This window comes from Mercenaria mercenaria, chromosome 5 (assembly GCF_021730395.1).
Source record: "Mercenaria mercenaria strain notata chromosome 5, MADL_Memer_1, whole genome shotgun sequence".
NCBI lineage: Eukaryota > Metazoa > Mollusca > Bivalvia > Venerida > Veneridae > Mercenaria > Mercenaria mercenaria.
In genome coordinates, this window is record NC_069365.1 from 48,518,011 (window position 1) to 48,570,279 (window position 52,269).

Genomic DNA, 52,269 nt, shown 5'->3' on the forward strand with positions numbered 1-52,269 from the left:
GTGGCGGTTGACATGGAATCTTTAATAATACTCGGAGTATACTTAAATGAAAAGCGGCATCTAATTCCCAAGTTATTTAATTAAGAAGCCATTGTTCGGCCCGCAGACAATTTTATTGTTATTTAAACGTACCAGATAAGCACTAGTCGCGCGAACGTTGTAATATACTTAATCAGTTGTGTACATTTTAAGAAAATCATCACAGACAGACAGTCATTGTTGGAATACTAACATTTAAACTTAATTTTGAAAACTTGTTTTTACCTGTATTTACGTAATACAGCTTTCCTGCTAGGGGCGACAATTGACATAAATGGAAGTGCACTTCATAAATACACTTAATGTAGCAAGAACCTAATAAGGATATTGTTGTCGTTTTACATACCTATCGACTATCCTACTGACTAACTTTAAAATGAAAATATAAAAAAAGAAGTACAATTCATGAAATATTGATTTCGAAGTTATTGAGTTTGTGTCATATGATGTGGTGGTGATGTGGAACAAAACTTAAATAATATCCATTCCGTAAAAAAACACACAGAAATTCTGAGTAAAAAGGAGACATAATTAATATATACATTATAGAAGCGACAATTATGTCATTGTGTCATATGATTAACTATTATATATCGTCAGATTATACTCCTCCAGTCTAAAGTAATTAGAATGTTCTAGATAAATATCACTTCCGTCAGAAGAATATAAAACGCTAAATGACTTTAAAGGTGCTAAATAAAGACAAATAAAACAAGAGATGTCACTAATGGTGACAAGTGCCCCCGCAGCGCCTTGACCTTTGATCTGGTGACCCCAAAATCAGTAGGGTTCGTGTACTCAATAAGTACTATCAGCATGTGAAGCTTGAAGATCCTGGGTGCAGTGGTTCGCGAGTAAAGTGCCTTCATGCAAAAGGTTAACGTTGTGACGAACGAACGAACGAACGGACTAACAGTTGAAAACTAATATGCCTCCCTTCGGGTGCATAAAAACACAAATCTTGTAAAAGACTACACATTTTGAAATATACTACTAAAACATTACGATAGCGTTGCAATATTCCCTTGAAGTCAAAACATGTGCAGAGAAACGAATGATTTTTTTTTTGTATTTTCTTAGACTGACATTGGTGGTCTTTTTATCCTACTTTCGTGTTTATCGCTTTTCCGTATTCGGTCGGAAATTCTTCGGGATCACGTGATTTTAAAATTAATTCAAACGAATATCCGTTTGAATAACGTATTAATCCCCTATGATAACGTTATTCCCGCACAAACTCGAGGACGCGTCCATTTCATGATAATAGATATTTAAAAAATATAATACTTGGCAAGTAAATATTAGTAGTTTTATTTTAACTGTTCAATAAGTATATTGCACAATAGCGCATCCTCATTATGATATTTTTCATAATTTTTTTTTTTAATTATTTTCTCTTTCTGATGGTTTCTATGCGCATAATATGTCTTTATAAAACATACGTTAATTATTCGATTTCTATTTTTGTGTTTAGCACAAGCATTTAAGTAATATCACATAACATTTTCTCAGTTGCCATATCGGCCTCAGATATTTCTCTGTCATTGTGTAATAGTGAAAAAGAAGGAATCTTTTTTATACAAAAATAAAAAGAAATTTACTGCCATGAGTTTCGAACCCACTCGATCTGATGAACATAATCAGTACGCTTTACCACTGAGCTAATTTGTAATTGGTATGCAAGCAAGAAATATTTATTGACCAGCTACAAAAATGTTGAATTCCCTATGCTATGTTTGTAAACATCACATTATCATTGGGGCATATAATATATTTTGCATCTATTTATAATTAGCCTCGTCTCGGAGCATTCTTCCGAAAAAATCCAAAGCTGCGCGGGCCCGTAAGCAATCGGAAAACATACTTTCGGTTTGAATAAGCAAAAGTTTTTTTGTTTATTTGTTGTTTTTCTTGAACATATTCATGACTATTTGGTCGGACCTGTTGCAGTGGGTCATATTTTCAGTAAATTTGAAGTCTCAACTACAAACTCTGGTTTTCATATAATACTCGTTCGGGCGTTAGTAGTGGACCTTTAACTATAGACATAAAGTTTAGTTAAAGGATAAAAGCTACCTACGTTTGCTAGTAACAGTTCATTTTTCTAAAAATTTGTTTGCATTTTAGTCTGTTTTGCAATGTTGATTTATTTATCTCATACAGTTATTCGATTCAATTTTGTTTCCTCATGGCTACATGCTTGGTAGTCTAAATGGAATTAGCTAATGGCTACATGCTTGGGCTTGGTAGTCGAAATGAATTAGCTATAAAGATTCAGTTATAGATATTACACGAACTCACGTATACTATGTAGACCACGTAAGATGGAAATGATTAATAAGATATAGTATTACATGGCGTCGTATTTGAGAAGTTACTTCAAGGCATGAATGAGGATATATAGATGTGTAAATAATTCAAGCTGTGCCTTGGCCTGAAATATTAATAAATAATATATTGCTCTAATCGTTGATAACGTTACTTTGAAACAAGAATAAAGATCTTGTATGTTTACAAGTCTATTTATGAGTTACTTAATGTTGTATGTGTTTTACAGTATGCCATTTTAGTATATAACTATTTCAGACTAGAATACTATAACAAGACAGGCATTAACTTCTTTCAGTTTGAGTTATCCCAGCTTTTACTTTCTAGAATTTCAGAGATTGTAAAAACACTTTATCCTCTTTCCGGTAGCGTCATATTCTTTTTGTGGCGGAGGAAGGTCCTTCCTTTTGGCCATTTCTAAAAAAAACGCCACTGTTTTTTAGATTCTGACTATCTGATCTTTTACCAATATTGTTTTGATAATTTTGGAATTCTGTAATTTATAAATCGTAACTTACTTTTTCAACAAATAAACAAGGTCATTTATACGACCATTAATCACAACAGTATTTTATGTCTTGTTTTCTCCCATAAAGGTCATTAATGATTATAATTATTCTGTACTGACAAATAATTTACAACCAAGTATTTGATTTTTAAACCTATTCACAAGTCAACTGTATTAGAATGCTTAGCTTGTCATTACTAAATTCATTTTATGCAGAATACATGTCCTGTCCCAATGAAGTAAAGATATTCGCTCGTCTCAGCTTTAAGTTCTTCTTTTACTCTCTGAAGTTAGAAATTACAAAGGAATATAGACAGAAGGGTTTTGGTAAAATGAATTAATATTCCTGAAAAAATCTGAACATTTCGCTGTTTTAAACTGAGGGAAAACTGTTAATTTTTGTTGCTTTTTTGTCTCTCTATCTGCTACTGATTTTTAACCTTATTAGCTTTATAATAGTACATAATAATACAATAATTATAATAGGATCAGCTTATTCAAACTTTAGACCAGAATACATCCCGTCTAATTTTAAATTTTTTAGCAATTTACAGAACATAATGAATGAAATTACAGATACGCTGATATATACAAAAAAAACAAAAAAAAAAAAACAATACTGTCATATAAGAATGTATAGAAACATTGTCTAGAATCAATAATACTTATTGCAAGAGCGATTTCATTTTTCTTTCTGAAATACTTTGACATGATTGATTGGATAAGATTTGCAAGAATATGAATCTAAACAGTTTTCTCTCTGAAGCTGTAATATCATTGGCTTACGTCAAACATGTATGTTGGTACCTCTGTAATTATGTAAAGTAAGAGAGACAATGTTCTGACATGAGTCCCTCTAGTATTTAATTAAGACTGTTTAGACCAAGTTTCCTTGAGACTTTTACAAAATGCCTCATTTGTGCTGGCATACATACTGCTCTAATTGAATCAACTGAGAGATCAGTATTTCAGTAATAGATCGCGGGTTGCTTGCATATCGTGTGATCCTAGGTTCGAATCCCGGTAAGAGCGGGTTTGGACTCCAAAGTCGCTTTCAAGTCTCTATTATTGATTAGACATACAAAAAATACTGATCGAGCATAAATGACATAAGTTTTGAAAAATTCAAAATCACTGTAAACAAAATATGTTGAATATATCTGAAAAAAATATCAAACGAGTATCAATACCCAAGTTTTTTACTCCTTTCAAATGCAGTGTACAACTACTTTAAAGTGTAAATAACGCACCAAACCCGAAAATCGTAAATATCAGAAGTTTCCTGAAAAAAGATACCCGTTAGTAATTTTTAAAGACAATTATTTTTCTATCAAGATTGTCAAATTAATGTGTCATACGATCCATTAATGCACATTTTCAAAAACCGGGACCGTTTGTTAGAGATACAAGAAATGTAAACTTTAACGTAAATTTTCAGAACTACACAAAAAAAATGACAGATGTTTAATCTTTATGACAAAACTTTCATGATGACTTGTGCGAAATGATTTCATTGATTTATGCTTTATATAAATCAAACTTAAAATGTAACGCTATTACGAACTTTTATTCGCTAATATATCCAAAGGACAGTATGTTTCATTATATTTAGAAAGTATATTACCCCATACATTTTGAAATCTTTCAATATATAATCCCAAACTTATGACTGTAGACAGATATACATGTAGGTGACTTAAGGGATTAAAATGTTACTACCATCAATAATTTGTTTTTGACCAAGATTTATAGTTATGGATTATTACCTATACACAAAAGCAGCACAGTTCCCTCCAGGAGGGAATAGCATCATAGAATGCAGTAAAACTTTCGGGTATAGGGGGGTTTCCACTATCTGTTAATAAAATCTGGAAAGTAGATATGTTCAAAAATTGATGACGAGTTAGGCATTGTTTACCCTTTACCCTAAATATATCAGTATATATTCATTCTCAATGAAACAAATAAATAGGAACGTTTATAGAAAAGATTTTAGTGAATGATGTTTTACATAGCTCTTTACGCCACATTAATAACCTTACTGGGATTCACATGTATGAGGAAAGCTTTTTTACACAGTGCATATTTTCCACCAATGCTACCTCACGTATGACAAACACAGACATCATGTTTGTACAATATTTACTCCTGGTACCGTATTAATATGTATATAATATTAAAGACAAACGTTAGGAACTGATATTTACTGGCAACAGTTAATTTCCTTATTAGTACATTAGTGAAAAGGGGGTTTAAGGATGCTCAATATTGTTGTAAACTACTGTACAGGGTTTAAATGGACTTGATACATTTTTATGAAATTATTCTCAAGAAACAAGTTTAGATGTTCTACATATTTCAATTCTGGAAGGTTGTATTTTTTTCTAAATAGCACCAGGAATTGGCAGAACTGTGGGCTTGAAAAAACAATTCAACATGCAACTCTAGCTAAAGCCCACCCGCAACAGATCATATTTATGAAAATAATACATCAACGAAAGCTTATTTTCAGATAAAAGTTTAGTTATCTGAACATTATATATTTTGTGTTCAAGTGCCCACTAAATAATGCCTTTAGACGTTGAACATTGTTACAGATCTTACTGCCGTTTCAAGCTTACAAATGATGACCTTGGTGTAATTTTCATAACTCAGACGACAGTAATTTAGTAATTATCAGTCTCTTCAATAGACTAAATAATCAGTAATCACACATTGATAATAACCAATTGCCAATATAATTAGATAATTACGAGATCACTTGAGCGCTTGCGAATTGTGCCACATAAATACTGGCAATGAGTAATGACACAGAACTTTTGTCGTGTTTGGTGTGTGGCGCGTTTCCGAAGACAAACACTTTTAAATTATAAAAATTACAAGTAATCTGCTAAAATTAGTGTCAAAATTGTTTCACTAATGTTTCGGAGGACGTTTTCACATGAAAATAAGGACCATGAAATAATCTAAATACAGTGTTAGTGTCGCATAGGTTGTACAGAAGACCTATTGTACATGTGAGACATATATCTAGAAACTTAATTTTATCGTTGATTGTTCTCTTTGACAAACGTAATAACAGTACTGAAGTTTCAGTGTGTCATCTATTTTTAAAAGCTGCTGTGCTATAAATATTACGCGTGTAATTGACTTTAAATGCCTTCATCTTTTCCGAAAATGTTGCGTGAACTGGAAGAAACTGTATATTGTATCGCTGTGTTGAGTGTGTACCTTAGTTTCTGGGATAACATAACTTTCAAATGTTAGACATCATTTTGTTTTACATGTAATCGTTTAACATTAATTACCGTAAGAAGATAGTATATCATAACATTTTCATGACAGAGGTCATGAGATTAAAGCAGTAAAAATGTTAGATTATACGAATTATAAAAAATTGCTACGGCTCAATTAATTTGTATCTATTCTGGTAACAAGGTATTCTGCATCCTTAATTACATTGCGCCAAAAAATTCCGTTGCCTAAAACCTTAAATATTGTATGCACATGGTAAATTAGTAATCATGTCAATTAGAGGAGACGCGTTCTTGCCAAGTGTAGTAATGATGCTAAATAAAGACGACAGAGATTTTCTATGGTTGCATACTTGTAAAAATTACAAGATGTATGCTGGAGTAATTTGTTATATATACGTATTAGACAAATCACTTGACTGCCAAGATTTTAAAAAAATGTAAAGGATGAGTTTATTGGTACGTGTTTACATTTATTATGTTTATTGTACATTTGTCGGAAGAAAACTTCCTTAAAATCTAACTGATCACCTGTATGTATTGCACACATATTATCTGCAAGAAATCAAACTTTGCAAATGGCCAAATATATGTTCTATAAAGGGAAGTTTTAGTTATAGCTAACGTATATATAACGTATCGTATCATTATATGATAGAAAAAAAAACAGCTTCATCTACTCCGTTTGTTTGTAATTACCTTTATCTGGAGGTATACCCTAAAATTTTCAATGATAGTAATACATTAAATAAAGCCTAGAAATTGATTTCCAAGTCCTTGAAATAACCAAAAATGATTTCACAAATGTGAAGTTTATGGTAGTTATGTTAATATCAATAACAGAAGTTTTAATTTTCAATTTAAAGTTGTGATCCACAAAGAATAACAACTCTTGCCTTGGGCTAGTACTTATAAGCAGAGATATGTATTAGTTTACTTCCCTTGCAATTACACAATTGTGTGGAAAATGAAAACTGTTTTAGACACAATATTATACTTATTTGCAGAACAAAAACATTTAGGACTTATTCATTTGTGCTTGATGTACCCCTCAGGACATGGTTCCTATGATTGTGTCAACTTACATATGGTAAAAAATAACTTTTAACAAGCCAATAATATAATGAAGTACCAGTAAGTAAATAATAGTGCAGATAATACAGTTTTGCTTGTATCAAAATGTCACAATAGAAGCACTTTTGTAATACAGAACACCTGCATGGTAGGATTTGTAAAGATGCAGTTATATTTCCTATGCCTACTTCATCGTTTGAAAACTACCAAATACACATTTCTTCAATACAAGCCTTCAATTGTCATAAACATTCACTGTAAACTTTCTAAAACAAAAAGCGCGAATCTTTAATATTTTTAATAATGTTTCGGTGTATTGAATATATCTTTTTCCCCTTCTATTCATTACCGTTTCTTGCAGATACTGGGGCATAGTGCATACTAGAGTAATTATTATAACAAACTAAAGATATAAAGATTTCATTGTAAGTTTTGTCGAAATATTGATTGTTTATAATTTTATTTCATCAAATCACAGACTGTTGTTCATTACATTTTTCGAGTTGCTATGAAAGAGACAAATCAAAATAACTATCCTACTGGGACTCAACAATTAACAATTAAATGACACATGCCGAATTTGTTTATATAATGCTGACTCGTGGTACCTTGAGAATATTTAATAGATGGACAGACGCCTAATGTGTATTATATTCCAAGGATTTTTTACCACATTGATATCTAGAATAGTAACATTTTGTATGTTCTATATAAAATTCACAATATTCTTAGAGCTGTAACTCATAGCCAGGCCCATTTTAATATAGAATTACTAGCGTTATGTTCTTAAATGACCTGTAAACCACCAAAAACACCGAGAAGAGTAGGGATCATGTATCTTCTAAGAGAGATGTCAACGCTGTGGAGTATCAACCACTCTGACAGATAAAATGTTGGTATGAACTCATGAGTACATGAGTAATAAGGTTGGTTTACATTTCTACAAATGCAAAAAAAAATCTCCTTGAATATGTTACCAAAGTAACAGGAGAGTAACAGTTTTGCAACAGTACACAATACAATTACAACTTAATTAAGATAATAAATCCGCATATTCTAGCCGAATTTATAGCATTAAACAATATAAATATGACTTTTCGATATGAGAGAAAGCTGTCGACAATTTTCAGATATGTCGTATAATTACTACCAGCATAATCTACTTAAAACCTGTGGAAGATATATTTTAACAAAGATGCATAATTTTGTGTACTCTACGATATTGCTATTCATACTTATGACATATTCGTAGTGTAAAATATTTGGATATCTATGAAATATTTATATACTTAAGATCACATGGATGAAGGGCAAGTGACTTGAAATCATCGACCTTAACTAGGGAGGCCCTCCTTTGGTCAGTGGATTTCATCCTAAACAATTCGAGAACTCCATGGTTGGTAGATAGAAACAGGGTTGCTTGCGAAGCAAAATATTTCAGCTTATAGCGACGTTACATTTATTGTAATGTTTAAATGTTTAAAATCTTTTAAAGAAGCCAACAGTATGTATACTTAAAACCTTTTTATATTGACACATATTTTTATCACAAACAAAATATATCTATGCTAGTTAAAATTATTTTTAACATAGCCCTTGTAAAGTAATTGTTTTCATAATCTTAACTGATTTTATTTCTTCCGTTTGTTTGTTTGTTTAAATCTATCATAGTTATTGAGAATAAAACCTTTATATATACTAAATGAAAGATAACGTCAAACGTTGGTGATTGTGGCATACACATGACTTCAGGCGTTCATGTTCACACGAATTGATTTTTTTCACCAGCGTTACAACTTTTTTTTACGAAGTCGTGTTTCCAAATAATTGATGATAGCAGGAAGTTCACTTACTATCATTAACATTATTATAATTATTGTTAAATCCTTATTTATACTCCATTCCAATGGTCTAAACACGATCGTATTAATAATGATATAGAGGATAACTATTTGTCTCAATGTAAGATCAAAATATAGTTCACCAAGTGAAGACAATAATCATGTAACTTATGGTGTTCACGAGTTAAATATATTTCGATCTTACACTGAAATAAACACAGTTTCTTTTTATTTAATGATTTAAATGGTTTTCGCCAAATAATACTCATTTTACTCTCGTGACGTCACTTGCATTTTGTCATGAGGTCACACAGTTGTGACGTCAAATAAACATATATTGAAAAGTTGTCAACTAGCTCGAGTAAGTTTCAAGATGTCTTTTATATTTCATTACGGTGGAACCACACCCTATTACCTGATGTCCACCACGCCGAGGGATGCGACTGCCACAGAGGTAGGAAATCAATAAAGGTGAATAGTGGTGTTAGTTTTTTGCGCTGTATTTTTTCATTTCGACTTTCCATGAAGATATTCTGGTGCAGGCATACGTGTAAATGCATAAACATATTATATGATTAATCCAGATCGCCAACTTTGCGAAATAAAGAAGTATTCAGCTGTTTGAATTGGACGTTTATTAAAATTGATGCGAAAATCATATTCAACGGCCAAATTCGAAGTGTTTACAAAATATTTTGATCGGGTTTACCTCACACGTCAAACGACCAATCATCTGGGGATAATCTTGGCAAGTTTCAAGTCTGTCCGTACGTCTACACCGACGTTATGACCCTCAAAAGGGACCCGGGTACAGTCACGTATGATAAACTTTACCGCAGAGGGCATTTTTAAATGATGCCCATCCCGCCGAGGAGTCAAAATATAGGATATCGTTTACGACAGAGGGAAATTTTGTGTAAAAATGTCTATTTTGGCTGTTTGTTTTGCTTTTGAGACCTTGGAGGTCATGGAATTATTTGCAGTATGCATTGTTTATACTTATGTTTAATAATGGGCGGTTTTCAATGGCGGACACCGCTGCAACACGGTGTTAATCAGTCTAGATTGAACTTCTATCTATCTCTGACGTTGTTTTGCTACTATAAGTCTTCGTTTTGTAAACTCAATTTTGTTTCAATTTCTTTTATAATGAAATATACAGAAATAATGATATCGTAAGTCCTGATGGTATCTTGCTGAATTCAGTGTTAAATTTACGGTTTATATTAAATGATAAATCGTTTGCAATCAGTCTAGATTGTATATATACATTGCATACAATCTGATACTGTACATGTATAGAGTTGTTTTACCACCGAAAGTCTTCGTTTTGTAAAATCACTTTTGTTTCTTTTTTATCATAATATACAGACATTTGCTGCCAGCAATGAAATCCTAAGTCCTGGTACTTGCGTTCTTGCTGGTTTCAGTGTTGAATATAGGTTAATATTAAATTGTTTTGCATTATCAAGCTTTCATACTAAGAGGCTACTGACAGTAACATAGTTCTACATAAAAGATCCGTTAGGCTAGAAAATTTAAATATATTTGTTGTCAATGGCATACGTCAAGAGATCGGTTTTCAATAAAGCTGTTATTCATTAATCGTTTACAGAAATGTTCTAAACAATTTATTCTGCATTCATTTTGAATGAAGGCGTACACGTGTTATTACTGTAACAATGATTTTGAAGTTAACACTTGAGTGATTGACCATTTAGTTAATTGTCACGTCAAGAGAGATCTATCAAAATGCAATGGAAATAACTGAACCATCTGTTATTACCGAGTTACTATCTGAAATGACGATTTCATTCTGATCGATCTCTCTTGAAAACTTTAAAGATGTATTTAATTTTGATATTTTGCCCTATAAATTCGATACATGCCCACACGCTGGTCACTAGAAATAAATATTTCACCTTCATTTGAAATCACGGCGGTACTAATCCCCAACGATAACAAGATTCCCGCTGAAACGCGAAGACGATTCTATTCCATGATAACCGATGAAATACCAATCCATATAATGCTTACACATTACCTTCTAAGTAAATATTAGTATTTCCTTCATCTTAAATATACTATCATTATATGGAAACATAGCTTAGTCGGGTAAAACGCAGATAACAATTGAATATAAGCAAATCATTTTGTGGGTTCGAATCTTCGTGAGTTTTTTTTCTCAATTTTTGTCTTTTTGTGTTTTTTTTTTCTTTTCGTTTTCAATTTTGTTCCAGTATTTTTGTTTCTTTCTTTGATGGTTTGTATTTGTATGTATGCCTTTATATAACACAACAGTATGTTCATTATTTGCATGGCTTAAATGTATGCATTTAGTCAATATCATCTTTAATATAATGTTAAACTTTTCTGATCTGCCATATCGGCTTAAGATACTTCTCTGTTGTGTTGACACATAGTTCATGAAGGAATCTACATGTTTATGAGAAATAAAAAATTAATGTCGATGCTGAGTTTCGAACCCACACGGCAAAAGACCTGTTTAATATGGACTGTATGCTTTACCGCTGAGCTAATTTGCAATTGGTAGAAAGTCTAGAAATATTTAGATTGTAACATGTTAGAAAAATGTTGAATTCCCTATATTCAATTTTAATCTATTTATAGTCCTGTTTGTAAATATCAAGTTATCGTTGGGGCATAGTATATATTTTCTGTCCTATATCCAGATTTCCAATTGTTTTCATCTTATTCCAGTTCCATGTACTTAAATGGTCAATCACTCTACCGTAAGCTGCAAATCAGTGTCTTAGCTTTTTTTAAACAATTCTCATGCATTTCAAATATATATGCTTAAATATACTACTCGATAAACTGTGTTTAACTATATGATCTGATGTGTATTTAAATGAAAGCTGTATATAATAAATGCAAAACGATTTAATATCTAATATTAACTGTAACTTCAACACTGAATCCTGCAAGAACGCAAGTATCATGACTTAAGATATCATTATTTCTGTATATTTCATCATAAAAGAAATTGAAATAAAAATGAATTTACAAAATGAACATTACAGCAGCAGAACCAATCTATACATGTAGCAGACAGAATACAATGTCGGAGATAGATAGAAATACAATCTAGACTGATTAACACTGTGTTACAGCGGTGTCGCCAATTATTAAACATAAGTTATAAACAATGCATACTGCAAATGATTCCATGACCTCCCAAGACTTAAAAGCGAAACAAACAGCCAAAATAGACGTTTTTACACCAAATTCCCCTCTGTCGTAAACGGTATCCTATATTTTGACTCCTCGGTGGGATGGGCATCATTTAAAAATGCCCTCTGCGGTAAACTTTATCATATGTGACTGTACCCGGGTCCCTTTGGAGGGTCATAACGTCGGTGTAGACGTACGGACAGACTTGAAACTTGCCAGGATTATCCCCAGATGATTGGTCGTTTGACGTGTGAGGGAAATTCGATCAAAATATTTTGTAAACTCTTCGAATTTGGCCTTTGAATATGATTTTCGCAGCAATTTTAATAAACGTCCAATTTAAACAGATGAATACTTCTTTATTTCACAAAGTTGGCGACTAGGATTAATTATATAATATGTTAAGGCACTTACACGTATGCTTGCACCAGAATATTTTCATGGAAAGTCGAAATGACAAAATACAGCTCAAAAGACTAACACCACTACTCATCGTTATTGATTTCCTACCTCTGTGGCAGCCGCATCCCTCGGCGTGGTGGACATCAGGTAATAGGGTGTGGGAACGTGTATCTTAATATTTTTGTAGGTATTTGTATACTGAAGTATATTTCGCAAAAATTGATCGGTGATTTATAATTCTTATTCTCTCACAATTAACAAATGAAAAATATAAATGATTGAAACAAAAAAATTGAAAATTTAAAAATATATATATTTAACTGATTTATCCCAATATTTCACGAAAACGCATCACGTACCCTTCACCGTACAATATTCAAGATCAAAACGCTAAAAAACTTGACCAAACACTATAAATGTTTGTATATGAATTCTTCCTTTTAATATAGCCCTCTGGCTGTTAGATTTAATAATGAAACTTTTGTTGTCTTTATGTTTCTGCCAGTATAAATATTTATTGACGTCGGAGCGAAACCAGTTTCAGGCAACACGAGGAATTAACCGTAAGCTATAACGTGTAAGAAATATTTAGCTTTTCTTTGAATGTGATCACAATGGTGCGTATAGTAATTTCATCTTCGACTTTAATAATAATACAGACTTGTGAGGTTGTCTCGAATAGTTTTGTCAGCAAATCCTCTTTTTTCACTTGTAACATTTAACTACACCTGCCTTAAAATGCCGTACTGTTTGGAAATATAACAGATCGGTTACTCTTCTTTTTGTCAAAAATATATCTATTGTCATGGGCAGTATCAAGAAAATATCTGAAGTATCTAAAAGATTTTTTCAAAGAAGCATCTTGTTTTCTTCAAACAATTTTTTTTCACATTCTTACTTTTTCAGTTTATAAAAAAATATTAACCTTTAGCCTACTGGCGGCTTGTGATTCTGCCTTTGCGACCAGTGCAGACTGATCATAGTCTGCACTGTTCGCTATTCTGTCATTGAACGCCCCATTTAAGAAATTTAGCAGGCAAAAGGTTAAGGAACATCTTAGTTCAAATTTGATGAATGACTTCCCCAAATATTACCCACTGCCGTTGTTCATGAGCCGTACTGTAAAAGGAAATATGAAAGGTGTCCCATGACTAAAACCTAAATTTAATTTTACCGATAACATAGAATATCAAATACAGATATTCCGTCATAATGATCGCAAACAATATACTGTAATTGATATCTAATGTGCTATCTATCTGCAAACGCTTTATTGCTTTATGAATAATGCACACGCTGTGACATCTAAGTAGTGAATGCTTTCAGCCTTGTCCAATTGACGGTGTGAAACTGGAGGAGAAATACAAACTGCAGCGCGAGATATTACTGTGGAAAGTGTGGATGTCTCTATAAATGTTCAATTTAATCTCTTGTCCCTGGATTTGTTTTTAAAATGTCGAACCTGATTATGTTTATAGGACTCATTTGGATGAACATTGCGCCAAAACTCCTGTTACACAAATTTTGTATGCACATTTATGTAAACTAAGGGAGACATTTTCCAGACAAGTGTGGCAATAACACGTTATAAAGAGTACATATGTGTGAATGCCCACGACATTAGAAATTAAGTACGTATTGGAAAACAACATACTGGGAATTAAGATTTAAATCTTACAGTTTCAGTATATCTTTTGTTTTTCAAAATAGGAAATGTAGACTTTGGAAAATACTTCATATGCTCAATTCTTTTATGAACATCATCATATAAGTTTCTTTTTCGATGAGATCAAATTATAAACATGTATATTACCATAGTTTTCTGTTACAGTTTTGTTTTATTTCTTTTTTATAGCAAAAATACTTTTCAACACAAGTTTATATTTGCCGGAAACATCCACAGAAATTAATCTCAAAAAGCATGTTTACTCTTATTCCTTTGGGAAGTTGGGTGCTATTCATTTCAATTTCTTTCCTATTTGGTCTTGGCATTTGCTTAAGGTAGTTCTGCACGTTTGGATCGAATGTTTTTCTACAATGTAGAATGTGACTGAACTCTGATTTTTCAAAACTTCGGAATATACTAAGAAAATTCAGCAAATAAAAAAGTTATGGTCGTGTGCTTGATTTTTTGCTAGACTGATTAATAATATTTGGACCTCACGCATTTTTTTATAATGGGAGTCTATGGGAAAATCGCAACTCTTATATCATTTTCGCGGATAGAAATGTTTCTACAATGTAGATTTTAATGAAACTTCTCACAGTTGTAAATGAACATATGGCCTATAATATGGTTTAAATAAAATGTATAGGTCCTTTGCTTATTTTTGAGATAGTTGGCCATGATTGAAGTGAACCGCCTATTTCAAGCAAATTTTAAGACATTATTTTGAATTATGTAACGTGGCAGAAGTTTTAATATCATATTAAATCTTTAGAAAGATAGTTACAATGCCATTTTAATAAATTTACACACAGGTTGCCATTAATTCATAAAATGATTTTCATTTCCGTACGCCGAATCCAGGCTTTGTTCTACGTTTTCCGGATAAATGATGTTACGCCATCACTTCCGGTTTATCAAACGTGCAGAACTACCTTAAAATCAATTGAGAATGGGATGCATGACTTAGAAAGAATAGAAAGAACAGAAAGAATAAGAAATCTAACATTATCTAGTGACAAGTTTGTCAAGATTATAGTTTCATATAACTTCAATGTACATATCCTGAATTGCTGTGCACTATTTTTATCGTGAAGAGTTGCTTTGAAAACAATCAATCAAACTCAATAGTCCACAGGGACTCAACTTGCAGAGATTTATCATTTTACGTGGCTCATATTCTCAAATAACTCCCCTATTGCTAGCGCACGTACGACAAACGACACACGCCGATTTTGTTTGTGGAATATTGACTAATGGTACCATGAGAATAATTATGAGATCGACCGACGCGTAATATATACTCCGAGAATCATTATCCCGAATTGGTATTTATGAATGTTGGTGAAGTTTGTATACAAGTGGAGCAACAGACTTAAAATGTTTGTTTAATGAACAGAGCATTCATTGGATGGCATTTTGAATATAAATGTGACTGAATTTGGTGATGATTACAATAAACTGGATAAATTGATAAGCGTTTGTAACACGCGTCCAGTTTTGCTGCTGACAATTGAAACAAGGGGCGTGCTTTGCAAATTTTGATAATCCATATATAAAAAATTACGCTGGTAACGAAAGAGACTAAAATGTGGTTAAAAGGCTTTTACTGTGTCTTTTGATAGCCAATTTTACTAGCAATATAAAGAAGGTTAGAAGGACATTTACAAAAGATCAAGAAGAAAACTGCTGGTGGACAGTTAATAATAATGATGTCTATTTATGAAGTATCAAAGGAGATTCCTCCATTCAATGTATGTGTGATGCGGAGGAAAAGCTGTCATTTTCGCCAGTGATAGGACAAGGACAAAGAAAACTGTCGATATTTGTAAGTATTTCAAGTTGATCTGGAATTGTGTAAACAAATGTTTATATTCTCACAATATGATATACAAATAAGTAAGCATTATGTATAAGGAAACATATGTGAATTTCTAGAACTGAGGAAATGGTCCCGGAGTTACATTTTTATGAATTTGTGACATTTACATCAGTAAGATGAATATATTGCAATATTCTGTGTATTAAGACATGCAGTTCCCGTAGAAAAAAAACTGGAATAAAGTGGAGTATAGTAGTTTGGGTTCTTTCAAGGGAGTATTAATTTTGGAATAATTATTATATTCTTTTAGAATACTAATGTTTCATAATACACTTCTATTTGTAGTTCTTAAATATATGTACACCATAGTAAAGATGTTTGTATCGTTTTTCTTTTTTATTTGTTTTAAGTAAAAGTTTCGCCGTGTGTAACATATACATGTACTTCAGTTGTTCATAGTACATTTCGTAGAATGTGAAGCTCCATATTCTATTTATTTTAATAAAGGGTATTTAAAATAACACCAGACTGAGTATTATAGTATTAAACTAATTGTACATTACCAAACAGAATCAAATTTAACTAATTCATTTTACTCAGAAGTTGAAGAGGAGTGCAGAAGAAGCATTTATAGATCCATCTAAAAAAAAAATAAAACCATGTAGCAGGACATGTATGTCGTTATCGGAGTCTGAATATCCATTTTTTTTGTCAAATTAAGATATATACAGTCATCTCTCGCATGTCTTCATTTCTCAGATACTTTTATTTTATGACTGTTAACAATACTTAATAAGGTTGTAAATGCAGAATAAAGAATGAAATCCTTACGCTTATGTCAATTGGTCTCTCTTTAAAAATAAATCCAGTGTGTGATTTGGACAGTTATAACACGACATATTAGAATTCAGCACCCGGTAAGATAACTCTAACCCTAACCATAATCCTGTTTACTATCAGAGCAAGTGATAATATAGCTAACTATATATATATGTCTCCTATTACATTAAACTTTGTAGTATCAATTGGCGGTTGAACGTACAACGTAAGGGCAATAACGTAATCATATACACCCGTAACATTTTGAAATTAATTGCACACCACGACCATTTCTTAGAACAAAAACATCACATAGGTTACATTGAATAATTTCTACAATAGTGATACTACAAAAATGTCTATGTTTTCTTTGAAAATACTACTAATGTTAACTAATATTAATGTTTTATTGAGACCAGATAAAATATTTGATTAATGACCTTATAATAAATGAAATAAACATTACGCCTTTGTTGGGGCGATTCATGCTTTAAATCTACTAAAAAGAAAATTTCCACATTTTGTATCTAAACTAATAATTATATATGATCCTATTTCCTGTTAACAATTTATAATGACACATTTGGCAAGCCGTGTTCTCAACTAAGTTTTGCACCTGAAAACGGTATTTTGTACCGTCGGTGAATTTGTATATAAATTTATTTAATGTAACTTTTGGCGTTCACGTCTATCAACTAAGTGACATAGGGACACAGGAAATTTCTCTGAGTGACAGATACATTATATCCCTGTATTTTGTCTTATAGAACTGCTTCACAGAGTCGGTACATACATTTTCAGTTGGGATCTTTTTAATTTTAGGACCCCCTTACATCAATTAATATGGATCGATGTCAAATGACCTAACATTTAGCACACAATTTATATAAACCTACTCGACTGCGAAGATATGAAACACTAAAGTTGCACGTACATTCATTAAAGTGTTCTACAATACTAATATGACCATTGACAATACAACCAAACACATATGGTGTTTCAATAGTAAGACATTATAGAATATAGACACACATTGTTTGTAATACATTTACAACTAGGTATAGCCTGCAAAGAGCAAATGTCGAAATTCGTTCGGTGCTAGGGGGCGTGAGAGGTGTTGCACATTTTATTACCTCTCATGAACAGTCTCAATCAAACCTAGTCTGCTATTATTCTTTTTGGTTGCATTCTATGCTTCCAAAGGATCTTTTTACAGATTTTATTGATTAAGATAATCAAACATGTTAGACTAGCATCACTGTCATATCAGAAGTCAGTATATCATTACCAAAAAAAAAGTACGTTTTAGCATTTTTGTTTTTCTTATAAAGTTATTGCTCTTAAAAAAACAATTTTGTTCAATTCATTTTGAAAGACCAAAAGAATGTTATTCGAAAGCTGGTTAGTGATGAGCAAAAACCGATTAATCGTCATAATCGAATAAGCCAATCGATGTTACAAATCGGACAGAATCGGATAAATTTACCAATTATATCAAAATTTTATTATTTGTTACGTTATTATGATCACTGACCTGAGGTAAATTTAAGAAAAAAAGAAACTACAGAAGGAGCTAATATATAAATATCCTACTGGGTGTTGCTGAAGTTATTATGCAATTTGGTATAAAGTAGAATTTTTGTTTTAATAATTTGCTTATTTTGAGTTAACAACTACTCGTATCTTTCATAGTCTCATAAAAGAAAGGGTGTTGGCAGATGTTTCGAGAATGTTCGACAACGTTTTTGTTGTGTTATAAATCAAATTATTTTCAAACATCGGGACGCTGCTTTTGAACTACGATGTAACTTAGAATTCAATACATTATTTTGTTTTCAAAACAAGCATGTTGAGACCAGTTTCGTCTGAAAAGAGTACTCAAAGCAGTTTCCTCCGACTGAACTGGCCCGAAAGAAAGAGAAAGAGGTCAGATACAACTAAATTGTCCGCTTTTGCAGCCAAGTAATTATTAATAATAAGTTTTCGTACTGGTTATATCGACAATAATCTGATTCTTACCGATTTCCGTCCCATTGATGACCGCATTAGTACAACATCAGTTTTACATGATTGATACTGATACGACATTAATTTGGCTAATGTCTTTATCAGGAGCCAGCCAAACAGATCAGTGATCTGGTACTAATAATGCTAATTAATAATGGCTAATTTCTGCCATAATCAGATACAAGATAAATCGAACTATAGTCGAGTAAAATGATGAGAAGTGTGCGATTATCATTTGTACACGCGACACGTTTAACAAAATTACGACACTTAGGAAGACGAGGAGGTTGAATGTTGCAGTATACAATTGTTGCATATTTTCTTCTGATAAAATTAAAATTAGTTTATTGCATATGCATCTCGGTAATTTGGGATATCAATAAGTTGGTATTATGAATTATAATAAACTGCAAGGGATATCAAAACATCGATATCTGATTATTTCACTTGACTTATTAACTTTTTTCCTGTGACATTCCAATCTCATGGAGATTATGGCGTACATGCGTACGTGACACAGTCGTCTTTGGAACGTGAAGAAATAGCCGTAAATATCGCTCATTCAAGAGATAGACATATAAAAGCTGAACTATAACTGTTATCTTATATGCTATAGTTGATGTACTCCCATTATGAAAAATAATGACTTAGTTGTCATCTTTAACACTGTTATATGTGCACTTAACTGTTACATAACCTATTTTAATTCAGTTTATTTCTAATCTGGTCTTTTGATTTTATATATTTTCATTAATTATTTATGTGGAGTCCTAATAAATGTGTTTTACACTGGTGATGTGTAACTTACTTTTTTCATGGCCATTTATACAGGAATTATCCGACAAACAAAATAAAAGTAATTGATATCAAACGGGTTATTTATATCATAAATTAATTTAGCGAAATGGTCGTATGAATAATACACGTGCTGTGACATTAACTGTAGCATCCTTTTAGCTTTCTCCATTTATGGTGTGAAACTGGAGGAGACGTAATGTGATATCACTGTGTATTGTGTGAATCTAACTGAACAATCATTATCTCTTGTCGCTCTGTCCATTGCTCTTCCCGAAATGTTGAACATAATTATGTTTTATAGGACTCGTTTTGCTGTAATATCGTCGCAAGGCAATCCTTGACTAAAAGCTGTAATATCGTTTGTGCCTGTCAAAAAGCTTCTGATACATCTGTAATTATGTGAATTAAGGGAGACGTTTGAGACATGTGTAGCCATAATACTTAATAAAGACAACCGAATCCTGTCTATGATTCCATAACAGAGGATACAGAAAGTGGCATGCCACAGGAAAAATAAAACAGAATTGATAAACTTAAAAGCGATATCGGACGGCTTTGTTCTTCGAAACAGTCGATTTTCAAAATTTTCTTCAGAAGTGACAAATGGTCATTTCTGTAATAATAGTAAATTTCGGTATGGCAGATATACTCGATTTTAAATGTAACAACTGGAGTGAATAATTCTGCGGTTGAAAAATAAGAGGCAAAGTGTTGCTAATTCAAAAAGTTTTCGTCAGGACAATATAGTTTCGGATAACGTGACTGTAAGTTGTATGTCTAGAGTTTTTTTTTCTATACAATGCAGAGAACCTGTTTTAATTTTCAAAGAATTATGACATATACTTTATGATGACATTTAATATCGAGAGATGACCAAGTACGTATTTTGAACAACATTATTGAAAATATCCACTGAACAATATTATAATTCAATCGCACATACAGTTTTAATTGTGCAGTTAGTTTGTTTTCGTTATGATACATCTAAAACATTTTATGTCAAAGCACTTCTGCATTCCATAACAAGTATTACAGAGTTGCAAACGCAATGCAGGCGATCAATGTAACTAACCCATTGGGAGTTTCACGGTACGATTACAATTATTTTACGTAACATATCCAAATTGATGCAGTATTGCCAACGCACGCACGACAAACGACAAAATTCTAATTTTGTTTGTACGATATTGACTTGTTGTACCACGAGAATAATTATGAGATCGACCGACTCTGTATACTCCTAGAATCATACTACCGATTTGGCATTTATAAATGTTGGTTCAGATGTTAAGCAAGAAACTTTAAGTGGCATTATGGTTTTTAAAACAATCGCTTTGTGAAACATTATAAGATGTCTTGGTAATCAGTACAATAAGGTTTTAAAGGTGGTCGTAATAATTAATAACTAATAATAGCTTTAAAGTGAATATTTTAACATATCCTTTCTTATCCAGGCTGTGAAGAAGTGAATCGATAAACTAGAACGACTGAGAGTATGTTATTTGGGAACATTTGCTTTAAAGATTGTTAAAACGTGCATTTGGCAGGGCTACCAAGTAATCTACCAAAGTATCCGTGAATGCTGAATTTCACGGTGCAGTACTGCATATATGTTTACCGAGAAGCAAAAGAATGGTGATATCAACAACAACTCAATAAGAGTTGGTGAATTCTGTCAACAGTAATGATGCCTATGTTGACGACGACAAATAATTTACACTGGAATCTTCATGTTATCTTTGTGTGCATGTTGAATGCAGCTTTACTCTCGCTTGCAACGATAGAGAACGATCAAGAGCAAACTGTAAACATAGGTAAGACTTACAAAGTTTGACTTTTACGTTTGAGAGTTCAATTTATTGACTCGTCTGCCGATTAGGGAAATCAGCTTGATTTACCTTGCCTTTTTTTAGGTAAGAACCACTATCGTACTGAATAACAATACATAAATAGCGGACCACGCCATTATTAAAAGTACAAAAAACATCTTTGATCTCGAAATCGGACACTTGTGTATGTTTCAATTTAATTTATGGACACTTGCCATTTCTGTGTTTGCTAATGTATCTGCTGATTGATGCTTTCCCAGTTGTGAAAGAAGCTATTCATAAGATAATATCATAGTTTCTATTAAGTGAACTTGTAATTTTCTATACCAAGTTTTGTGATAAATGATTATCTTTGTTTCCTATTTTTATCTTATGGCATTTTATACGACCGTAAATATTTACGTTAAGATAAAATGTATGCAGCTAGAGAGGTTACTTAGTTTGAATTATGTAAATGATTATCAGATTTATTTCGGAGTAATTAAAAGTGCTAAACTAATTGCTTAATCCATCATCATGCAACAGATTATCTCATACATTTCGGCTGTATTTTCAGAATCCAGATATAAACTGTATATGAGTCGCGCCATGAGAAAACCAACATAGTGGCTTTGCGACCAGCATGGATCCGGACCAGCCTGCGCAGGATCAATGCTGTTCGCTTTCAAAGAATATTGCATTGAGAGAAACCATTAGCGAACAGCATGGATCCTGACTGGTCGCAGGCTGGTCTGGATCCATGCTGGTCGCAAATGCACTATGTTGGTTTTTCCATGGTGCGGCTCATAGCATGCTTAGTGTATTAATAGATTGTAGTTAGTTCTTTCTGAAGATTTCGAAATAAAAATCATTTTTATGTTGCTTTTATGCTAAGATACCCTTTCTAAAAATAAAATTTGAAAGAACTATTTAAGATAACTCAAACTTATCTTAGATCGCAACGGGTTGCTTATTAAATAAGTTATTCATCTATCTAGTTCGTACTTTGCGACGGTTTAAAAATGGTTGGAAGTATAAATTTGAAAATAAATAAAATCATTTGGTTACATAACTTAATTTTGCTGTATCTTTGACATATTATTAGTTACATGTATGTATTTCAACAAAGTTAATTAAACTATAATATCCTCAAGAAACTATCTGAAGACATTTTCATCTGTTATCTTTCGCTGAAATATGATTAATATTTGAATGTTACTCACTGCAGACATAGAGAGCCTGTATAAATTACATACTCCGGTATATACCGGATTCAAGCAATTTGGATGAAAATTATAATTGATGTATATATTAATACTAACCCTAACCTTTAGTCAGTATAATAATTTGGGTAATTTTGCCGTGCGGTGCCCCTAAAGTGACATGTTACGCACTTTTTTCCACTTAGGTAATGTGAGATTTTTTTTATTTCTTTTTAACGAATTAGTTATTTCGTTTAAACGAAATAACTAATTCGTTTAAACGAAATAACGAAATGATTTCGTTTTTACGAAATGTTATTTCGTTTAAACGAAATCATTTCGTTTAAACGAATTAGTTATTTCGTTAAAACGAAATGTTATTTCGTTTAAATGAAATCATTTCGTTTAAACGAAATAACTAATTCGTTTAAATGAAATGATTTCGTTTAAACGAATTAGTTATTTCGTTTAAACGAATTAGTTATTTCGTTTAAACGAAATAGTTATTTCGTTTAAACGAAATAGTTAAGCGAAATGATTTCGTTTAAACGAAATAAAAAAAGTCTCACATTACCTAAGTGGAAAAAAAGTGCGTAACATGTCACTTTAGGGGCACCGCGTGCGCTCTTATTGATAATCACTTTTTGACATGCACAGGAGACCGCTTCAGCTCTGTAAAGAGCAACATCGTTAATATTTGATATGTGAATACAATACGTATTTCAAAATTAGCGAAACATTACGCGTTTTTCATAAATACCTTCTATTGACGTTCAAAAATGTTTCAGTAATGGGTACGGATATTAAAGTTATTTTGTAATTGTTTAAGCATTCTTCGAATTTAGCGTTTTATTAAAGATATAATTTTGTTTTGCATCAGTATGAGAAAATTATTTTCCAACGCAACAGTTCAGATGCTGACAAAAATATTCGAAAAGGCGTCATTTTGTTGTGGTAGATGACTTGGTGAAAATGTAAGATAAAGGCGTTCATGAGTAAAAGATATTTTGTTCTTAGCTGTAAAATAATAAGTACTTTTTATTTCAAGTTTTGGCTGAATTTACACATTTTATAGTTTCTTACCAGTGAAAAATATGTTTGATATTTTTACTGTGAAAATAACAGATAAATTTCAAACTAATATTGTGATAGCTCAGTGAAAAAAAAATGTTATTATTCACCATGAATTCAGATACAATTGTAGTTGAGTTTTTGTGAATGTCATAAACATTTCCCCCGACAAGTTTGTCAATAGGTTTTAGAAAATCAGGCACTAATTGAATTAAGAAGACGAAAAGCATTGCTGGTTACCAGATACTCACACTCAGAGACATACTAGCTTATTTTTGTTACAGAAGCAACAACGTTCTCACTTTTGATTTGTTAGACGAGTCATTAAAACAGTGTTTGCGATTCAAAATGACATTTTCGAAACACATCGGTAATTTAAGGTTTTTTAAATTAAGTGTTCAGGAACACATAAAAGGTACGTGTATGCTGATACCCTATGTTAATCTCATAATCATACACAGTCTTCTTTGCCTGCATGACATGTTTTATAATGATTTAAAATTTCGATGTAAATGCGTACATTCTATGATGAATCGGTTATTTCAAATGTTCTGAAGTATACAAAAGATTTCATTCGTTACAGAAATGCACACTGAGAGCTCATTGCGGCTACCAATGTATATATTGAAACAAAATAGAAGTGGAAACTCCACAGGCTGCTCTAAAGCCACATCATACCTTCATACAAAATACATTCTGCCATTTGAAACAGAAATTTGCTTGCTTATAGTACATATATATATATATATATAATAATATGAAACTTTAAAAAATAATCAGTAAAACTGGCATTTATTATCATTGAAATTCTACAACAAAATTCTGTCAAACAAACAATGAAAAATAATAGCAAACTCGGTTTGTGCAGCACCCTTAGCAACGGTTTAAGCAGAAATCTCATATGAGCCGCGTCATGAGAAAACCAACGTAGTGGCTTTACGACCAGCATGGATCCAGACCAGCCTGCGCGGATCGACCAGCATGGATCCAAACCAGCCTGCGCATCCGCGCAGGCTGGTCTGGATCCATGCTAGTCGCAAAGCCATGTTGGTTTTCTCATGGCGTGGCTCATATACTGAACATTGAACGGACTCTCGACTTTTTTGCGCATGTCTGGCCAACGGTAGCATTTTCATACTTTCTTACAACACCATGATATATCGCTTTTACCGACCGCTTTGCTTTTATTTCAGGTGTAATAATAGACAATGCTGATGCTAGAATGAAACCGATAAGACATTCTATAGAAATAGCCATGCAGGCTTCTAACAAGTCCAGATCTGCAAAAATGAACCCACTCATTGAAACAAGCGACTTCAGTGACAGTTTCAAACTTGCACAAACTTGTAAGTTCAATTGTAATATAAAAGTATAATTAATGTAATTACATTAATCTAGCTAAAGACATGTTTTCGAAAATCTCTCTTGGATAAATAAGTTCTTGCATTTTATACAAATGATATTAAAATGTCAAAATGAGAAACGACAATAATAAATTTATCCGATTTTCAAAAAAAAAAAATATTAAAGGCAATTTTTATCCTTTAGTCGTGCTGTTCTATTTCTTTAATCATCATTATATCTATTATTATTTTTATAATTATCATTATCATTATTATTATTTATTGTTTATTTGTTCGTTTTGGATTTAACGTCATTTTTCAACAGTATTTCAGTTTAACGGCGAGCGTATTATTATTATTATTATTATTATTATTATTATTATTAGGTTATATTATCGGTAATACAGTTTAATATCAAATACTGGAGAAAACATTGAGATGTGTGAGTCCTCCGTGGCATGAGCGGAAGGAGTTTCTGAGGATTTCATGGATGCTGAAAACTCCATCTTTTACACTGAAATGCAAATTGTCTCTCGCGCTGTAAATGACATGATAGAAAATACTAGACTTGGGTAGTAGTACAATACGTGAAATAATTTTAATGTTTGTGTCGAACTGGATAAAAATATCAAACAGCTTGATGGTTGCGCTTTGTTTCTTATAAAACAGTGCTCGATTAAACAAATATTTTGCCAGAAAAAACGTAACGTCATCCTACAAATAATACAATTAAAAGAGTACTCTATTTTATTATGCACCTTGAAACATCATGACGTCATTTGTGTTTACGGACGATTATTTCACGTGCTTCGGATTTCTAAGTTACTGCGTGTAAGCAAAAGAAAGCTCTCGAGATATTCATTCGTGTCCTATCTTTATTTTTAAAATAGATAATCTTAAACGTGTAAAAAGTTTCTAGTACTATGAAGCTCTTTGAACGATATAAAATATTAACGGTATTTTCAAAGAACTTTAAAGAAAAACAAGGCTCCGGAAAAGTTGGACCAAACCGTGGCATTTTATCGCGAGCGACAAACATGACTCTAGCTGTCGGCAAACGCATCAATTATTTACACAATGTAAAAGGGACGTCATTGCTTCTCTTCAATTATGCATACGTTCGTCAATACAAATGTATTTTGTATAGTAATTTACCCTTTATAAGATTAATAGAAACTTATGATGAGTTTAATTAAGGTTTTAATGGAACACTGCTGATACAATATCCTGGCTTTTCAAACGATTGTCTACTTTTTCAAATAGATTTATGATGCAGGGGTACGAAGCATTTTCACATTGTTTTTAATTGGTACAGATTTTTATTCAACTTTTGGAATTTTTTATATGCTAACTTTGATTGATCATGAATTTTGCATTGTTTTTAATTAAGGAGTTCGGTTGTACACCGCTTAAACAGATTTTCCTTGACTTAATTTGTGACAAAAGTCAAAGTTACATGTAAACGACTTGTAAATGTAATTAACAAAACGCTGTTTGAAACAGATACATTTTAAAACATCCAAATTTATATACGTAAAATATGATGCTGATTTGGGTTTTACAGCGAACCAATTAAGTAAAGGTTATATGACTCTTACAGGACTGAAACGTTTTGTTGCATATCTCATTTAATACATCGACATAAAAAACGAAGTATGGAATAAAGACATTTGTATCTGATGGAATCACAGAGATACATCAAAACAAAGTGTTCAGACACCATTGGTCGTCTCTTTCCACTATGCAAGGGTATGACGAAAATTACTGATATCGTAGTTAAAAACAATGAAAATGTATGCTTGCCGGATTAAAGTGGGAGTCACCGGCTGTGCCCTCTCTCTTGGAACCAAACTTAAAGACGGTTTTAATTCTGAAAGCAAACAACGTATTTCTTTTATTTTTTTTCAGTTTGCACACTAGTTGCCAAACAACCAATCGCTTTATTTGGCATCAGTCGTGGTGAAGCGTTTAACATTTTTGAATCCTACAGTAGAGCCTTAAATATACCAATGTTTTTACCCACCCAAACTCGAGGAACGACCGAAAAAGACAGCTTTTTGATAAACATGTGTCCTTCCGTCATAGATGCTTTAATTGACGTAATAAAGTACTTTCGCTGGGAGAGAATAGTATACTTGTTCGACTCAAACGATGGTAAGTGCAGTAGTAATAATAAATAAAAACAAAATAGGCTTAAACATACTTGAGCCGCACCATGACAAAACCAGCATAGTGCATTTGCGACCAGCATGGATCCAGACCAGCCTGCGCATTCGCGCAGTCTGGTCAGGATCCATGCTGTTCGCTTTCAAAGCCTATTGCAATTAGAGAAACCGTTAGCGAACAGCATGGATCCTGACCAGACTGCGCGGATGGTCTGGATCCATGCTGGTCGCAAATGCACTATGTGAGTTTTCTCATGGTGCGGCTCAATTAAGGTTTAAAATATGCTAATGTCAGATTAGTTGTTCTTTCAAATTATTCAAAAATGTATTTCTCGAGATATAGGTTTTACCAGGCTGTCAATGTGGATATATAGAATCATTTGAACAGTTCTGATGAAAGGTAATACAGGAAAATGGTGCCGTCGTTTAGTAAAACTAAAATTGAAGATCAGCTAAGAATCTAACTTGAGAGTACTTAAAATGAGAGTTGAATTCATATTTGCTTATAAAATGCAGGAAAAAGCATTTCAAAAGTTAAACTGAATGAATAAATTTAATATTTTAAAATGTAGGCTTGTTACAGTTTATGTCCACCAGTAATTATCTTTGATAAAGTAATGTTAATATGTTGACTGCTACTTTTTGTGAAAAACTGGTTTGCCTTGGTTAATCCATCAAAGGGCCCAGGCGATAATCTTATCATATTCATACATGTATCCTATCGTCCTTGATAAAACAAAAGAAACGCATTTTCTAAACTTATGTGTACATGTAAAAGGGACTCCTATTGAGAAATCTGTTATTTTGTTTCATTATTGGGATTTTTCCTATTCAGAGTATGATATGTTTGAAAATAAAATTAAGCTTCTGAGACAATAATTCACCTTTCAGTTTATATATATATATATAAAAGAAAAACATCCAATGGGTTTCTTCTATCTGTATTTCTGTCCACCTACCGGTTTCATATCATAATCATCAGGGCAGACATATAAAAAATGTATAGTTGCTAAGCAACGTCACATGTGTACACATGTGTACGCAACGTTATTTTATGACGTCATCAATATTTGTTTAGTTTTGGCTTAAATATATGGCTGTGACTAAATACAGAGTTGGTGCGCCCGTGATATATTACAGACTCCGGTATATACCGGATTAACTAAATTTGAACAAAAACACCTTAAATATATATATTTTGTAACCATGGTGATTCTAACCCTAACCTTTAGTCAGTATATTATGCACATTATACACTAAATGCGTGCGTACATGCAAAAAAATGAGTATTTTTGCCGTGCGTTCAATTTGATAATAATTCCGCGCATGCGCAGAACGGCTACACTAACTCTGCAATGAGAAACATTCTAAATTATATCAAAAAAGTAACGTTCTTTAGACAACCTAGCTGAAACATTATTATTATGAAATTTATAAAGAGGAAAAATTAAATACTGTGGGTCAGTTTTAGAGCATAGATCTAAATGTTCACTAACAGGCAATTGTCTTGTTGATGGGTCTCTTATTTGCTGATCATGAACTGTCCTTCTGTTTCTTAATTTGTCACCTGTTTGACCAATATAAAACTCTTTGCATCCATTGCAAATCAAAACATACAGAACATTTTGAACAGTACAATCCATGTTTTCTTTTACATGAAAAATTGTATTATCTAATTTTAAAGTAGAACCTTCCACAATGTGTTTACATAACTCACAACGTGGCTCATTACATTTTTTAACTGAAGAAGGGGTGACATTTTCATTAAATTCTGATTTAACAAGAATACGTTTAAGGCTGGGTAATTGTCTTTTGCACTTAATTAATTTGGTATTATCTATTATTTTTTTCATGGTGGAATCAGAATTTAAAATTTCCATGTTATTTTTTATTATTCCAAATAATTCTCTATTTTTAGGATTAAATGTAGAAATATATGGTGTGATTTTTTCTTCTTTATTTTCCTTTACTGATAATAAAGTACTTTTAGGTATTTGCATAGCTTTTATAATTCCTGTTTTTATAACTTGTACCGGGTATTTATTTTTAAACAAATTAGAAGCTAATTCTATTAATCTTGTGTTAAGTATATTTTTGTCCGAAATAATAGTACACAGTCTACGAGCTAAAGAAAAGGGAATATTAGTTTTAGTGTGCTTAGGGTCACAAGACTTAAAATTTAAGAGTTGTTTAGAATCAGTAACTTTAAAGTAAATATCTGTTGAAATTACTGTCCCTTCTTTTATAACTAAAATATCCAGAAATGGCAGACTACCGGCACTCTGTTACTTTTTAAAACTTATATCTTTATGAAGTGAATTCAGCATTTTTTCAAAAAGTTCTAAATCATCAAATGATAGTTTCCAAAATATAAAACAATCATCCAAGTATCTTTTCAACTGTTCCATGATATAATAAGCAAATTGTTCATCCTTTACTTGTTTCGCTTTTTCATATAATTGTTCTTCCAAAAAACCAAGGACCAAAGTGGCATATGTAGGTGCAACGTTTGTGCTCATAGCTGTGCCTTTAGTTTGATTAAAAAACAAAGAATTAAAAGAAAAATTACTATTACTTAAAACAATTTTCAAACCATCAAGAATAAAATGTTTATTGAACCTCTCGTGGAGTAAATGAGGGTGTTTATTTAACCAAAATGATATGGCTTCTAGACCTAATTCATGTGGAATGTTAGAATATAAACTAACAACATCGAAAGATATTACATATATATATTATATATATATATATATATATATATATATATATATATATATATATATAATACTCTCATGTCATTTATTATCTTACATGTGTAAACGTATGTGTTCTGGATAGCAATTTATCTGACATCAGCATTTTACTGTGACTGTTTCGAAAGCGGTTTAGAGATAATTAATTAGAATTTTAAAATTACAAAAGTAATTCAAAAGCTTTTGTGCTGCACTACGTTAAGTAAAACATATAATTTAAAAAATACGAAAAAAAAAATCTTTTAAAAGGGCATGGTTAACTGGATAATTTGCATCTCTTTTAAAAGCTTAATATGAAAATATTTTTTAGTAAGTGCAATTCATCTTTCCCTATAATATACTTCATCTTTCAGCGATATGGCGGCTGCAAAAGCTTTATCAAGCATTTAGCGGGAACAAATATTACGGCCGGACCCAGACTGTGATTGACACTGTGCGTATACCTGATGTTGCAAACATTAGAGATCTCCTGCAGAAACTGGACAAACAATTCAAATGCAAGCTGGATGCAAAGATATTTGTTATAGATCTCAGCTCATTGCAAAATTATAACATATTTATGAAACAGGTTTGTTTAAGGGGGACAAATTTCAGATAAAAGCTAAACTTTGACAGTGAGAATGGACAGAAACAGATACATGTTTGTATAGATTTAGCATGTTCAAAAGGTTTCCAAATTATACACCCATGTCACAAGTGACAGTGCATGTGGTTATTGTATCTACGTCCATATCGAAAGAGTAATTCTAGAACTATATAAATGAATACATTTCACACGAAGACCAAGAATATAAGGAGAAATTGCAATGTACAAAAGCCATAGTTCTACCTACTAGTAATTGAATTATGTACCATTATTAAATTTACTTGTCGGTGATAGTACTGTTAAAGTTTCGAAGGAAATGTGTCATAACCGTATACTAGAAAGAAAATATTAGGAGAAAGTACAGTGTCTAAAGCAATAGCAATGGCGTGCCACATTTTTCAGTTATCTCTGTGTCTGTGTTACACTTGTCGTAAAGTTTCCACACGATGTTTTTCTTTAGATTTGATTTAAATTTCACAGAACCTTAGGAACATTTAGAGAAAGAGTACTGACAAAGAAGTATAGTTCTGGCTTGCCAACATTTTGAACTATTTCCACTGTTATCGTATTTTCATATGCTAATTTGTTTTATCATTGCGATTTAGTTGATTTTTTTCTCACACGTTGAGCAGTTGCAATGTAAATGACTTATAACTGTTACATCTGTCTTATTCTTAATTGTTAATTCCCCTTGTTTCCTTAAAATATCCTCTCCTGTGCCCTTTTACCCTTGAAACCTTTTGCTTCGGGTACAGATGGTCATATCCAACATGGTCCTTGGTGTGCTTTGTAATAGTTTTGAAGAAGAACCATTTCGTATATTCATTAAAAGATATACTTAATCATTCAGTAGTTTATTTCAAGATTTGTACAAACTTAAAGGTCCATTACTAAGGGAAAGTACGGTGGTATGTTTAGGACATGCCATTATTTTTTTAGGATTAAATTATCTTGAGCGATCAACATCTTATCTCGTGCGCACGACATCTTATCTTGAGCGATCAACATCTTATCTCGAGCGATCAACATATTATCTTGAGCGATCAACATCTTATCTTGAGCGATCAACATCTTATTTCGTGCGCACGACATCTTATCTTGAGCGATCAACATCTTATCTCGTACGCACGACATCTTATCTTGAGCGATCAACATCTTATCTCGATCGATCAACATATTATCTTGAGCGATCAACATCTTATCTTGACCGATCAACATCTTCTCTCGAGCGATCAACATATTATCTTGAGCGATCAACATCTTATTTCGTGCGCACGACATCTTATCTCGAGCGATCAACATATTATCTTGAGCGATCAACATATTATCTTGAGCGATCAACATCTTATTTCGTGCGCACGACATCTTATCTTGAGCGATCAACATATTATCTTGAGCGATCAACATCTTATTTCGTGCGCACGACATCTTATCTTGAGCGATCAACATCTTATCTCGAGCGATCAACATCTTATCTCGAGCGATCAACATATCATCTTGAGCGATCAACATCTTATCTTGAGCGATCAACATATTATTTCGAGCGATCAACATATTATCTTGAGCGATCAACATATTATCTCGAGCGATCAACATCTTTTCTCGGTCATCTTATCAATATCTATTAAGGACCTTTGTGTGAATTCAGATCATTAGTAAAAACAAACGGCTGCCACCGTTTTTGTTTTTATTTAGATTATACTTATAACCGTTTCACATGTTTGCAGGGTTAGACATTTAAATACGGAAACTGATAAAAAAGGCAGCAAAGGATGCAAAGAAATAAATTTAAGTCCTTGACAAAAAAAAATAGTATGTAGGCTTCGCTATGGAAGCCCTGGAGGGACAATTGATTTCCGTACTTCCCACTTCTGACTTCTAAGTTTTGCACTTCTCACTTCCAACTTCTTGACTTCCTACTTCCTACTTCAACCTTCCACACTTCTGACTTCTAACTTCCGCACTTATGACTTCCAACTTCCCGACTTTCGACTTCTGATTTCCAACTTTCACACTTCTTACTTCTGACTTTTGACTTTTGACTTCTTACTTCCTTCTTCTAACTATCGCAGTTTTGACTTCTAACTTCCGCACTTCTGACTTCCAGCTTCCTGACTTCATACTTCCGACTTCCAACTTCCACACTTCTTACTTCCGACTTCCAAAAAAGAAAGTTGGCAGTCAGAAGTGCGGAAGTCGGAAGTCAGGAAGTTAGAAGTCAGAAGTGTGGAAGTTAGAAGTCAGAAGTGCGATAGTTAGAAGAGGGAAGTAAGAAGTCGGAAGTTAAGAAGTGTGGAAGTTGAAAATCAGAAGTCAGAAGTGCGGAAGTTAGAAGTCAGAAGTGCGGAAGTTAATAGAGGAAAGTAAGAAGTCAAAAAGTCGGAAGTAAGAAGTGTGGAAGTTGGAAATCAGAAGTCGAAAGTCTGGAAGTTAGAAGTGCGGAAGTTAGAAGTCAGAAGTGCGGAAGTTAGAAGAAGGAAGTAAGAAGTCAAGAAGTCGGAAGTAACAAGTGTGGAAGTTTGAAAACAGAAGTTGAAAGTCAGGAAGTTGGAAGTCAGAAGTGTGGAAGTTAGAAGTCAGAAGTGCGGAAGCTAGAAGTAGGATGTAGGAAGTCAAGAAGTTGGAAGTGAGAAGTGCAAAAGTTAGAAGTCAGAAGTGGGAAGTACGGAAATCAATTGTCCCTCCAGGGCTTCCATACTTCGCCCATATATTAAACGATTTTCCTTGTTTTCCCTTAATTCATACATGCAACTTTTCTGAGCGAATTTATCAGTCGAACTGAAATTTGTTGCTGTTCTAACATGCAGTATGCATCATTGGTTATGTTCATTTGATTTTGAAGATATGATGACCAATTATATGCATTGCTTTCCCAACTGATGTGATAAACTTGTACATGTACTTGTGGGAAGTTTAAATAACAGCAGAATAGGCGGGACCCTAATTCACAACTTGTCCGTATGTTTTACTGATGACCTAAATGCACACACAAAGGGCCTTAATATATATAAATAAGATGTCGTACGCTCGAGATAAGATGTTGATCGCCCAAGATAAGATGTTGATCGCTCAAGATAATATGTTGATCGCTCGTGATAAGATGTTGATCGCTCAAGGTAATATGTTGATCGCTCGAGATAAGATGTTGATCGCTCAAGATAATATGTTGATCGCTCGAGATAAGATGTTGATCGCTCGAGATAAGATGTTGATCGCTCAAGATAAGATGTCGTGCGCACGAAATAAGATGTTGATCGCTCAAGATAAGATGTCGTGCGCACGAAATAAGATGTTGATCGCTCGAGATAAGATGTTGATCGTTCAAGATAATATGTTGATCGCTCAAGATAAGATGTTGATCGATCGATATAAGATGTTGATCGCTCAAGATAAAATGTTGATCGCTCGAGATAAGATGTTGTTCGCTCGAGATAATATGTTGATCGCTCGAGATAAGATGTTGATCGCTCGAGATAAGATGTTGATCGCTCAAGATAAGATGCCGTGCGCACGAAATAAGATGTTGATCGCTCAAGATAAGATGTCGTGCGCACGAAATAAGATGTTGATCGCTCGAGATAAGATGTTGATCGCTCAATATAAGATGTTGATCGCTCAAGATAATATGTTGATCGCTCGAGATAAGATGTTGATCGCTCAAGATAATATGTTGATCGCTCAAGATAAGATGTTGATCGCTCGATATAAGATGTTGATCGCTCAAGATAATATGTTGATCGCTCGCTCAAGATAAGATGTTGATCGCTCGAGATAATATGTTGATCGCTCAAGATAAGATGTTGATCGCTCGAGATAATATGTTGATCGCTCAAGATAATATGTTGATCGCTCGAGATAAGATGTTGATCGCTCAAGGTAAGATGTCCTGCGCACGAAATAAGATGTTGATCGCTCGAGATAAGATGTTGATCGGTCAAGATAATATGTTGATCGCTCAAGATAAGATGTTGATCGCTCAAGATAATATGTTGATCGCACAAAATAAGATGTTGATCGCTCAAGATAATATGTTGATCGCTCAAGATAATATGTTGATCGCTCAAGATGATATGTTGATCGCTCGAGATAATATGTTGATCGCTCAAGATGATATGTTGATCGCTCGAGATAAGATGTCGTGCGCACGAGATAAGATGTTGATCGCTCAAGATAATATGTTGATCGCTCAATATAAGATGTTGATCGCTCGAGATAAGATGTTGATCGCTAAAGATAATATGTTGATAGATCGAGATAAGATGTTGATCGCTCAAGATAAGATGTTGATCGCTCGAGATAAGATGTCGTGCGCACGAGATAAGATGTCGTGCGCACAAGATAAGATGTTGATCGCTCAAGATAAGATGTCGTGCGCACGAAATAATTTAATCTTAAAAAAAAATAACATATGTCCTAAACATACCGCCGTAGGAAAGTGAGTTGGCAATTTTTTTCATAGCCAGTGCATAGACTTCTGCAAGACACTAAATAATGAAGATTGGCAGGTCAAAATTTACAGAAGGTCTTTGGAACTCAAAGAAATATATGTGTTATATGTTGAAATTTCAATGAATCGACAGAATGACCCCCCAGGTCTTTTTAACTTTCTTCATACTTCATAGAAAAATAATTGTACATATACTGCGATTTATTTCGAATTTCTACATACCAACTTTCATTTTCCAATAAAATGAAATAGTTTCTGTGCTTTTTAAAAGAAATTAAAATGTTCACTTTCCTTAGTATTGGACCTTTAAAGAGAAAAATAAACTATTATAGAAGAGAATGGCCAATGCCACATCACTCGCTGAATTTAGATTTGTGTTTTTGTGTGTTTATGATTTGAAAGGATGGAATAATGATGGAGTGGTGGCTTATGTTTGTATATTTTTCAGGTTGTAGAAGTTGGAATGAATAAAGACGGCTACCATTATATTTTAGGAACGCTGGTACAGCTCACATTTTAAAACATGTTTCATAAATGTTAATTATTTCTTAAAAAGAAATTTCCGTAGCAATTAATAAAAATCTTCTGGAAAATAAGTATTGACGTACATTTACACTATAATAAATGTATGCAGGGAGCTATTCATTTTCCGGATAATACAATGGATAGTTTAGATGAGAATAAATAATTATGTTCAATCATTAAACGCACTAAGAGGTGAAAAAACAAAGTGTCCCGTATATGAAGCAATAACATAAAAATATACTTTTAAGTTTATCATATATTTCAGGATATAAATGGTATGAATAAAACGTTGTGGAAGTCATTTACTTTTGGTGGTGTCAATGTGACCGGTTTTCAGCTAGTGAAGGCCAATCATCGACATGGTATTCTCGCCGGACTTCTAGAAGATAATCAGCAACCATCGGTTTGTAAACGTTTTACAAAATATTGTTTTTTGTTTCGCCTTTACTGATCGAGGAATCGTACGAAGGGCAGACTATTCAACCATAGATATAAGATATTGCACATACAAACATGCATACAAACATCGCAAACGGACACGCAAGCCTGAATTCCGGAAACATTGCACAACATCTTTTTGTAAAGCTGAGGGAAAATTGTTCTCTTTAAAAGGAACGTTGTTACTGAAATCACAATATACATTATACGTATACCGTTAAATCTTTGTGTTAAAAGGGATGACAAGTTGAAATGTAAAGAATTATCCACAATAACACTGCTTATGACGCCGCGCGCGACATCGGCGCTTGCGTTTGTACCGTCAGATTGGATTCTTTGAAGCTGTTTTTTTCCCATTAATTTTTCGTTCAAAAAATTAGGCGTCAGATGTTTGAACCTATGGAACGAAATTTAAACCGACGCATTTTCTCTGATGGTTGTACAGCACTTTGTGTGAGAAAAGAAGCGCAGACGTGTTAAAATGCACTAATGATGCAATATTTTTGCATTGATAACTAGTAGAAAGAGTAACCATAAAATATAATGGCAAAATAGTAATTAAAGAAAAATAAATTATAAATTTCGTGATGATCGATAATAAAATGACGATTTTATTCAATTTTTTATTGCACCAACAGTATTGGAAATGTTCAATATATCCGACCATAAAATTGCTTACTTTTACATTACGGCTGCCGTAAAATGTGAATGTATAACACTTTAAATTTATCTTTACTAACATCATTGTGCAAGAAAAATAATTAAGAAAGGAGCGTGACAATAAATGCACTATTTATCAACACAGGAAAAAAAACAACATACTCAGTCTGATAGAAAGTTATTCATTCATTCATACAGTCATATGTGTGTAACGACACCTTCGGACTGTATAATCTAAACAGTATTCATCAGCTTTCTCCGCCTTTTCCAAGTCACACAATTTAAGAACCACTCGATTTCTTTTGTTGTTTGTTTTTTCGAAAGAGCGCCGTATTAAGAGTTTTTCTGCGGATATACTTCTGCTAAATGCAGATTACAAGCATTGTCAGAAGAAATCCATAAAATGTCATTGGCTATGTTAGATGTTCTAAACACCCACAATAAATAAATAATGTGTTTCAATACCTTTTAAATAAATGGAAGAAAACAATACAGACGGAATTAAACTCACCTCATCTACTGTGCCTTTTGCTACATGTTACATCATGCTTATCAGACTTCTTTTTAAAATTCGTAAGAGCTTAATAATCAAACACTAGTTAACTTTGACTTGGTAACAAATGAGAAAATATACAGTTGTTTCAATATTGACTTGTAGCTGAATCCTTGGTCACATAACATAAAGCAGACATAAGATGGTTCCTACAACATAGTAGAAGCATATGAATCGATTTGACAATACTTCTTGCTTTGAAAAAGTACAGCTTTCATTTGCTTTGCAATATCTCCTTGAGTTAATTCCATGTTTCATCACACGATTTTATGTTTAACGCACATATGTTTATTTGTCATATTTAAATGGCCATCGTTAAAAGAGTTCCAGATGATTTTTTTACTTAGTATATACATTCCATTGTGAAAGTCGTTCTTTAAGCCTATATTTTTATCGTACACCACATTATTAATTTGCTTTTTACTGTCAATTGAAAATGCATGATCTCTCTATAATACAATGTATGCTGAAATTGAGTGACTGATAAGCCTTATTAGGCTGGGTAATGATCTGATCTCGTTGTTATAAATATTTGTACTGTACCTGATTTTTTTGTACCTGTCACTATAACAAGTATTCTAACACGACCAGCTGATAACATACATACTTATAGAGGGTTATTCTGCAATAAACCGATCTTGAACTATGCTGCGCGCGCACCGTGTTTTGGCTTTTCCATTTACTGCGGCGTAGCACGCAGTTGTAGTTTACGTTTGATGAAAATACTCCTCTGATTCTCCTCTAACGTTATTCGAAGTAAGTCGTGTTAGAATCGAAATAGTAAGTAACTATCAAAATAAGGTTTATCGTAGAATAACCCTCGTTTGTTGTTCTTATGCGTAGAAGTATATCACTCAGGCATTCGGTCTTCGTGCTATATTCATACGCATAAGAACTACGATAAACCTAATTTTGTTCTTTATCATTTTTATGATAAATATATGTTTGTGCTGTCTTCGTTTCATATCAGGTAGAAGTGGCTTTAAATGTTGATGCCGTCGCAGTTCTAACCACAGCTGTTATGGACATGATGGAAATGAGAAATGGAGATAAAAAGATAATCAACTTTCGAAGAGGACATCTGTATATGGACATGAACTGTAGTTCAAACCCGGTCAGAGGAATGAAAAAGGGGCATTTAGTTTTGCAACAAATTCTTAATGTGAGTTTATTAGACATAATACATAATATTTGAAAATTATAGAAACAATAGATTGATACTAGAGATTGTTGTCTCCCTAAATCCGTTTGATTAATATCATATTGAATGGATATGCAATATTTGTGCAAAGCACTAAACATGTTTTAGAAGAAAAACAAACGTAAATGTTGAACAATATAATGTTTGTAATACAAATACATGTTTGATAAAATAGACAGAATATTCGTTAAAAGAAAATAGGAAATTGTATGCAAGCATAACTAGTTAACAAACGCGAAAGGAAGACCATGTTTGCACTGCATCGCTTATATGAGTACCATTTCTCTTAACTCAAAGTCAAGTTCACAAAGATTCAATTACATATAAATGCAATAGGAAATTACTACTAGATCAAGAGCACATGACTTAACAGTCAGTAGTCTGACCTATCCAATATTTTGACTTTACAGTGATTTTACAATTAATCACATTTGATGTAAATATAGTTAGAATCCGTCCAGAAGTGAAAATGCCAAAGGCTATAAAAAGTGAAATATTTTATTTAGGACACGTAACTCAAAATTTATTAATCTGATTTGACCCATAATCAAACTTGACAGGTATCGTATACAAATTATGTATAGGTCTGATTAGGACTGGTCAAGAAACGAAAGCGCTAAAGGATACACGCAATAAAAAGGTGCAATTTGATTCGTCGTGAACATTACTAGTAAACTGTCGAATTTCGAGTCTTATATAAGATCTTATAGATATACATGTTCTTTGTAAATAGGAATAGGTCTGGGGAAGCAATGATGGTGCTCAAGTGTGCACATCATTCAACAAAAACAAGCATTGATCAATTCTATTATGCCATCAGTAGTATAGAAGGAGTAGTTCGAACAAACTTTTTCAAACTTTGTCTAAGGAGCTATCACTCCGCGGGGACACTCAGCTGAATATTTTGGGGTGGCAATACGCAAACTAGTATGGAACAGAGCCTTTTTCTTCAATTTTTTGTTGAAATATCACCAGTAGTTTCAGAGTAGTCCGGGCCAACTTTTTGTGACAGATGGACTGATAGACAGATAGACAGGCAGCCTGACGGACAGCACAAAATCAATATATCATTCCACTCAAAGATATATTATGATGCATAATTCATATGAGGATGCCCACTGGAAAGCATTACAGAAAATATTTTTAGATATCATTTTGACATATATGTATGGCATTGTGACAACGTCAACCATCACATTTTCTAAATTTCATTTCTATTTAGTACATTAAATATAGAATATTTATAGCATAGATTTGATGTCTTTACAACAGTCAAATTCAGTAACATTCTTAAATATTTATAAAGAACCTCCAACCAAAACACACAGTTAAATTTGAAAGTCTAAATCGTATTAACTAATTGGTTTACAGGTTACTTTGGAAGGTTCAAACGAAGGCTTGTCGGGAAAAGTGGCGTTTGATAAATATGGAAACAGGAAGGGTTACAAACTAGATATGTTTCATCTGAGTTACAACTCTGAATTTCGAGAGGTAAGCTGTGTAAAACACCTAACAATAGTGTTAAGTTTGTACAGTATACGACATACACTTTCTTAACTAACTAAAATTCGAACCAGTTTGCCAAACTGCTGGTCTTCTGTGCAGCAAAAGTAACCTCTGTCACATACTAGTAGTAAATGGATGATTTTGTAATGGCGAGCTGTTAACCTAATAAGATTTTCTGGTTCTGTGTCAGTTCTTACCTATTCTCCGCTAGTACTTGTCAACTTCTCTTCAATAATCAGGGATGGAGGTTGAATGACTTCAGACATAATGTCGTCTATCAAATCCTAATAGAAAAAGTGCGTCTTGCCTGAGGATCGAACGCACGATCCCTCGATCCATAGGTCAACGCTCTCTCTATTGAGCTAAGACGGCGAGCTATATTTTAATTTACATTGCCTACTGCAAGAAGAATTTTCCAACATTATGTGCCATTAGTAAAAGTTAGATTCTGATATAGTGGGTGCTTCTGCTAAAATGTAAACAACTTATATTTTATAAACGTAAATGTGATTATTATTAAAATCCATCGTTAATTATTGCACACAATAATATAATATTGATTTTTTATGATATTGACATTACATAATAACTACGAACAATTAAATGTAGAAACCAAATCCTCTTGTAGGTTAAATGTTAGTAATTAACTATCAACACCCTTGCAGGTTGGTTATTGGGAGCAAGGTACTGGATTAAGAGATATGTCACTCAAACCGTATGCTGATGAAGATGAAGAGAAACCAGCAAATGCGACAATGATTGTTACCACAATTATAGCAAGTATTATTCCTTATGGTATTCCGGTAGAATTAATCCTTACCCTGCTAAATTTCTATAATGAACTCGTCCATCTTTCAATTTGGACAGTACCACTTATTATTCAAAGGGGTTTTCACTGAAAATTTACTGACTGAATAGCGAACAGTGCAGACCATGATCAGACTGCACGGATGTGCAGGCTGATCTTGGTCTGCACTGGTCGCAAAGGCAGAATCATCTGCCGCCAGCAGGCTAAGGGTTAAATAGCATGTGCTTGATCAGTTAAAGTTAAGGAAGAAACCACATAAATGGGCAGCAACAAACATAAGTTACTAAAGAATATTTCCTACCTACCAACTGCTGTTTTTTATTTTGTTGTTAATTTGACCTAGAATAAAGGTAAGATAGTCTCGATTAGCAGGGATTTAAGATACTATATATCAGTTAAAAAGATCATGGTATGCAATTGATTATTCATATAATAAATAAATATATCTTTAGAAAAAATTAAACTCTTACATTTTGCACTTCTTTACCACGTCCAATCGCTATATTGACCAATTTCCAAAGAATACCTATTATTAATAATTAATAATTAAAAACGCCAATTTTATTTAAATTCTGTACGAAAATATTATATATCTGAAGAACCCAATAGGCGTTAAATAATTAAAAACATTCTTTGTTCACTAGTTATTTGCCGAAAATTTAGTTGATGGGCAAACTTCATTAGAAATGTCAATGACTTCGATTACCAGTATTACGTAAAATTAAAACTCTTACTCAAGCTGTTAATAGGTTTGTGTTAAAAGGTATACGATTCTTAATTTCAAATCAATTGTTCTATGCAAAAAATAAAAATTCTAGACAAAATATGATTTAATTTAAAAAAACAAATGTTCTGGGTAAAAGTGCGTGTTGCTAATCAAATTGGAAAATTGGAGGAAGAAATTAAAGATGTCGTTAAAATTTATAAAAACGATCACCCTGTTACTACCACTAGAAAGATATATAGTTAAGTTTGTATAAAGTTTTACATTTATGTATTGTGTTTTACAGATTTAACGAAAAGTTTATTCAAAGAGTACTCGTCGATGTGGCTTAAAGGCTCATAATACCATTGTTAATAATGTGGCTGTCAAATGTGTTTTTATGACCAAAAAATGTCTGACCTGTAAAAACCAATTTTCAGTAATCGTTTTCTCATGTATTTGCAAAAGCTCTAAATTCTAATGAATATAATAGAAAATATGATTGAATACGTTTTTTTATGATTTCTCTTATTTTTATAAGTTCATGTGCAATATATAAATCTGTCCTTTTAAAAATTAGGCAGCTCTGCATATCATCTAAACATCTTCTTTTACATAGAACTAGAAGCCTTAAGAAAATTGTTAGCCAGCCAAGCAAATAAAACCAGTAAACCAATAGAGTTTTAGGATTTCACAGACCGGAAGACATTAGTACGGTACATTACTAAACTGCTATAGAATGGTTTCAGACTTTTATTAAATAAGCAACAACATAACAAATTCTACATTTGTTTTCGATTTTAGAGCGAACCATTCATACAATTGAAAGCGGATGACAATGGTGAGCCCCATGTTGGAAATGACAGATTTGAGGGCTATTGTATAGATATGATGAAACTGTTAGCAGAAAAGATAGGCATGAATTACACCATAAAATTGGTCGATGATGAGGAATTTGGATCTCAAGTAAACAACTCGTGGAATGGACTGATTGGAGAGTTATTAAGAAAGGTCTCATACTTACATTACACGTCACTGGAATTTTTAAAACAGATAACCTAAATTTATGAAGTAGAATAATTTCTTTTAACATCATTAGAGATACTAGCAAATTTTTGTTGCATTGCTCTATCTGCATGACAAAATTTCCGTGGTGTTTGTATCTTTATTTTAAAGTTAACAAGAAATATATATTCACATTCATTCATATCGGTATATACAATACATTTTTCATGCTTCATAGTTTTCTATTTTTCTAAGTCTCAGATCCTGCTGCGCCTTTTCTAAAGTCAACCTTTTCTATATATTTTTAGGAAGCTGACATTGCTCTTGCTAGTTTAACGATAACTCGCAAGAGAGAGGAAGCAGTTTATTTTACCAAACCTTTCATGAGCACCGGAATTAGTATCATGATAAAGAAACCGGAAAAAGAGAAACCTTGGGTGTTTTCCTTTATGCAACCTTTATCGTTTGAAGTTTGGGGATGCATATTGTGTGGATTTTTTGCTGTCAGTTTCATTCTCTATATGGTGGGAAGATTCAGTCCATTTGAATGGAGAAATGAGGGTAATGGAGAAAAGGCCCCATCAGATACTTTTTCATTTGGCAATAATATCTGGTATTCATTAGGTGCACTTTTACAACAAGGGCCGGATGAATTTCCAAGGTATCTACATGATTTTCGTTACTAATCAAGTTGGTGCGAGTGATATCAAATCACATAAATCTAAATATATATACTATATGTTCTTATACTTAAGTCGATATACCCGAGTTTATAATGTTAGCGATTTTGTTGGACATGAAGGCACACAAAAACGAAGATTTATTAGTCCCTTTTCACAGCTTTATATTATTTGTTTCATATTTTCTCTTACAGATCGCTTTCAGGTAGAATTCTTGCAAGTGCCTGGTGGTTTTTTACACTTATCACAATATCCTCTTATACAGCGAATCTAGCTGCATGCTTAACGTTTGAAAGACTAATAACTCCTATCAATTCAGTAGATGACTTAGTTAAACAAAGTAAGATAAAGTATGGTACACAAGAGGCAGGATCAACTTATGACTTTTTCAAGGTATAGTTCAAAATTAGCTTTTTGCTAAGATTGATAGCATTGATTTATTGCAAAACGTTCATACATTTTCTATGTATTTAGACCATTATACTCCTAGGTATAAAGTATATAATGGTTATATTTGAGTCACGCATATCAGTTCATACGTAGGTCCGTCTGTTGGTTACTATTCGTGTCCGCCCCATATCTTCTTAACAGCTAAAAAGATTTTCATTAAACTATCATAAGTTGTTAACCTCATCAAGACGAAGTGCAGAGCATAAACCCTAAGGTAAAGGATAAATCTACAGTTTAATATCAAATGTCAACTTCCTGTCTGCATGTCTGCTTCATGTATTGTAACAGCTTGTGAGATTTTCATAAAACTTGCATCGAATATTAACGTCATCAAGACGACGACATGCATAGACCACCCATGTCGCTCGGTTCAAGGTCATGGCCACAATAAGTGTAAATGGTCAAATAGCCTAACTTCATGTCCGCTTTATGTCTTCTAATTTAAAAGTGCTTTGAACATTTTCATAAAACTGGCATCAAATATTTATCTTTTCAATACGACATACAGAGAGAGCACAAACCAGACACTAGAATAAAGGCCAATATCACACTTGAAGGCAGAAGATGATATAGCTCAAATTTGTGTCCACTCCACATCTTCTTAACCACTGGCAGGATTGTCATAAACCTAGCATCTGTTGTTGGCTTCAACACGGCGTCATTAGGTCATTAGGTTCAAGGTCAATGTCACGCTAAGATGTCAAAGATCACATAGCTTTAAATTGTGTCCGCTCCATAATTGTAAACACGAAATGAATTTCATTCAATTAGCATCAGTTGTTACCCTTATCACGACAACATGCAGAGTGCACAACCCAAGCCACAAAGTTCAAGGTCTGGATCACTTAAGATTTCAAAGAACAGACAGATGAATTTTGTGTTCGCTACATATCTTAACCACTGGAAGAATCTTTATACAATTGTTATTAGTAAACCTTTTCAAGATGACATGTAGAGTGCAGAACCAATCCTACTAGGAACAAATTCATGGTCACTCATGGTCACACACAGAGGTCAAATTAGCTCAAAACTGTTTCCGCCCTATATCTTCTAAACTACTTGAACATTCAAAGGACATTATCAAACATTTCACTTTTTCTTATCAAGGTCTGGTCTTGAGGTATTAATTACTTTCAATGATATCTTTAGTTTCTTGTTTTGATAGAATGTAGATATTTCTGGCAACATGAAATAAATATAATTGCCAAATAGTTTTGTTTAAGATAAACAGATATGAATGAAAATAGGAAAAAGAAAACAATTGATTTTAGTAACATATTTCATAACTTTTACAAATTTTGAAAATGCCAAACATGATATACTACTACAAAAGTCTGCTTTTGAATTTTCTTTTAACTTCTGGTATTTGAGAGTAATACTCACGACTTGATAAAATAAAAATAATAATAATAGATCTACGCGATCTCATAGATACACGAAGCTTACAACATATATGCTCTGTAACCACAAGCGAACAGAAGTGAAAAAAGCGAATTCAATTCGAATATACTTTCAGGATTCTTCTGTGATGGTGTATAAACAGATGCACGAAGTAATGCAGGAAACTAGTCCCTCTGTATACGTAGAAAATACTAAAGCTGGCTGGAAACGTGTAATCAGTGGGAGGGGCAAATATGCATTTTTACTCGAGTCATCCAGTAATAATTACTACAGTCAACGCAAGCCTTGTAAAACTATGAAAGTAGGTAGAAATCTGGATGAAAAAGGATATGGCATTGCAACAAGAAAATTTTCACCTTTAAGGTAATTTTTAAAACTGTCATTTCCGTTTTTGTTCTAATGATCAGATTTTGTTTTAAAAAATGTATCAATTCCTTAGACTTTACGTACCGCACATAATTGCTTATGCTTTTATGATATTGATATTCGTTGTCTGTGAATATTAATTTTTAATGATATAATTAACACAATTATTTCAATTTAATCATACAATAAGATGATTTATTTTTGGATGTGATTATTTCTTTTTTTTTTTCTTGATGATGTTAGTGCTGTGTACCACATTTCGTCGTTTGATTTTCATAAATACCGAGCCATTACAAAGTCTTATTAGAAAAGTACGTACTCAGATTCTTAATTAAATTACTGAATAATTGAAATATTGACAGTAACTGCATTAATAGCAATCTTATTGCGAGAATTTTGGCGCGTGCATAACATCGCACGTTTAAAAATGCCCGCTCGCATAGCTCAATTGGACGTATGTTCTCCGTAACGATTTGATAAAAGAATTTGTGTCTGAAATGATTCGTCCTCCACCTTTGATTCATGTGGAAAAGCACTTTTGTGGAGAACATCTTTGTGCCTGTACAGAATCCGGGTAACTGTCCGCCGTAACGGTTTTAAAACTGAAACACTGTTAAAAACGGCGTTAAACCAAACACAAATATGCAAAAAAATTAAAAACAAAAGTTCAGTACATGGATCCTCCACTGTAAAATTAATTTTATTTACAAATTGAATGATATTTGCAGTACTAAATTGAATATAGCGCTGCTAGAAATAAGAGAGAGAGGAGATCTTCTTAAACTGGAACAGAAATGGTGGTATCAAAAAGGCCAGTGTGGAGGAACCGCTGGTGGGGTAAAGATTAAAATTTGTCTTCTCGCATAGGTTTACTGATGATTGTTTTTATTTAACAGCCTGAGAGTCATCGTACACTCCGGGTTGTTAGACGGCTTTTTCCAGCACACTCGAAAAAATCCTGTCTGACACGCAAGAAATTTAAGTTCCATCGTTTTTAATTTGCTCATAGTGCCTTCTTCGTGTAAAAATATTTGATGAGTATAAACACATTTCAGTTTTGCATTACATAGTAAATAGTTTATATGTTAAGTTTTAATTTAAGTGTATAAAATAGTACATGAAATTAGATGGATTATTTAAATATAAGTTGTTTTTCACCTTTAACACCATTTTTCTAAATGCTGTTTCAAAGGAAGATATTAACTGGAACAACTAAAGTCATTTAACATATATATGATATTATAAAATGATATTAATCAAAGCTACAAAGTGGTTACAAGTGGTTCAAAATGTGTAAGTTGGAGTCAGTTATCCGCCCCCCACAAAAAAAATAAACTCCTTTGTTATACTGTGTTTTATGGTCAAGATAAACTTATACATACATTAATGAAACTCCGAGAAAACAATTTTGTCACCAGAATGAAGTTATGTGATATCATTCATCCAAACGTTTTGAGTTTACTACTTATGATTATATGCATAGTATAAAGGTCTCTGCTTAACTTGTGTCATTTATTTTGTTGCGTTTCTAGATATTCTATGAAAATTTCTTTTCAGGGAAAAGGAAAGAAGGGACTTAATCTGAGCAATGTGTCTGGAGTCTTTCATATATTGATTGGCGGACTTGTTCTAGCAGTGTTTATATCCATTTCACAGTTGGTGTTCTATTCATGTATTAAGTCACGTTCTAAGAAGGTAACGTGCTAAATACAATAGTATATGAAAATTGAATTATACTGTTTGTGGGTGCTATTTAACAGTCACATAAATTAACCGTAAGGTTGTTGTTTCTTCAGAATATCAATATTCATAGGCTTGGTACGAAATCATTCGTCCTCCACCTCAGATAATTCATGTGGGGAAGTTAGCAGTTACTTGCGGAGAACAGGTTTGTACTGGTACAGAATACAGGAACACTGGTTAGGTTAACTGCCCGCTGTTACATGACTGAAATACTGTTGAAAAACGGCGTTGAACCAAAAACAACAGTCAAAAACGAAAAGATACTTAAATGATTGAGTTTGTTCGGCATGTACACTTGTATGTAGTTCTTCAAATCAATTAAACTCTAAGATCTTAAAATTCAATACATTCCGCCGTATAAATGTACATTAAAAATGAAGTTGTTCTTAAATTTAAAACGTGTAGTTTCTTCCGATTTTCTACATAAATTTTATAAATATATATGTGTCTAAATCTCAATGATTGTAAACGTTTAATTTTCTGCTTTATTCGCCAAAGATCTCATAACTTAAAGATAACTAAACTTTAACTTTTCATATGCTTTAACTGGCACTTTTTTTGTAAATTGCCATCGGTTAGTTTTAAAGAAACTACATACATTTTATTTCCTATGGAAGCCATGGAGGGACATTTGACTTCCGTACTTCCTACTTTTAACTCCAGACTTCTTACTTGCAAGTTCTTCACTTCTTCCATCAAACGTCTAACTTTAGAACTTCTGACTTTTAAATTCCTGACTTCTGACTTCCACCTTTCCAACTTTTTATTTCCAACTTCCAAGTTTTAACTACCTCGCTTCTGACTATTAACTTCCAATTTCTTCACTTCTAACTTATAACTTGCGAACTCCTCATTTCTTACTTAAAGTTTCCACACTTCTTATTTCTAACTTTTTGACTTCTGATTTCCAACTTCCGTACTTCTTAGTTCCAACTTCCCAACTTCTGACCTCTCACTTCCTGACTTCTGACGTCCAAGTTCCACTCTTTTGACTTCCAACTTTAAACGTCTAAGTTCTAACTTCCTGATTTCTGACTTCTAACTTCCAACTATCAAACTTCCTATTTCTTACCTCAAACTTCCAACTTCTGGCTTTCGACTTCCAGACTTTTGACTTCCAACTTCAAAACTTCTGACTTACAACTTACTAAGAAGTAAGAAGTATGGAAGTTAGAAGTCGGAAAACAGAAAGTTAGAAAAAAGAAGTGCGGAAGTCGAAAGTAAGAAGTGTGGAAGAAGGAAACCAGAAGTCGAAAGTCAGAAAGTTAGAAATCAGACGTGCAGAAGTTAGAGGTCAGAAGTGCGGAAATTAGAAGTAGGAAATAAGAAGTCAAGAAGTTGGATGAGAAAATTTCAAAAGCTAGAAGTAAAAACTTGGAAGTACGGAAGACAAATGTCCCTCCAGAGCTTACATAATTTCCACAGTAATACTTTTTATTATGTCTTCACAGAGTACGTACAAAGTAAACAACGATATAAAAGTGCTTGAAGAGGAGCCTCTTTCTGGGAGCCGCTACAAAGCAACGACTGAACAGCGATATAATACATTTTGAGGCGAAGGACGATATCATTAGCAATCAGTCACATTAATGGTTAGCAGTTATGTGTACTTTTGTTGGGTAGAAGACATTGAAGAACAAAGTGCACAGTTTAACAGAATAGTATTGTTTTAAAACGCACGTCAAATATCCATATTATATTGCTATCATGTATTCAAGAATTCGAGCAAGTGCCCGAAGTATCATCCACAATTTACATCCACAGACACAAGGGAAATCAATTATCCAGATCTTATAAAGGCGTACCAACAGCACTTGAATATATTGAAGTGTTTTTACATTTTCACATCTTGAATTCATACCCTGAATATATTTTGTGCCTTTCAGTTCTAAACTTTTAAGGCATGTAATCACAGCATTTAGTATTCTTTTAACTTTTAAGATACTTATATCATGAAGAAATGTATTCAATATGCAGAGTATTCGAAACATGAATTTATCGATCATGGTTCTATCATGATCAGAAGGGTAAAACGTCTTCAATATAGACATTTGCGAATTAAGTCTACGTGGACTGTGGACACCTAAGACGATCGATTTTCAAGGGGACCGTCTCAACATAATTTGATTAATATATTATGCGCGGTAGGAAAAATAGTTTATAACAGCAATAGGGTTTGGGTTATTATATCATCACTATGAGGTAGGTGATATAAATTTGGATGTGCCTGTTTTTAGCTCGACTTTTCGAAGAACAGGGACATTTTGATCCCAGCTGACCCAGTTTTTTTTTTTCATTTCGGACGACGACGACGATGGACTACGGATACATTGCGATCAGATTAGCTCATCTTTTCAAGTTTGTCGCAGATGCGCAAATTATAATATTGAAGAACATTTCAGGAAAGTGTTATGACGCTAGATCAAATACTTTTTGCGATATGCATAACAAAACATTTCTCTGGCGAACAGACGGACAGACAGACAAATCAAAATCTTATCCTGTGTGGTGACATAATAAGCCGGACCTTACCATCATTATAGGAATGTTTTCCTACCACACATAATGAAACAATTAATATACTTAAGGGAGGATATGAAGTGGAAGTGTGTAATTTGAACACAACGACGCGTTTGTCCTACAGAATAATTTAAGGCTATTAATCCGAGCGCCTTTAAAACGATTCAAAGACAATATATAGCAGTACCATATTTTAATATATCGAAACAATATCAAGAGGTTATACCCCTGCGAAATAAGGCTGCCGAGTGTGTTGCAAGACTGGATTAATACACGTCACGTATAACCGCTACGTAGTGTTTAATCATATTTAAACATCGTCTGACTATATTTTTATAAATTCTTCTATTCTCTTTAGTTAACAATTTCATTGCGCATGTATATAGTAGGTCGACGTCGCGTCAAAGGGAACCGCGTTTAAACAAAGTCAAATTAAGGGAGGAATCACGACCTGTGGAAAAAAAAGTTAATTGTGAGCAGACGTCTAGTAAGTTATTCTGTGCGCTTAATAATAAGTTTAGAGTGTATCAATATGGCGTAACATTGGTCTGTTACTGAAACGTCTTTTATACAAAATAATACACAAATTTAGAAGCACCTTTTCCCGGCGCTTGTCGTGATAGCGCCAAGTTATATGTCGACCTAACGTCAATATTGCCATGTTTTGACGAAACTGCGCTTTTCCTTTTCTTATTTTTTTCATATAAGAATTTAATTGAAACACCCTTCTGCTATATATGAATTTGAAATTTTGTAGGTATTTCATCTAAATTAAGAGACCAACTGTGGAAGCACTGCTTTTTTGTCCGTATAATTAAGTCGACATAGCGCTAACGTTACCGGCTATTACAAGACTAAGGAGTACAGAAATATCATAACTGAAAATAACATGCCTACATACTCTTAAATGTCAGGTTTTAAAACGTTGTACTATGCATTTCCTGTCCTTTACATAATTGTATATGGAGCTTTTCATACCCTTTTAAGAATTTGTTTGTAAATGTATACAAATGTGTTATATGTGTATGTCGTGCTATGCTGTAGAACATAAGATGACGGTTAAACATGAAAAAGGTTCAAAAAAGTTGAATAAATTAAAGAATTACTATTTCTGCGTGGCGTTAAAATGGGTCAAATGATCACAAAATTTTGCTTTCTGTAAGATTGTAAATGACTGTTTTTCAGAAGACAGAAATCGTATTTCTAAGTTATTTTTATTCTGTGTTGAAATTATAAATCAAATATGTGAGATTATTCAATGGTTGTTTCATAGCAATATGCGTAAGAGTATTACTATGCGAATATTGATAAAATACTGGATCAATAACGTCTTGTTGTTACTTTAAACGAAGACTAAAGTTGATCTGATGAATTTATTTTTTGTTAAACTTAACGGGTTTGTATCAGTTCAAGACAGCTTACATATGGTTGTCTTACTATTAAGATCCATGAGTCGATGTTCTAGAAAAAATAATTTTTAATTAACTTCTTTTTCACGCCATTTCACCGTTTTGTGTTTGAAAGCATTGCTTTCTTGCAATGGTTCGAAGTTGATAAATACTGGAAACGGACTTGAAATCTGAAGGAAGTTAGCAATAATATTGTGGAAACTAATGTGACCCATTCTGTTTCAAAAACACATATAATCACTCTATCTCTGTTTGTAAAATGATCAATAATGTATATTAAAAATTTCCTAGAATTGAATGACTTAATAAAGAACATTTCTGTATAATAGCGGAAAAGTACACACTTGTTTTGCTAGTTTTTAGTACAGAGTATAAATTCTGTTATGTAACGACGGGTAGTTAACACAACCCAGTTCCTGAATTCTGTACCACTGCTAAGCTGTACTAAACGGGAGGACAAAGCTAAACTACGTTTTTGTTTTTGCTTTGTTTTGGGTTTAACGCCGTTTTTCAACAGTATTTCGGTTATGTAACGGCGGGCAGTTAACCTAACCAGAGTTTCTGGATTCTGTATCAGTATAAACCTGTTTCCCGCAAGTAACTGACAACTTCCCTACATGAAGCAGATTTGGATGACGAATGATAGCGACACAATGTCTTTTATAAAATCATCAAGGAGAATATACGCCCCGCCCGGGGATCGAACTCACGATCTCACGATCCCGCGATCCATAGATCTGCGCTCTCCCCACTGAGCTAAGCGGGCTTGTAGACTGCCAGTTCAGAGGAGATGACTTTCAAAGCTTAATTATATACAAACTGGTAAACGAAAATTTTATACTTCCCCGATAGTCATGGTTTTTAGAGTGTTTTAATAACTTTAGAAAATGGTCACGAAAGAAATATTCTAAGACACTTTAAAAAAACGGAACATCTGTTTCGAAGAAAATGACGTTTGATTTTCTTTTTAGCTCTGGCTGAAGTTTGTTTTAACGAATCGAAATAATTTAAACAACCTTGTTAAACGTTCACCAAAAGAACATTTTTTTCAGACCGGTTGTTTAACAGGAGATATTATTTTCTACGAATCGAAATAATAAGAAACATTCCGGTATAGGGGCTATCAAGAAAAGTTTGTGTAAATTCGGACCAACAGTCTGTGACAGATTTTTA

General features: G+C 33.0%; 1 protein-coding gene across 3 annotated transcripts; it reads left to right on the plus strand.

The window, feature by feature from the left end:
• The first annotated feature begins 15,533 nt into the window (after positions 1-15,533).
• On the plus strand, positions 15,534-51,444 carry LOC123557112 (glutamate receptor 3-like). 3 transcript variants are annotated; one of them, XM_045348374.2, is made up of 17 exons: positions 15,537-16,135; positions 21,208-21,567; positions 25,028-25,180; positions 27,086-27,331; positions 30,449-30,663; positions 35,577-35,630; positions 35,919-36,056; positions 38,275-38,466; positions 39,877-39,996; positions 40,677-40,787; positions 42,327-42,533; positions 42,836-43,188; positions 43,402-43,600; positions 45,174-45,421; positions 46,153-46,261; positions 46,982-47,119; positions 48,619-51,442. In XM_045348374.2, exons 2-17 carry the CDS (start codon positions 21,438-21,440, stop codon positions 48,718-48,720), a joined length of 2,715 nt encoding a protein of 904 aa, XP_045204309.2. In that variant the 5' UTR covers positions 15,537-16,135; positions 21,208-21,437; the 3' UTR covers positions 48,721-51,442. The 3 variants fall into 3 exon arrangements, 2 of the variants coding, with proteins under 2 accessions (XP_045204309.2, XP_045204310.2); XM_045348375.2 differs by lacking the exon at positions 15,537-16,135 and adding an exon at positions 20,100-20,517; XR_006687567.2 differs by lacking the exon at positions 46,153-46,261 and having other exon boundaries at positions 15,534-16,135; positions 48,619-51,444.
• Positions 51,445-52,269: the final 825 nt, after the last annotated feature.

What these genes read in the sequence shown, in the direction of transcription:
- LOC123557112 (XM_045348374.2), top strand. Translation starts at nt 21,438, where the DNA reads ATGATGCCTATGTTGACGACGACAAATAATTTACACTGGAATCTTCAT. An exon ending in CTTGTTCGACTCAAACGATG is followed by an intron (nt 27,332 to 30,448) that starts GTAAGTGCAGTA and finishes TTCATCTTTCAG; the next exon opens with CGATATGGCGGCTGCAAAAG. An exon ending in TTTTGCAACAAATTCTTAAT is followed by an intron (nt 38,467 to 39,876) that starts GTGAGTTTATTA and finishes ATTGGTTTACAG; the next exon opens with GTTACTTTGGAAGGTTCAAA.